The sequence below is a fragment of the Myzus persicae genome, unplaced genomic scaffold (assembly GCF_001856785.1).
Source record: "Myzus persicae strain clone G006 unplaced genomic scaffold, MPER_G0061.0, whole genome shotgun sequence".
Lineage (NCBI taxonomy): Eukaryota > Metazoa > Arthropoda > Insecta > Hemiptera > Aphididae > Myzus > Myzus persicae.
The window spans coordinates 1-70,568 of NW_019104062.1; the positions used below are offsets into that span (position 1 = coordinate 1).

Here is a 70,568-nt window from a genome sequence, read left to right on the forward strand (position 1 = left end):
ATATTCATATAAGTAGTTATATATCTATGAACATATACGTTTCGAGGTCACGCGCAATAGATGCGTCGTAGGCCTCCTACAGCATATAGTGTTTCTACTGTATATTTAGAACTACTGGAGGGATTTACTGGAATGATTATTTATAATATGTAAAACATAGTCACAGCTCGCTACAATATATTGGTTAAATAAATTCATACAAATCCGAGCCCCAGCAAAAGGAATCGTTCGTTGCTTACTCCCTATAAGTGACGTATAATATAATTGATAAATACAAAATATTATTCATCGGTATTGAGATATATTCATACTGCAATTAGCGTACATATTATGCACGTTTATAAGCGGACGATTTGATGGTCAGCTAAAAATTGTCGTTTAAACCAACATAATATGCGCTGGGAAACCTCTTACTCCTTGTCCATGGTCGAATGCCAAACAGTCAACTGGGAACATATTTTTTTTGTCTTCTACACTATACAATTAGCCTTGTTCCCGCGGTATTATTAAGCCTGCGTAGCTCATCGACCGACATCCGTACATCTATAATAAGCTAATATTATAATAATTAATGGGTCTGCGTTTGGGCGATAACCCACCTGAGCGGCATGGCAGCCGGTATTACATCAGCTGATAATTTCACTTGATTTATTGCGCGCGTTTGACTCTCGGGTACCGCCCGACTTTCAATTCGGAAAAACAGTACCACCGAGGGAACGGCTGTCGGCTGGTATATTACCGACGTATATCTTCAGCGGCCCAGTGTCGGTCCGACTTCAGTGTAGTGACGACTGCGGCGGCGGCGACTCGAATCCGACCGACTCGAATTCGGCCTACCCGCACGGCGTACCCACACTACCGAACAGCCGTCGAGTGTCTTACGCCCTGTGCACACCTGTAACCCGCCGGGAACGGGCGACGATGATGACGACGGCGAGCGCGGCCGCGGTCGCCGAAATGATCGAGGCCGGAGCTTTCGGACCGGACTGCCGGTTCGTGTCGTTCGCGCTGGACGGCCAGCACGCCGAACGCGATCAGTTCGCGTCGTCCGTACTGTACGGGACGGTTACTGTCGCAGATCGCGACTGCCATCGCCAAAGCCGTAGACTCGTGTTCAAGTTCAAACACCCGTTGCCAGAGATGCGGGCCTTCGTCAAGAACGACGAGCAGTTCCACAACGAAATACTGTTCTACGAACGGATCGCACCGTCGCTGTTGGCCTGTCGCTCGCAGGGGGACGGAGACGATCCCGCGACGCCATCGCTCTGTCGTTACTTCTACGGGCGCAACGACTGCGCTGACCTGGCCACACGGGACATGGTCGTCTTGGAAAACGAATCAGTTCGCGGATACCGGTCGGCGATAACTGAACATCGGTTGTGTTTGGACTTCGACCACCTCTCCGTGGCACTCAGAGCTCTAGCAAAGTGAGTGGGACGTATTCGCGTGTCGTATTCGGGTTGTGGTATTTAACGGATCGCAGACATTATTTTCTCGAATAGTTTCTGGGAGGTTTATTTTGATATTTAAGCCTTTATTTAGACCGAGAGTTATTGAGCAAAAATAATTTTGGGGTGCCAAATATAACCTGACACATGGCAGTGGCTTTTTGCATAATTCTGCATCTCTATAAATAAAATATTCAGCTACGTTCAAAATATCAAAATGAAAGTATAGATTTTCATTGACCTAAGCTAATAATAGAAATATTTTATTTTGAAAATTTTGATGTTTTATTCTGTGAGAAGAAAAAAACATTAAAATATGTCAATAAAATATATTGTGTTATGATAATAATTGTGTAAATGTCCTGTAAACTATAAAAATTCGTAAAGATGTGTCACTGCGATGTCAAATATATCGATAACAACAGTGTCCATATTTGTGTTGTGGTAACAGGTATCACAGTTTGTCGTACAGAGCCAAGCACGTGGACCGAGTCAAGTTCATGGATTTGGTGGCCAAGCTGAAGGACACGCAGTGGAACGACGATGGCCAGTGGCTTGCAATAGGCGCAAGACTGGAGGGTCTGTTCTCCTCGGCTCTGGACAAGTTAACGTCACGTAACGGTGGTAAAGACGACCAGCGTGCTGACTGGTTCCGGACGGAACTGTTGGCCGATACGTGTAACACACTGAAACGTGTGATGGAACCTGCCGAACCGCTGTCCGTCCTGTGCCACGGCGACTTCAACCGGAACAACCTGCTGTTCCGGTACGACGACGGCGGCCGGCCGGTGGACGCGCTGGCGTACGACATGGCCACGGTCCGGTACGGGTCGCCGGCGCTCGACTTGTCCTTCTTCCTGTACATGAACACAGATCGCCAGACCCGGGACGATCACTGGGACGCGCTGCTGGACGCGTACTGCGAAACCCTGGCCACCGCCGCCGGCGACGTCCCGGTGCCCGATCGTGGCCGGCTGGACGACGAAATGCGCGAGCGCGCGTTCTACGGGTTGGCGCACGGGTCGTTCTTCTTGAGGATCATGTTGGAGGAACAGAAACCGGTCGATCCAATGGAGTTCATCGGAAAGACTGACGATGAGGTGCTCGAGGTTTTGTTGTCATTTGGCGGGGATCGGGCCACCGAATGGGTGGCCGACATCGTCCAACACTATTTGGACACGGCGCGTGCCGAAACATGATCGCGTATTACTCACGCGCATGCGTGGATAAAGTTAATCGTATTCTTTTCAATTATTTTTTTTCAGTCTTAACGTGCTTTACGTCCTTGTATTTTAACTAACTATATTATGACATTTCTCGGATAAAAGGAATCGCAACTGGACGCAACACTTGTAATAAACTGTGTGGCTTTCATTATAATACTAAAAGAAAAGAGTATTTTGTTTTTATTTTATACGGTATATTTCGTTGTACTTTTACTTGCATGTGAAAATCGCACTCGAGTGGTACAAATAGTATAATTGTATAACGCGATATGACTATCGTATTTTTAATCACTCATATACTAGACATCGAGGGCGACTGTTTCAATTGAAACGGTTCACATGCAATTCTGTAATACATAATTATTAAAGTATATAGTTTTTTTTTTTTATCATTGCCTACTAGCGTAAGAAAAATATTGAAATCGCTTTAATTTTGATTAAATTTATTTTTGAAATTTTAACTCACCGTCAGTGGCTTTATATCTTAAAATTATAAAGTCCATTATATTAAATTTGAAAAAAAATGATTTATGACGTAGTAATCAGTTGAAAATAGTAATCACTTAGCTAGTACCTATAAATAGTATAAGTAATTTATAAAATATAAATTATAAATTAAATAATTCGTACATCGTTTCTGAGCGGTGTTTGGCTTATCTTAGGTATTTATACCTACAGTTATGTATTTAATTTTATAATTCCCCCCTCCCTCTTACATCGGTCTGCGATTGCCCCGCGTTCTCGAGCGCATGTGTCGTTCTTATCGCGTATCACATTAATCTCACACCTGTCGTGTTTTGCGTACTTAGTTTATACTTGATATTGACTTGTCCTATCAATTATTTTATTATTTATGGAACTTAATACAACAATTTTGAGCTTTTTGACTAGGAAAAAAATCATCCCTTAGGCGGTATATCGATACAAACAAAATACAAATTGAGATTGAATTATTTTAAGGGATTATGCAAAAGGTTATGACAGGTGCACATACACAAAATATACGATAAAAAAATAATAAAAAACACACAACATTATATTGTTGACCCGATACCCACATGGTTCTGTCTAAAAAATAATTATAATAATTTTATTTAGCTAGGTACCTACCTATTTATTTATTCAAACTTTTATAGTTTTATGAATATGCATTATATTGTATCCAATAATGAATGCTTGCAATTCAAATATTTAATTCATATTATACATTAGTTTTTTTATATGAACTCATCACAGCTTATCCCATTGCGTCCATACGTACACAGGAAGAATCATACTGCGTTATCGATTTGCTGTTGCTGTTACCAATATAAAAATGATATAACACTTTATTTTTTAACAGCACAATATCTTCGTTGCTGTGGTTACAAAATATATAATAGATAGTTATAGTAATATCAACTTAGGTAAGTGTAATATAGGGGAAAGTATACGTATCAATGTACTTGGGGATTAAACACAGTCTAGAAACGACTGTTCATAATACAATAATTCTGGAAACGTATTAAATGTCCAGCTTCAGCTTCTAAGTGTTGTTATTGATGTTACTATTTTCATTTTTATGACTAGATTGTAAGTCAGTATGCACATTTTTAAATGAGTATTATTAATTTTTATCTTAGAACTAAAAAGCGTAACACACAAAAAAAAAATGATTTTGAGCGTAGATGGGATAAAATCTGTAACTCAATATATATTTTTAAATTTATTTGAATAATTATCAGTAGTTTATTTTTCTATTCATTATACGGTATAACTGTATAAGTTGAACCAATTTTGGCCCAAAGTATCACTTATAATATTAGACAATAATACTGCTAGTCCCATCTCCTGTATTAACATTTGTAAAAAAAAAACTAACTTAAATATTAGAAATTGACAATAGTCCTTAAATATCATAACAATTAGTTGAAATATTTTTTTAAATGTCATTGTGTATGAAAAAAAAATGTCTTATAAAAAATCTAATGTCCATTTAATAGACATAATAATAATAATAATAATAATAATAATATTTTTCTAAAATAATTTATTAATCAGGTATATTGAAATATTTTTGAGAACGCTTCTGGGCCCCGTATGTAACTCATCGCGTGTTCTTTGGATGTGTCGAGAATTGTATTATTGTCAGTTTTGTTTATTTAACTCGATAAGACCGTATAAATAACGAAAGGTATCAGACTGATAACGTAAAACATAAAACCTAATTAGTGCATATGATTTATGAGTGGAGGCAAAGAGATAGTATATTTTATTGCACTATTAAACAAATGGAAATAATTAGTAATCAATCGCACCGCACTTGAAAAGACGTGTAATACTGTGAAAGAGTGTACCTACCTACCAACAATTAAAAGTTATGGAATTATTTATTAAAACAGAAATAAAGGCCATCGTGGCCGAAGGTGCGTTCGGTAAAAATTGTAACTTAGTGTCGTTCAACGAGTATAATGATATTATTGAAAAAAAAGAATGGAAATACAAAGCAATATTTGGAGACATTGTCACATCAGACGATATACGTTACTCCGTTTTGATCAAGTTAAAAAATCGCGATCAAACAATACGCGAATCTAGTGAATGCGATACACTATTCCAAAACGAATTAAACTTCTATGAAAAGATCATGCCATTTTTATTAGAGTGTCGTGGGCCGTTGGTAAATAATGGCAATGCTCTATCCTTACCACGGTTTTTTTATGGTCGTAACAACGGCGGCGAATTAGCGGAAAAGGATTTACTTATTTTCGAAAATGTCAATACCTTATGCTACCATTTTACTGAAGATCAAATATTCCTGGACAACGATCATTTAATCATTGCACTTCAGGCTATTGCAAAGTGAGTTGATTTTTGATTTTAGACAAATATAAATAAAATAAATTGGATTACGTATGCATTTTTTAGTTTTAAATATGATAGAAATTACAAAAAAAAAATATGCATTTTTTATAAGTACATAATGATGTATAAATTGAAAAACGACTATACGCGCTCTCTGTCATAGTTTTAAATAATAAGCTCGTGCTATCTACTAAGCTGGGTCCACCTAGAACTCTTTTGATTTTATTTACAACGAATCGTGTATGCGATGTCGACACGTCACTAATACTTAAGGTAAAATAAATGATAAAACTGAAAGAGCATTACACAATACCTACTTATAACAAAAATAAAAAGCTCAGCGTGACTCTGTCACACGGATATCTAATCATAAATAAATATCAATAGAAAGCTACGACGAACGTAAAAATATACTTCCGTTTCGACGTACTTAATACGCTCGTCAGGTCTCTAGCCTTAATTGAAAAGTTTTTAATAGAATATCCACACAACTGCACCCACCAAAGGTGCATTGCCCATACAATAACCGAGCCTGGGCAAGTTAACGATAATTTTTAACTGGGTTAAGTTAAGGCGGTAGAAAACATTTAAAACAAGTTTAAAGTTAATAGTTATTCTAATTTTTTTTCAAACTCAGTTAAGTTAAAAGTCATATGAAAACGTATAGTTAACTTATTAACTTAAGTTAAGTTAAGTTATTAATTTATTTATTGTTAATATACAAGTAGCTATAGTTATATGGTTTAAAATGATAAAAAGTAAATGTTTATGAAGCTCACATAAGATGCACATAGGATCATCGATAATAATTTTATTATATTTATTATTTAATTTTTTATAAATTGACGAAATTGGATTTGATTAAAAGTAACTAGTTATTTATTAAATTTCTATCAATAAAAACTAGTTGAGTTAAGAATTAAGTTAATGAAAATTAACTTATAAAAATAAAACTCATAAAAAGTTATGTCTTGACTAACTTAAACTTTTTAACTCGTTTATGCCCAGGCTTGACAATAACCCAATTATAATATTTTAGGTACTTCTAAAACACGTGGATTCATGATTCATAGCTTTGTCGTCCGCCGTGTCGTGCGCCTGTTGTCGTATTCTGATTGGCCGACTTAATCGCCCGTAACCATGAACTACCGCGGTAAATTCTCAGAGTTGTGTCACATCAACTTTTGGTCACGACCGTGAACTGGAAAATAATTAACTAACCCAAACCTAAGATAAACCTTTTCACAACGCCCCCCCCCCCCCCCCGTAAGACGGATAACAACGTTTCGAGTTAAGACAGTTCTGTGTAACCTGTATAATATCTCGTGTAATATTTTAGTCTCCCCGCAACGGAAACTCGCGGGTAATTTGGTACCAATAAGCGATTCCGTTATAGGGAGGTCTTACACTGACGTGTGTTCAGTTCAGCGGCCACGACACGACAGACGACGTATCTGGCGAATGCTCGAACGTTTTTTAAGTCCAAGTTTTTGTGTGTGCCCGCAGGTTTCACGGGCTGTCGTACATAGCCAAACACAAAAACCCCAGCAGGTTCCAGGACATGATCGCCGACATCCATGACCTGCAGTTCGACGGGAACGGCCACTGGACGGCCCAGAACGACATGCTGAAGAGGATGGGCAAACGCGGTGTCGACCGGCTGTTGGAGCGCGACGGGGGACGGTACCGCGACCACGAGCAGTTGCGCCGCTTGAACAGGCTGTTCGACGACGCCACCGGCACGCTGCGGCGGGCCATGCGCAGGCGCGAACCGCTGTCCGTCGTGTGCCACGGACAGTACGGCCGCGGCAGCGTCATGTTCCAGTACGACGACTGCGGGCGCCCGTCCGACGCGCTCATCATGGACTTCTTCGAAACGCGTTACGGGTCGCCCGCGCTGGACCTGTCCATGTTCCTGTTCACGACCACCACGCAAAAGGTGCGCGAGACGCACTGGGACGACCTGCTGAACGCGTACTGCGCCGCGCTAACCGCCGCCGTCCCGCCCGGCGTCCGGTTCCCGAACCGCGCCGAACTGGACTCCGAGATGGCCACGTCCGCCATCGTCGGGTTCGTGGAAGCGTCGTTCATTTTGCCGTACAAGTTGCGGGACAACAGCGACCCGCTGTTGGACGCAGTGGCCACCAGTGACGACCCGGTTGACTATTTCCTGGCGTTGGGCGGTGACGAGTGCACCAACATATTGGCCGACCTTGTACAGCACATGGTCGACATGGCATATACGCAGCCTTCTGATGCACTCTGGCAATAGTATTTAAGTGGCCTTGTAATGCACTCTGGCAATAGTATTTAAGTAAAAGTGTTCAAATAACTTTAAGTTCTCAAGACAGCGGTTCTCAACCTTGAGCGCGACACTAACATTTTTAATCGAACTTTTAGCGAACCCCAAGCCCCCCCCCCTCGCCCTTAAAAAACACAATTGCAAACAAAACTTTCATTTCTTTACAGGAAATCGGTAAATATATACGTATTTATCTGTGCTCAAATACGTGAACAAAAAAAATGTATACTTACATTCGCAACTAACCAAAACTCCGATGAGGACGCATCGAGACTCGTGGTTATTTATAAGACTAATTTAAAATTATTTTCTTCCTCAATCATTTTACTATCAGACTGTTTCAAGAATTAAAAAAAAAAAAAAAAAAAAAAAAATGGTATAATATAATTTATGTGTAAGTAGCGCTTTTGAGACTCACCTTAAATACCTCTACGACCCTAACGTGGTCGCCAACCAAGGTTGGACACTGCTCGATTAAAATGTAAATACTCTAAACACTTCTGAAGAAAGTGCCTACACATTTCTCACGAATTATCAATCTGTATGTAAAACAAAACACCTAATGATTTCCCATGTTTTTCTTATTTTGTAGAAGTAGATACCTATTTACTATGTATCTTAACCCGATATCAGATGACAAAATAAAGATAAAATATAGAAATGTGTTTGAAAAAAATTAATGATTCTAAGTGACATAAATACAAATTGAAACAATAAATTATTGTCATATTGTAAAAGTGATATATATATATAATAATATACAATACATATATATATATATATATATAATAAATCATATTGTATAATTTTATAAATTCTTTAAAAGCTACTAGAATATAATATGCTAGAATTATAATGTAATTTATTTTGATCAATATATAAGAGAATAAAAAAAAACACAATAAACTTTAATATTATTGATGATAACAATGTATATTTTGTACATAAACTACTCAATGGTTAAATTGGTTCTCCTGAGTCCTGATATTATATTTCTATACATCCTATCGCTAATCCAGTAAAAACATCGATTAAAAGTAATTCCCGTGGCACTAATTATAGATACGCACCCCATCAAGATCGACCGTTTCGAGTTATAAAAAATATGCCGTATGCTAATACATTTTTATATTTTTATCATATTTTATTAATTTTATGTATTTATTTTATTCTTACTTTGTACATTTATTCTAAAGTCGCAAATGTACCTACCTACTATATTTGTATATGTCTTCATTCAATAATACTGTACTTTGTGCTCTTGTGTCATTGAAATTGAACAAATAAATAACTTATATTATACGTATGCAGATTGACATGCCAATAAATAATATGTGAAGTGATCAGTGCTTTTAAAGGTGGGATTTGAGATAATATGTGTGATTGTTTATGAAGTTATTATTCAAGTATAAATTGTACGAACTAATTAGTACTCAATTAAACGACATAAAAATAAGACGTATTTCATATTGCGACCGACGATATTATTATACGTTATGGATCACTTCATCGAAGAAGAATTAAAAATGATTGTCAGCGAAGGTGCTTTCGGAAAAAACTGTAGCTTAGTGTCTTTCAAATTATATAATAGTATGACTGGCATAGACGAATGGTGGTACAGAAGAATATTTTGTTACATTATAACTTCGGATGGATCACACTATAACATAATGATCAAGCTAAAGATTCAAGATTTAGCATTGCGTAATTATATTGCAAGTGACCTTTTATTTAAAAATGAATTAATTTTTTACGAAAAAATTGCACCGTTCCTATTAGAGTGCCGCGGACCAACAGTTAATGATGCACCTGCCCTATTTCTACCAAATTTTTTTTATGGTCGTAACAAATGCAGTGAATTAATAGAAAATGATTTAATTGTTATCGAAAATGTTAATGCTTTAGGATATTGTTTGAGTAATGAGAAAGTGTTCTTGGACTACGAACATTTGACAGTTGCACTCCAGACAATAGCAAAGTAAGTTTAAGATTAATCTTTTATTATTCAGCTGGTAAAGTTCGTATTTATCAATTTAACATAGTTCAGTACATTGTATTATAATTTAAATTGATCGTTTCCAACATTGTTATAGAATTTGATTTCTTTTTGCAATAAGGTTTCATGGACTGTCGTATACTGCCAAACACGTCAAAGATCTGAGCGCAATTCACGAAATCGTAGAAAACGTTCACAAAGTACAGATCGAATCTAACGATCAATGGATGGCTCAAAGCGAGTTTATTAAAAAGTGCGGAAAACGAGGGTTAGGCCGGCTGTTAGAACGGGACGCGGACAAGTACAGAGACCACGTGCACATTCGTCTCATGAACGAGCTCTTAGGCGACGCAGACAAAACCTTCATACAGACATTGGAAGCTCGGGAACCACTGTCCGTCGTGTGCCAGGGCGATTACCTCAGGTACACGTTGTTGTTCCTGTACGACGAGCACGGACACCCATCCGACGCGACGTCCGTGGACTTTGGTACGGTTCACTATGGGTCACCGGCACTGGACCTGTCGTCGTTCCTGTACATGTCCACCACGCAGCAGATGCGCGAGGCGCACTGGGACGACTTGCTGGACGCCTACTGCGCCGCGCTGGCCAACGCCGTCCAGCCCGGCGTCCGCGTCCCGGATCGAGCCGAAATCGATGCCGAGATGGCCGCGACTGCCGTCAACGGATTCGCCAAAGCGTCGTTTACCCTGCCTTTCATGTTGCACGACAGGAGTGATTCGTTGGATTCGTTGGCGACGAGTGACGACCCGGCGGACTACTTTCTGGCGTTGGGTGGCGACGTGGCGACAGAATGCCTGGCTGACATGGTTCAGCATTTCGTTGACATGGGCTACCCGGACGTGAGACGTGACCTAGTGCACTCAAATCCGGTTGAGAATCCCAACTCGTTGCACTGTCAGAGCTCTAAGGAGTTAAGCTAACTGAATTGAATTTGTACTTATGTTTTTGGAAATACATTCCATCCGATATTATACTCTATTTTTTGTTGTTGATGATCTGAGTGGAGCCATAAATGTATCTTTTTTACAACGATGTGTGTGTCTATAAAGAAAGGTGTACATGATAAGTGGGCGAAATAATGTTTTTTTTTTTTTGCAATAATGAAGGTGGTTTCTGATAACGAATTTGATCCTGTTGGTGATTTTGTGAGGTCATTATTACTCATATACATATTCCCAGTGCTTTTCAAAAGCGTCGTTCAAACTTTTTTGAAAAATGTGTAAAATGTTAAATTTTTATAATTGAGGACTTACAATTTTAACCAAGGTTTCTTATAAGTAGTTTATATTGCAACCAAAACATCTTAAAACTACATAAACACAGTCTTAATAGATATTTTAAGTTTAAATCTGGTAAAAATTAGATTTTGAAAGACAATTACGATTTTGTTTGTAATATTTTAGTTGTAATTCACTAATATTATTACATAAAAAATGTTGAGTTAATTTTTGTTTATCTTTGTTGTTAATTAATTAATTAACTTTAGTTATGAGTTTGAAAATACCATTTTGATCAAATTTTCTACCAGGAATAACAATAAGTGAACGAGTTATTTTTTTCGGCTCAAAAACGTCATGGACTACAATATAGTAGTCTCAAAAAAAAAAAAAAAAAACAAAAATCATAGAAATTTAATATCGACTACTAAACAAACTCAATTTACATATAAAATCACTACTTTTAAAAATTGAAAATTGAAAACCAGTTTTTAATGAAATGGATTTAAGTTTTTTTTCTGTAACTGTGGATACATTTTTTGCTGAGCCAATAAATGAAAACATTTGGTACTAGCAACAATGTACTTCATAAGTTGATAATTTATCAATTGAGCAATAATACATAATCACAATATTTTTTATATGAGTTTAAATTTACAGCCAGTTGTCCACCTTTTTTTTATACCTTCTTACTTATTGGTAAATATTTGGTTCTCAAAATGAAAGACCTAAAATGTTTAAATCTAACTGACATAAAATATATCATTTAAGACATATTGTCACGAATACAAATTAGTTAAAAGCTATAAAAGTTTAATATACACATGCACTTTACTTTGCTTGCTCATCAATTCATATAAGTGTATTGTATATACTTTGTGAACACAAAAAAATAGACACAATAGACTATAATATTATTGATTAATTCTTATATACTACAGACTATTAAAACGTTGTAAAGTATGCAAGTTGATAAGCGCTATTAGAGGCGGGGCTTCGAGATAATATTTATGATTTGTTGTGAAATTATTATTCGATTGTAAATTGTACGCAATTATTAGTTCTAAATTAAATAACATACAAATAAGACGCATGCTATATGGCAACCAACCATATTATTATTATGAGTTATGGAACGTTTTGTTGAACAAGAATTAAAGGAAATTGTTGATGGAGGTGCATTCGGGAAGAATTGTCACTTAGTGTCTTGCAAATTATACAATTGTATGAATGATGAGAATCAATGGTGGTACCAACGAATATTTTGTAACATTATAGTTTCAGATGGATCACATTATAACGTAATGATCAAGTTAAAAATTCTAAGTTTGGAACTTCGTTATTGTTTTGGCTGTGACATTTTGTTTAATAATGAACTAATCTTTTACGAAAATATAATGCCGTTTCTATTAAAGTGCCGGGGACCGACAGTTAATGATGCACATGCACTATTTTTACCTCGTTTTTTTTACGGTAGTAATAAATGTAGTGAATTAATGGCAAATGATGTAATTGTTATTGAAAACGTTAGTACATTAGGATATTGTTTCAGTAATGCAAGAGTGTTTTTGGACTACGAACATTTAACAATCGCACTTCAGACATTAGCAAAGTAAGCGTATACCTACCTGAAATACATATTTTTTAACGATTTAATTTTTCCGAGTTCGTGTTCAAATTTGATTGTTCTTCACGTTCAGGTTTCACGGACTGTCGTATACTGCCAAGCACAAAGATCCGGGCAGAATTAACGATTTTTTAAAAAATGTTCACAGCATACACTTGGATGGCAACGGGCATTGGATGTCTCAGCATGATATCTTCAAGAAGTGCGGAAAACGAGGAGTGGACCGACTGTTGGAACGGGACGGGGACAAGTACAGGGACCACGCACGCATACGCCGCTTGAACGAGTTGTTGGACGACCCGGACAAAACCCTAATGCAGACATTGCATGCTCGAGAACCGCTGTCCGTCATATGCCACGGCGACTACCATCGCAATACTTTGTTGTTCCAGTACGACGACCACGGACGTCCGTTCGACGCGATCGCCATAGACTTTTCTACGATCCACTACGGGTCACCCGCCTTGGACCTGTCGTCGTTCCTATACATATCCACCACTCAGCGGATGCGCGAGTTGCACTGGGACGACTTGCTGGACATCTATTGTGGCGCGCTGGCCAAGTCCGTCCTGCCTGGAGTCCTTGTGCCCAGTCGAGCCGAAATCGATGCCGAAGTGGCCGAGATCGCCATAAACGCGTTCGCAAAAGCGTCGTTTTACCTGCCGTTCATGTTATGTGACACCGGAAGCAATTCACTGGATACGTTGGCGACGAGTGACGACCCGGTTGACTACTTTCTGGCGTTGGGCGGTGACATGGCGACCGAGTGCATAGCTGACATGGTTCAGCATTTTGTTTCCATGGGCTATACAGATGTGAGCCGTGGCGACCGCTCAAATCCTGTTAAGAATGCCTACTCGACGCCCTGTAAGAGCAGCACTACTCTAATTTGAGAGTATTAAAACATTCTATTTTTATTAAAAATATATTCCATTTATGATATGTATTACTGTATTTGTTGTTGGTTTGATTAATTTTATCCCAGTTTCTGATGTGTTATTGTTAAAGACTTCACGTGTTTTATATTTGAAATTAATATTTTATTATTTTTCCAGAAACTATTTTTTTATTTATTTTTTATTCATAGATATAAGATAAAGAGTAAATTTTTATGATATCCTATGTCAGAGATGGTGAACCTATGACACGCGTGTCACTCTGTGACAAGCGCACACTATTTTAGTGACACAGACGAATGTGTAAAAGTTTGATAATATTAAAGTTTAAAAAAAAAAAAATTGAAGGTTTATCGAACTATAGTTGACACTCAGGGAGAACAAAGTCCAACCAAAATTTTTATTTGACACAGTGGTACAAAAAGGTTCACCATCCCTGTCCTATGCTCTAATATTGTCATTATAAATATTTAGCTTTATTATTATTATTATTATGTTATTATTAAATCAATCTAATCGTGCCAATAGATGTTTGATAGTTAAAATAATTTAATCTAATGCCAGCTTTTTTTCACGTTAAGCACTAGACGCATCGCGGAGTTAACCAACTACAAAATATGTTTCTTAAAATTGTATTTAGGAGTTATCTTTAACTTACAAATATAAGACAACATACCTACTTACCCAAGTCTATTTGTAATGTGCTATACATAACTTCGTGCATTTTTCATAATCCCTTGAGTTATGATATCTTTTATTAATAATGGCACGATCGCAAAACTATTAACAAAAATCTTTATTTTTTCTTTGTATAATAATAATAATAATAATTCTTTATTTAAAAAAAATAAATTTAACAATACAAATTAAAAATTAATTAATTCGTAGGTCGTAGGAAGGTACTAGGTAGATATCTTCGAAACAATAATCAACACACTTCAATAAAGAATAAAAAAAAAAATTAATTTTATAATTTCAAATATAATAATAAACAATTATAATTAATTAATTAAATGTAATTAAAAATATTATTATAAATTGAACGGAATACAATTTCCTTACTCCCGTATCTATGTGGTCTGATACCACTCGCATCACAATAAGGATATTATAAAGAGTCGTTGAACACAAACAATTTGCAAAGCCGACGCCAGGGTATTATTTTTGTTGACTTATATTATTATACTGATAACCATGCTAATACAAATAGAAGTCGATAAGTGGTTTTCAAGCTTGAGTTTCAAGGTACTTGTGCTGAATTTTTAAGTTGTAAATTGAATTCAAACTATACCAAGTAGTATTCAAATGCATAACATATGAATAAGACGTATTATATTGCAACAGACCATTATATTAGGTAGTTATGGATTTTATGATTGAAAAAGAATTAAAAGAAATTGTTGGTAAAGGTGCGTTCGGGAAAGATTGTAACTTAGTGTCGTTCAAATTACATGATTATATGATTGGAGAGGAAGAATGGAGCTACCGACGAATATTTTGTGATGTTACAACATCGGATGGATCACATCATAATATAATGATCAAATTGAAACTTAAAGAATATGAGTTGCGTAAATGTTTTGAATCTGACTTAATTTTCCACAATGAATTAATTTTGTATGAAAAGATCATACCGTTCCTATTTGAATGCCGCGGACCAACAGTTAATGATGACAATGTCTTTTTTGTACCACGTTATTTTTATGGTCGCAATAATTGTAGTGAACTTATGCCAAATGATTTGATTGTTATCGAAAATGTTTGTATTTTAGGATATTATTTGAGTAATGAGATAGTGTTCTTGGACAACGATCATGTAACAGTCGCACTTCGGACAATAGCAAAGTGAGTTTACTTGAAACATTTTTAATGTCTTATTATTTAGTTCACTTTAGCACAGTTTTCTAGATTGAACTTTTGAAAAATATTGTCACATATAAAATATTACTATTATTGACATTATTACTGCAATAATATTAGTAGAAAATACAGGTATAAATATTTTGGTATCTGTAATATTTTTTATCGACAACTATAATATATTTGTAACTTATATTAATAAATCCTTTGAAAATGTAGTCGGAAAATTTGATTTAATTTCACTTTCAGGTCACATGGACTGTCGTATACTGCCAAACACAAAGAGCCCGGAAAATTCCATGATATCATGGCCGGTATAAAAAACACATTGTTCGCCGGCAACGGGCATTGGATGGCGCAGAACGGTTTGTTGAAGAAGTGCGGTCGACGAGGGGTGGAACGGCTGTTGGAACGGAACGGGAACCGGTACCGGGACCACCCGCACTTACGCCTCCTGAACGAGCTGTTCGACGACGCAGAGAACACGCTAATACAGACGATGGCAGCTCGGGAACCGCTGTCCGTCATATGCCACTGCGACTACCACCGCGACACTTTGATGTTCCAGTACGACGAGTGCGGACGTCCGTTTGATGCGCTGACCATAGACTTTTTTATGCTGCATTACGGGTCACCTGCGTTGGACCTGTCGTCGTTTTTGTACATGTCCACCACGCAGCGGATGCGGGAGACGCACTGGCACGATTTCATGGACACCTACTGCGCCACACTGGCCGCGTCCGTCCCGCCCGGCGTCCACGTCCCCGGTCGCGCCGAAATCGACGCCGAGATGGCCGCGACCGCCATCTACGGGTTGGCCAGAGCGTCGTTTTGCCTGCCATTCATGTTGCGCGTCAGGAGTGATGAACTGGATTCGTTGGCGATGAGCGATGATCCGGTGGACTACTTTCTGGCGTTGGGCGGCGACCTGGCAACCGAATGCTTAGCCGACATTGTGCAGCACTTAGTCGACATGGGTTACACCAATGTCCAATCGAATTAACCCGATAAAACTGATAATATAGCTTGTCTACTTAGGTAGTTGAGTATGTTTGTGAGTCTTGTTCCTTGTGTTTTAAAATTGTATTTTTCGTTGGTCCATGTTGATATTGGATCAAACGTAGGTGATGTATTTATTTGCGTTGTTATTTGACGGTTCATGAACTCAATTTATCAGGTAACCGAGAAGATTTACTATTTCCCTAATCGATATTAGTAATGTAAAAAACCTTTCATTTGTCGTCTCGATAAGAAAAAATGCTTTTAAATTTATTTATCAAAAACATTTTGGCTTATAAATTATCACACACTACCTATATTATACAATGACACCCATAATAGCAATGAACTACCTATCCAATGTAACACATGAATTACTATCTTCCTATTAAAAACCTACCTATTTTATCGGTTTTAATATTCATAATATTATTATCACCACTCACCTGGATCAACAAGTATCCAAGATTGTATTAAATTTAGATATTGTGATATAGTCAGCAACATAAATAAACCTGGCGTTTATTTGATGGTTCTCAGTATTCAACATTTAAATATACATAATTATATGGGCCGAATCCAGTTTTACTTATTATAACATTAAACTCTTTGAAATACAAGGTCACAGATGCACTTTAATCACCAGATGTATTTTAGAATTTGGCATGAGCCAATTAAAGCCTTATTAAAAAAAAAAATCAAACTCTATCATTTTGAATCATTTTTTTAGATAACTACACATCGTTGGCCACAATCACATTTCCAAACGCAATACCATCTGCAATGTGAAAAGTATCCGTAGTCTAGATAGGGATATTATAATGTAAAATAATAAAATAATGTTTCATGTATAGCGATACTACATATATTCTAAAAATGTGTCTCAAAAATCTTTTTTCTCACCATTATACAATACACTTTACTTAATTCTCCAGTCCTTCTATTTATACCAAAACGTGTTAAAAAAGAAACAGTAAACAATTGTATAGTCTTATAATTATAATAACTTTTTACAAACCCTATGAGGTACATTTCAAAACCAACCAGAATATAATTATAAACACAAATAAGCCGGATTGATGTACAATTACGTAATACGATATTAGTTAAGAATAATAATTATCATATTTTATTAGAATTTGGTTTTGGTACCAGGTATAAAAATATAATTGGTTTCTAATACTTGCATATGCATTGTTTGTTCTTCGTTTTGTCGATGTATTTGTAAGTAACAATCAAAATAATGTGTTAAAATGTATGATATCAGTCCATCAGAACAAAAATAACAAAGCTACAACTTTTTGTAGACGTCATAGTTAAATAATAATAAAACCTAGTCATTTTTAAAAAATTAAATTTTTTAAGTTTTATATACAGCGTGATCACGATTTAAGATAACACTAAGTGTTTCGGTCGGATGAGCTTGTATTGAAGTTAATTTTGGGGAGGACCTCGGAGGTACTCAAATAAATATTTTGTGAAATTTTCAAATTTTTAACGCTAACGTTGCGTGCATGCGCAGTACACAATTTTTATTTTTGAATGGTAATACTTATTTTGAGCACATGATTTGGATTGGCTGAATTTGTTCAAATCAATTTGACTCATAACAGTATAATACTTAGATCTAAGTTAAAAATTGAATGAGTGACAGCCATTAATCAATTTTGAAAGAAAAATGTTTAATTTACCTGTATAATTTATTAATTCTAGGTTAGTGTATGTAATTTTATTTTTTTTCATTAAATGTTATTTCTATGCAAAAACCTTCACTCCCTATAAGACAAATATTATGTTTTAAAATGTGTATAGTTAATTTCCCGACCACAAATCAAATAATAAATAAAAATGTTAAATATTTAAATACTAGGTATGTTTGTGTTAATTGCACTGCGTTAATAGAAATAATAGCAATATTTAGTACTACTACTTCTACTGTTAATAATAATAATAATAATAATCATATAAAATATAATAATTCTAAAATGCAATGAAAAAAAATAAAATTACATACATGAATCTAAAATTAAAAAATTAAACTTTTTTTTTCAAGATTGAATAATGGCTGTCATTATCATTCAATTTTGAACTTAGAGCCAAGTATTATGAGTGAAATCGACTTGAATAAATTTGGTCAATCCAAATCATGTGCTAAAATAGGTGTTATCATTAAAAAAAATACATTTTGTACCTGAGCCATAAGTTTTAATAATTTGAAAATTTCACAAAATATTTATTTCAGTACCTCCTAGGTTATCCCTAACATTAACTTCAATACAGGTTCATCTGACCAAAATATTTAGCGTTACATTAAATAGTGATCATACTGTATATATATGGTGAAAACCTACGCTACTAAATGTAACTTCCAATTCTCAAATTAATAACCAGCAATTTTGTATTAATTGATTTTATACAAATATTATGTACTGTATAATGATAAGTTAGGCCCTAAGGATTTCCTGTCATTCTTCGTGTACCTGTTGTACCTTCGAAGATGACTGTGATGAGTTGCTGGAACTGAACTGGTCGTAGAGTCCGGTGACTCCAAGGTGTCAGGCTGCGGTCAGCTGGACGTCGTCGTAATTAGCAAAACATAAAGACCCCAACCACTTACAAAGAATTGTCATTTACGTATAAGACTGTGTTCGATACGAATGAATAGTGGAATATTCAAGAAAAGAGGTGATCAGGAAATCTGGTAAACTAGGAGCTCATCCTCGATCGGCTGCATGTTCACTTCGGTGATCTTTGTCGGGACAATGAGCTCTTGCAACGGTTTAACGTACTCATCTGTGACGGACACAATTCTTTGACACTCGCGGATCCCCACGAATCACTAGGTATCGTATGCCAATCGTGTGCCACGGTGTACCTGTTGATCTGATTCTGTTTGATTTCGAGACCCTTCATTGCAGGTGCCCAGCGTCAGACCAGTCGATTTTCGTGGATGTAATAACAAGTGTACCACAAACGAAAGTTCAAATCAACGTATACGATTTAACACTGAATTGGTCGATTACATATTTATGATCGATACCGACATCTTATTAACAATCTGTTTGCGTTAAACTGTCAAAAGTTTCTGATATGACTTTGGTCATGGTAGAATGGATTCTCAAGTTAACATTATCAATTCGTTACTGCAATGTACGTATTGCAGGTACTGTCATTCCAATGGCGAAGCTCCTAACCTTGTACTTAATAATAGTGTAATATAATGTAACGATATGGGCGGGCGATAATGACTTATAAGATAATTATATTTTAAGAGCCAATTGAATCACATTTATTAATGTATGGTAAACAATGAGATATAATCTATAGAGGTTTTTTTTAAAAATTATGCTATGTAAACCTACTGAGTAAGTATTATTTACATTGTAACGTAATAGTGTACGAATAGATTTTATATTTTATTAATCACAATTGATCATACATTCATGCAGAATGAAATAATACATTAATTTAGTATTGATGAATATCGGTTGAATCAGGTTAAATTAAAAACGTTATAATTATCACACTTAGAAACTAATAGAACTAATCGCTATTTAGATAATAACATCTGGAGTTTTAAGTCATATCAATCTCCGTGTGTAGACAAATTGGAAGTGGAAAGATAATAGTATAGGAAGTATATTATATTGTGTGCTTTACTAAATCGAATTAGTAAAGACTATACGGTACAAGAACAAGACAATTTAAGGTATTGTGATAAAATCAATAATTTCAACAATGGACTCCTTATTGCGAGAAGAACTGCCAGAAATTGTGAGTAATGGTGCGTTCGGAAAAAATCTCAAATATGTCTCATTTGATTTGGACAAGGATAGCGTCGCACAGGATCAGTACATGTCCACAGTAATATTTGGTACAGTCACAACATCTGACGAATCACGACATCGTGTTGTAATAAAGTTAAAACTTCGAGATGAGACCGTAAGAGCTAAGTTTAAAATCGACTTTCAATTTCACAACGAAATTACTATGTATGAAAGAGTTATACCATTCATATTTGAATGCCATCGCTCTTTGTCAGGTGTCGAAGATTGGCCTACATTGGCTCGATTTTTTTACGGTCGTAATAAATGTGGAGAATTTGCTGAAAAAGATTTAATAGTATTGGAGAACGTTGCTCCTTTGGGATTCAAATTGAGCGAAGCACGTCCGTTCCTTGACTATAATCACCTTGCAGCCGCGTTCCGAGCAATAGCCAAGTGAGTAAACATATTAATAATTAAAAAAAAAACAAATTCAATTGTATGAAAAAATACTGAAGTCTGAAATAATCACTATATTCACGAAATATGTGACAGTTTGTTTATTTTTTGATTATGCTTAAATGCTCAATATACAAAATAACTCAGTAGTAAAAATACAATAGTTTATACATTTTTCAAAGTTTTTTCTTTGATTAAGCAACTTTATTATGAAGATTTGTGAATTTTTAGTTACACTCAAATATTTAATACCAATACAAATTAACTTTTTATTTATTATTTTAGTTTATTTTTAAGTCTGAGTACAAATAACATTTTGAAACAGTATTCTTAAAATAATTTGATCCAACGCCACGTCAAATAAAATATGACCAATTTGTTTTACTTTTAGGTTTCATGGGTTGTCATACACAGCAAAACACAAAAACCCCGAACGTTTTCAAAAAATCGTCAAGGATTTCCGAGATACACAGTTTGACGCCAACGGGCAGTGGACATTTAAGGACAACGCGGTGAGTCGATTTGGTAAACGAGGACTCGACCGACTGATTGAACGTAGCGGTGACCTTTACCGGGACAACGAGCACGTGCGACGATTTGATTTGCTTATCAACGACGGAGCGAACTCATTAAAACGTGTGCGTACTCCCCGAGAACCGTTTTCCGTCGTGTGCCACGGGGACTTCAACCGGAACAATGTGCTGTTCCGGTACGACGAGGCGGGACTTCCGGTCGACGTGTTGCTGTTTGATTTCGGGACGCCTCGTTACGGGTCGCCGGTGTTCGATTTATCGTTTTTCTTGTACATGAACTCGACGCAAAGTTTGCGTGAAAGTCGGTTGGACGATTTACTAAACGTGTACTGCTCGACGTTAGCCGAAACTGTACCGTCCGGCGTCCGGGTGCCAAACAGGGCCGAACTGGATTCCGAAATGGCCAAGTGTGCTTATTATGGCTTTCTACATGCGTCATATTTCTTACCCCATGAGGTGGCAACTAAAGTCGTTCATAAAGAGAATATGGACGATGAAGAAATTATACAGTGGTTATTAGAGGTGGGTGGGGAAAATGGAACGGATAAAGTAGCTGACTTAGTCCAACACATCGTTGATATGGGATACACGAACGTGTTACCTAATTAACTGTTTTTGACAATTGTTTGTTACTAATCACAATAATGTAATTTTATGTTGGTTCGGTGTTCATTCAAAGATTTTTTTTTTTATAACTAATAATGTATTTCTATTCTTAATGTTTGTGTTAACGTAGGTGTTTGTATCAATATCATTGTATTTTACTTTTACATACATCCTTGTTTAAACTACTGCCGTTAATATTTAATTCTTCAATTTATGTTATTTTTTTGATAAATGATTATTACTAATGGTCATTATTGTTACACTACACCGAACAAACAATTTTGAGAGCAGCATTATATTTTATCATAATTGTTCACATTATATTTGTTTATTGAGGAATTACATCTTTTATTATTGCTTTTATTACTTTATAATTGTAACTAATTGTTATGTTGCCTTGATGCTCAGTTAATGCTAATTATAAGTACCTATTTTGATTATTTACATTGTCCTTATTCATACTATTAATCGTTATGTTAACGAAAGTATAGGTAGGTACAAAGTATAAATATCTATACCATTGAGTTATTAATGTAGTCAATGCCAATGAAATTATAATGTGCTGCAAATACAGAGCTGAGTCTAAAATATCATTAGGGCTACATGGTCATATTGTTTAAATGTAAAAATGAAATCGCACCTCATTTTATTGTTGAGTACCGATGAGTTGTGAGATCATCATTAAATGTAGTGGAAAAAAAATGACTTAAAACAATAAAAGCATGGAAAAAAAGTCAATGCAGTTGGCTCTATTTAATTCTACTATGAGAATATTTATAAATATCTTTTATTTACACTATATGATGTATTAAAACATGAAGAGACACTGTATACAAATCATTATTGATATTATACAGAGAAATGGTGTCCCACTAGTTTTGTGATATTATCCTCATGAACTTAAAAATTATAAAATTCAATGTTTCCCCGGCAATTCGACAATTTTTTTTTATCCTTAACAGATATAATTTAATATTGAAAAATACAGCCTAAAATTGATTAAAACAATAGCAATTAATATCACACTTAGTAAATATTAAATCGCTATTTCAAATTGAAATTTGGTGATTACGATAACATTAATCACGGCTTTACTTGAATTACAAATGAAGTGTTAGATAATAATATAGTTAACAGCGTGATATCATAACGAAAATTAATTAGTACTCAACTGGATGAGAACTAAGAAAGTTGGGCACACGTGAAAAAATCAATCATTATAATAATGGAGTCTTTATTGCAAGAAGAACTGCCGGAAATTGTAAGCAATGGTGCGTTCGGTAAAAATATCAAATATGTTTCATTCGAATTAAACAAAAATCAAGTTGGGCAGGATCAATACATGTCCACAGTATTATTTGGTTCAGTCACCACTTCTGACGGATCACAGTATAGTGTTGTGATCAAGTTAAAACTTCGTGATGAGATAATGCGAGTAACTCGTAAAATCGACCTTCAATTCCACAACGAAATTACTATGTATGAAACAATTATACCATTTCTATTTGACTGCCATCGTTCTATAGCAGCAGGTGTCGGGGACTGTCCTACATTAGCTCGATTTTTCTACGGACGTAATGAATGTGGTGAGTTTGTTGAAAAAGATTTAATAATATTGGAGAACGTTGCTCCTTTGGGATTCAAATTGAGCGAAGAGCGTCTGTTTATCGACTACGATCACTTCGTAATTGCGTTACAAGCATTGGCCAGGTGAGTTGACATAAAAATACTTTAAAACAAATGGATATTCAATTAGAGTACTTAAAAATTACCCTAAATTTACCTTTACGTTTTTATTATTTGACGTGAATGACGTCTGACTATTTTCAAACGTAAGAACTTCAATAAAGATTTAAGAATATAATTTTGAAATAGTTTAAAAAATAATACCATTTAATGTCTATTCATTAGAATATAATCATTTAATTTATTTTCAGGTTCCATGGGTTGTCATATATAGCTAAAACCAAAGACTCCGATCACTTACGAACAATTGTCAAGGACATTCACGACACTCAGTTTGACGTAGACGGACAGTGGAAATTTAAAAACAATGCATTATGTAGATTCGGCAAGCGAGGAGTCGATCAACTGCTTGAACGTAGTGGTGATATTTATCGAGACAACGAGCACTTGCGACGATTTAACGAGCTCATCGGCGATGGAGACAACTCACTGCGACGTGCACTCGTTCCCCGAGAACCATTTTCCGTCGTGTGCCATGGATTCGCACATGCATCATTTTTCTTACCTCATCAGTTAGAATCTGATGACATTCTTAATAATGGAAGGAACGACGAAGAAATAATGGAGTGGATTTTACAGATGGGTGGCAATATTGGGTCGGATCTCGTGGCTGACCTAGTCCAACACATCGTCGACATGAAATTCACGAATTTGTAACGTGGATTTTAGTTTGTTCATTATTGTTTGGTGCTGATCGCTATAACTTAATTTCATGTTTTCTTCATGTTTAGTTAAAGCTGTTAATAAGTACCTACTATGACAATTTACGTAGTGGTTATTATTTTAATTAATAGATAACGTAAGTATATAGCTCTGAAATATAAATACATCACATACGACCTCAAGATATGAATATAGTCTAGACTCTAGGATTATGAAATTATCTCGCAGAAGGTCGTTACCACAGAGCATAATATTTTGCCATTGTAATAAAACGTCTACGAGTATGGTGATGTATCTACCTCTTACGCCAAGTGTCAGTAAGAGTGTGTGTGAGACCATATCCGTTGGTTAGCGACGATTGGTATATAGACAAACAGTGTATTTTTGATTTTGCGTCATTTGGTTTATTTTAATAAAAGGTTTCCACTTATATTTACTGTATCTTGCCATTTGTTCTCATATGATCTGCAGTAAACAATTAACTATTGGTCGCGTTGAGGATCAAAGGCATGTTTATAGATAGAATATTGTGTACTCTTAGGAATCTTACTTAAACCAGTTACTTTTGATTTTTTTGCGAGAGCTGTAAAAATTGTTGTGTAAGCATACTTTAGTCTTTAAAATTATAATGCAAACGTTTTAATGGACTCTTAAATTATTCAATTTCAGATTTATAAACGATATTGACATACTTGAGATATTCTATTCTAATCTGGCATCGGAAGTGGTAGAACGGAGTTTATTTTTCGCAATTATATATACGTCATAACTAACTATTACTGCCTTTGTGACTGGAGTACCTCCTTGTTCTGTTATTTCAAAGTCAGTTTTATGGTAGAGTACCGAATAGTTATGAGATTATAATTTAATATAGTGGATTAATCACATGTAATTATAAATCTATGATAGATAATGACATTCAGTTGGTTTTCCTTAAATTCTAATATTCTTGAATAAGTATTATTTATAGTCTTGTGTACTAAAACATGAATAGACACAGGGAGTTGTTGATGAACATACTACACATAAATATTCATAAAGATTTATGGTTTTATCCTAATTGAATTTGGGAAATCAGTGACCACCCACTCGACCACTCAGGGGTACATGGATAGGTTAGGTTAGGTGTATGGATGTATTACGTAAACAGTTCGACATAAAATTATTAATTAAAATATATAATTGTATCAAAAGATTAAATAATCATTTTTTTAAATATTTTTAATATGTATAGGTACATATTACTTAATACAATGTATGCTTTTTAAAATTAGAATTGTCTACATTTATAACATATAACATTTCACCCTTTTACTATAATCTCGATGCTATAATTAGTGGCATTAAAATTTAAGACGTAAGAAAACAAATTTTGTAACTTTTGACAACTGATTACCAAAAAAAAAAAAATTGAAATAGGAAAAGGTATACAAGCTGACCCCGCGTCGTGTACTTTGCCCGCATGACAGTAAACGTTTTTTGAATACTGGTGAACAAAGATCTAACATCATGTGTTAAACGCTCGTTTCCTAGGTTCAGACAAGACCTTGCTTCAGATCATAGGTATATTGATATCTGTGTTCCACGATGTAGAGAAGATGAGGTTTTACTTAATTTTCAATTATCATTAATATCGGTGGGTGTTTTCCATCCCCAGCAACGCCTCTCCACTAAATTCGCCCCTGAACCCAATTATATTCAAAGATCAATCTACGATGGAATTACTGAATTAAGCATTGCTGAATATTGTTCAAAATATGCTAGAATTAATAAATTCAAACTTAACACACGTCACACTAAATAATAAAACAGTATTTTGAATTACACGAAAGTGTTATGTAAAATGTAAATGTTAGTTTATTACAAGAGCAGCAACTGTTATATTATGTAATCATTAGATACAATACTGCAGTTTATTGAAAATATTAACCTTTCTCAATATTTAACTTGATATGTAACTAGACAGTCAGTTGATAATAACTTTGAAGGTTAAAATTAAAGTTAATTTTGTAACAAATTATATAAAAGCTTTTATACTTAATAATAGGGAAAATAAAAAAATATAATTTCTAAAATAATAATAGACAATTGGAAATTAATGAAGTGTTGTTAGAAATATTAAATTATTTTGAACAGAATAAATGTACTTTAAAGAGTCGTTGAATATAAACAATTTGTAAAAATTGACATAAATATGTTATTTTTGTTGATTTTAACTAAACTGATAAGTGGTAATCATATTAATACAAATATTTATCGATGAGTGCTTTTTGAGACGGAGTTTCAAGATAATTATAATGAATTGTTAAGTTATTAGTTAATTAAAATTGAACCAAGTTATTAGTATTCAAAAACATAGTATACGAATAAGACGTATTTTATTGCAACATAAAATTATATTAGTTATGGAGTTTATCGTTGAAAAAGAACTGAAGGAAATCGTCGACGAAGGTGCGTTTGGGAAAAATTGTAACTTAGTGTCATTCAAATTACATAATTTTAATTATATGGTAAGAGACAAGGAATGGTGCTACCAACAAATATATTGTGGTGTTACTATATCAGACGGATCACACCATAATATAATGATCAAGTTAAAAAATCAAGACTTCGGAGTTCGTGAATGTTTTGATATAGACATACTTTTCCATAACGAATCAACTTTTTACGAAAAGATCTTACCGTTCTTATTAGAGTGCCGTGGACCAACAGTTAATGATGAAAATGCCCTTTTTGTACCTCGTTATTTTTATGGTCGTCATAATTGTAGTGAACTTATGCCAAATGATTTGATTGTTATAGAAAATGTTAGTATATTAGGATATTATTTATGTAACGAGAAAGTGTTCTTGGACTACGACCATTTAACAATCGCACTTCAAATAATAGCAAAGTAAGTTTATCTGAATTATTTATAACATTTATTATTCCCTTCATAAAATCCTTTTTTCGGGGGGGATTGAAGTATAAATTTTAAAACATAAAACAAAAACAAACTTAGAAATATGTACTAAATAATAATAACTGTAATAGCATAATCGTCAACAGTATAATATACACAACCACTATCTCAATAATAATAAAATAAGTTTCCGTTTTTATTTTTTTATTTTTTTTTATAGCTTATTGCATTTAAATCAACTGAATTTACATTGTTTCCATGTTCTTAAATAATCGAATCAAACAAGTTTTTTTTTATGTTTGAACCCGAAACAAAATTTCTAAATTTTAGTTTCTAACATATAGGCAATGTTGGGCAAGTTACTCAATTTATCTTAACTGGTTACTCGAACACTGTGTAACTAGTTACAAGGTACTAGATACTTAGATTTCATGTAACTGGATAAGGTAACAATCAAGTAACTAAGTCACGTTGATAAAAAAAAATAATTTTTGAATTTATTCATTTATTATAATTAACATATTTTTATAACAATACTGTAATAGTTAATTACTAATATTAACTTGTGTAAAATATTCTTTCCAAATTACAATAATTCTATTAAGACAATTTAATATATTAAGCATAAAGTGTAATTATAAAATAAATGATACCCCAACCTGTCCATGGTATTTATATATTATGTTAATAGAATTTAAAAAGATAAAATTAACTAATATTAAATATAATAGTTAATACTAATGTATAGTATGTACAGTGTAACATTTAACTGTAGATTGTAACATTCATATAATATTACAGGAAAATGTGTGACTAGTTACAAGTCACAAGTTAAAAGTTAAAAAAGTAACCGAGTTACATAACTTAGTTAGGTACCTTTTATTATGATACGACCCAACCCTGCGTATATGTATTGAATATTGATAGAATATATTATACCCAGTAATTATTTTCCTGTTTACTTAATACAACAACCACTGCAATATTACACAATGAGTTAATTATTTTCATTTAGTCACATATTAGATTGAATTTATTTTATAGTTTTGTCACATATAGATGTTTGTATATATATATATTATATTTATAATAATTTTAACATTTGATTATTTATTATTGTTATTAACATATTAGTTAATACCATCGTAAGTGTTCTTTGTAAAATCACTTAAATAAGTGTATATATTTTCAATAGTTTTCATCGATTTTAAAAAGTAAAAATTGAAGTAGGTAATAGTGAAATGTGTGACGTTCATGTAGTCAGTATTTTTCGAATTTTAACAAAATTAGCGTAATCGTATAAATAAAAGGTTACCATGTAATAACTAATTGTATTTAATTTAACGTTAGGTATCACGGACTGTCGTATACTGCCAAACACAAAGACCTTGGTAGATTCCGGGACATCATCGGTTGTATCAAAGAAGTTCAGTTCAACGGGCAATTGATGTCGCAGAATAACCTGTTAAAATCTTTCGGCCAACGAGGGATGAAACTACTGTTGGAAAGGGACGGAGACAGGTACCGAGACCACGTGCACATGCGCCGCTTGAACGAGTTGTTCGATGATGCAAAGAACACAATGATGCAGACATTGAAAGTTCGCGAACCATTTTCGGTCATATGCCACTTGGATTACCACCGCGACACCCTGATGTTCCAGTACGACGAGTGCGGACGTCCGTTTGACGCGCTGACCATAGACTTTACAATGCCACATTACGGGTCACCCGCCTTGGACCTGTCGTCGTTCCTGTACACGTCCACAGCGCAGCAGATGCGGGAATCGCACTGGGACGACTTGCTGGACATCTACTGCTCCACGCTGGCCAAGTGCGTCCCGCCGGGTGTCCGTGTCCCCAATCGAGCCGAAATCGATGCCGAGATGGCCGCGACCGCCATCAACGGATTGGCCAAAGCGTTTACTGGCGTACCGTATTTTTTACGCTCCAGAACCGATGAACTGGACATGTTGATGACGAGCGACGATCCGATGGACTACTTTCTGGCGTTGGGCGGTGACGTGGCAACCGAATGTTTAGCCGACACTGTGCAGCATTTGGTCGACATGGGCTACACGGATGTGTGACGTGACTTAAACTCTGATCCAGTTTAGAATTTAAATTTAAATTAATACAGTCAGCCCACATTGGTAGTAAAACAGATTTGAGTGTTTTGTGCCTTATTTTGTCGCATACACTTTTAGATCATTTACATGTACGTATTAACTGTAAATGAGTGGACTAATTTATTCCCATCTCATCGCTTGAAGTGTTGTGATAATCGAATGCAATTGTATACGAATTGTAAACCTTCTTTATTTTTCATTATGCTTTATGAGTGTAAGATAAAACTAGGTATACTGCCACTGTAATGTAACAATCGTATATTTAAACATCTTACTATAAGGTATTTGTATTATATTGTATTAGGTACATATCAAATTATTTTAAAGCTGTTTAAATTAGTTACCTATATTAAGTATTTTTTACAGCTCTTTTTTTACAAAAAATTATAAAATAATAGTAAAAAAAACATTCTGCTTACAATCTATAAAAATATACAAACATGTTAACCTAATTTGTGGTAAAGCTATTCTTAGCTTAGGATTTCTGAAGAGAAATTTCTCTGAACTTAACAATACTAATTGTCTTATAATTTATCTCTTGTTAGACCTATTCTTGAGTTTGGCTAGATTGTTTGGAACCCAGCTCAAGTTGGTTATACAAAACCCACTTGAGAAAATTCAAAGACAATTTCTTCGTATGCTCATAAAATCGGTTTGGATGGTAAACCAGTAAGTGATGTCGCCATAAGATGCCAAATACATTCTTCAGAACATAGACAGCTTAATTTATACGTATCATAAATCTATAAACTTTTAAATAATAAAATCGATTGTCCTGATCTAGTGGAACAAATTTTTATCAGGCGCCAGATTATTATACGCGTCGATCTCACTTATTTTTTTACCAATCTAGTTAAGAATAATTTCTGTAAATACAGTCCACTTAACCGTATGCTGAGCTCTTGTAACGACATCTCAAATTCGGTTTTTCTTTCTTTGGTAATGTTAACAAACCTAAGCTCTTTACATAGTAACCGCTAATTTAAATTTTTTTAGTATATTTTATTATTTTATTTAATCTATTACTAAACCATTATAATAATTGCATCTTTATCATATTGTAAATGAATATCATCATGTGTCATTATTTTATATTGTTAAACTTAATTGTAAGCACTCCGTAATTTGTATTATTGTAGGCTTATGTATTTCTGTAACTCAACACCCTTCAAGGGTACCACTTACTAAATAAATAAATAAAATACAAGTATAAGCATTGCCTTTTCTTGAGATCTTTCTTCTTGTGGTTTTGCATTTTCGAAGCTCATGATGACTTAAACAAATAAGAAATCGGTCCTGGGCTTACTTTTGTAAATATTTTTTTATATGTTTTTATATGGTATAGTGATATATATAAATTAAATTCTGAAATCTATGTATTTAACCTATATATTTTCAAAATTTAAAGAACTTAATGAATATTTAAAAGCAATACAAGTTACTGACATAGTCATTAATAAACAACTGCTATTGTTCAGTTTTATTTTTTGTTAAATCATTGTAAGTGACTTATAACTAGCTTATAGCTAGTCTTATGACTAGTTAAAAAAGTTCCCAGAAACAACTATTTTTAAAACAAAAAATCTCAGACAAAAATAAATATTCAACCTAAATAATACAAATATAGATAGATACAAACCACCAGTACCAAGTAGAAGAGGTTTTAAAAAATATCAAACCAGTTACCAACAAAATAAATAGAAGTATAAAATCTATACGTGTCATTCAAATATGTAAAAATGCTTTTGACACATTTATAGATTCTGAAAGGAGTGATATATATATTAACAATATTATCTTTATATATTATTAAAACGTGAGGCGATTTCTTGTGACAGTTATATCTGAAATTCTACCGGGCCGATTTTCACAATTTTTTTTTAAACGAAAGTACTCGGTGTGTAGATTTAATTATTTTAATAGTAATTAGAAGTATAAAGTTTGTCGTATTATATATACCTATATATATATAGGCGGACCCTAGGGTTTCCATAACTACCTGTAACCTGGCAACATATATGGTGACATATATGTATTATTATACATGTATACACATGATTTGAGTTATAATTTACTTAGTTGAAAAAATATAGGAAAACAAAATTTAACAAATGGGTATACCTGATCATCAAATAACTGAGCATCTGAAATACTGACTACTTCTTTTACGTTTTGACAGTTCAACCTTAAATTATTGTTAGGTTTTCCCCATTATTAACATAATCTTCTTTGGCATCATTAAACAGTTCTAATTTTTGTTGACAAGTGTTTCCGCTGCCTTTTTCTAATGAGTCAATACACTTGGACAAATTATCAAACAAATTGTGTAAATCTGTTTCAATATTTTCATATACTAATAATAAATGTTGATCAGATTGTTTTTTCAGAAGTATTTCATTTATCTATAATTAATAGAAAACAATTATTATTTAATTCATAATATCCATTAAATTTTAAAAAAAAAATGTGTGTGGTTTGACATAAAATAAATGTTTTTGGGCTAAATACAAAATATGTTTTTCTGACTATTACAATTGTCACGGGAACCAAACAAAACCATGATTTAAATTATATGTATCGATAAATGGAATAATTAATCAATTATAAACTAATAACAATTTTTTTCTTAACGATTTCGTGTAGCTTATTATATGTTGCTACTTACTTACGGTTGCGATGGCAACCAAACATTAACAGATAAATGAATACCTTGTGCTTTATTGACCGACTTTGGGTTACCAAATAAACCATATGCATGGAAAAACATTGAATAATAACAAATAGCCACAATTATTGAAATACCAGCGACCGCCAAAAACATGCAGGTACTTTTTTTGCTCGTTTATCAATAAATATACGCATAAACTGTGAAAACCAAACCAGAAAAGATATAATAAGCACATTGTATATTGATAACTTCTGTTTTGCTGCAGATTAAAGTATTAACTATTGAGTGAGGCGATAAGTAATTTTAGAGGTGGAGTTTCAAGATACAAAATTATAATTAAATTGTAAATTGTCCAAATGATTAGTATTCAATTTATTAACATATAAATTAGACGTAGAATATTGCAACCTGCCGATTATAAATTATGGAAGGTTTCCTTGAAGAAGAATTAATTAATTTAATTGTCAGCGAAGGAGCGTTTGGGAAAAATTGTAATTTAATATCATTCAAATTATATAATTGTATGACTGGTATGAAAGAATGGTGGTACCGAAGAATATTTTGTAACATTATAACTTCCGATGGATTACACTATAGCATAATGATCAAGTTAAAAATTCAAGATTTGGTACTGCGTGAATGTTTTGGATGTGATTTTATGTTTGATAATGAATTAATTTTTTACGAAAAGATCGTACCGTTCCTATTGGAGTGTCGGGGACCAACAGTTAATGATGCGCATGCACTATTTTTACCACGTTTTTTTTATGGTCGTAATAAATGTAGTAAATTGATGTCAAATGATTTAATTGTTATTGAAAACGTTATTACATTAGGATTTTGTTTGAGTAATGACAAAGTGTTCTTGGACTACGAACATCTGACAATCGCACTCCAGACAATTGCAAAGTAAGTTTGTACGTAATACTAAATTCAATATTTTTTTTTGAGATTTAAGTAATAATTAGAAAATAATAATAATAATAATAACGAGATGAGTAATTGTCAACAAATCTACATCTACACCTATAGTCAAAAGTCAACCACTTTTATAATAATAAATCATTTCCGTGGCTTATGTAAATATAGATTACTAGTCCTAAACTGGCTCTTGGCACAACAAATTCATTGAAACTATTGTTTCCAAGATCTAAATCAAATTTGATTTTTGTTTCCACGTTCAGGTTTCATGGACTTTCGTATACCGCCAAACACAAAGATCCTGGTAGAATGTATGATGTCGTAAAAAACCTGCACAACGTGCAGATCGACGAAAACGGCCACTGGATGTCTCAGCACGACGTCTTTAAAAAGTGCGGCAAACGAGGAGTGGACCGGCTGTTGGAACGGGACGGAGACAGGTACCGAGACCGAGTGCACGTGCGCCGCTTGAACAAGCTGTTAGACGACTCCGAGAACACGTTAATGCGGACCTTAAGTGGCCGAGAACCGCTGTCCGTCATATGTCACGGCGATTTGCATCGCGAAACGTTGATGTTCCAGTACGACGAGCACGGACGTCCGTTCGACGCACTGCCCGTAGACTTTTTTACGCTGCATTACGGGTCACCTGCGTTGGACGTGGCGTCGTTCCTGTACATGTCCACCACGCAGCAGATGCGCCTAGTGCACTGGGACGACTTGATGGACACTTACTGTGCCGCACTGTCCGCTTCCGTCCCGCCCGGCGTTCGCGTCCCCGGTCGCGCCGAAATGGACGCCGAGATGGCCGCGACCGCCGTCAACGCGTTCGCCAAAGCGATGGTTGGCCTGCCGTTTTTGTTGCGTACCAGAAGCGATGAACTGGACTCGTTGGTGACGAGTGACGATCCGGTGGACTACTTTCTCGCGTTGGGCGGCGACAAGGCGACCGAATGCTTAGCCGACATTGTGCAGCATTTAGTCGACATGGGCTACACGGACGTTGGCCGTGACTCGCACTCTGATCCAGTTAAGAATTTGATTTCATAACACAGTTCGTCCACACAGGTATAGCTGATGATCTAATTCGAGAGTTACACAATTATTAGACAATAAACATGTGAATATATGTTGTTGATTTGACTATTTTATGCTCATTTTAAACGATGTGTTATCAAGACTATTAACCTGCAAAATTACCTGCGTAATGATCGAATCCAATATTTTATACATTTTAAAAGCTACTCCGCATCTTAAAATATATTTAATGTACTACTTATACAATTAATTTTAAGCATGATCAGTTGCTTGTATTACGTTATAATTAATTTAATTAAATAATTTTTTTTTTTCAAAGTGAATTTAAATAAACATAAAAAAAGAGGGTAAGTGGACGTCGCTCTGCTGTACAGTAGGTTACAAGTGGGTCACTGTAATGGATGGTGTTAAATTTGAATTGAATGATATAAAACCATTAAATATTCTGAGCGAAAACGGTCCGTCAGTCTATAATACTACTTAGTAATTTAGTATGTTTGATGATATTATTGTGATTAAAGAAATTTATTTTACTACAAAGCATTAGTACTTCTGTAGATTAAAATCATTTTTTCCAAAAAAAGTCAATGTGTGTTCAAAACATGATAATGTTCTCTTAAAGTTTCAAGTACTCACGAATAATATTTTTAAATTATAACGAAATAACTTAAATCATTATTCTTGGTTATTTAGTAAGTAATTTCGTTCACATTTGAACATGATACAACTATAAAAGAAAAATGTGCATAAATGTTTTCAGATTTTTTGGTTTCAAAATACCATACTTAAATGAAACCGTGCTGTAAATGATCAACCTTTAGCTATAAAGGTTGAAAATTTAAAAACATTTTGGCCATTAAATTATTCGTAAATGTTGAATGATATACATTTTGTCAAAATTTGAACATTAATTCCTTATAAAATATCTTGCCTATGTATTCTAATATTTTTCAACTGATTTTTAAACAATATATCATAAGCCCTGCATTAAATTTTCATGCTTTTCAACTCAATAAAAAATTTTTATTGACATTTATAAAAAAAAAAAACTAAAAAAATGTAAATTGATAATATGCGTCTAAATGAGTCAGAATATTTTGAAAATTGTATGGTGTATAGAAAATGAGGATGTAAATACTCAGTGAAAACTTAAAGTATATACAATATTTTTTTTTTAAAGTTACATCAAAAACCGAAATTGATGATGTCGAAAATCAGATTTCCGTAAGAATTCTAGTTTTTCTGCATTTTTCGGTTTTTTTCCTGCTGCTTTTGAAAACTATTGGGAATTGTAAATTTGACCTCCCGAATGCACCAGCTATCAGAAAAAAAATGCAGCTGAAGAAAATTGAAGCACTTTTACTGCCTCAAAAGTTGATGAAAAACAAAAAACAAAAAAACATACATCACAGTAAAATCGATACATTCATTGCTCCGCTCAGAATCTAAAATGTATTATTGATTTATTCTAATCACTAATAATATTGGTTAGAGAGCTCAGCACTTTACTTTCCTAAATATTATTTTTATTTATAATGTTTCGTGGGATATCTGAAAATTACATTTTTCCAAATCGAAATATTTATAATATGAATAGGTACGATGAAATTAATTTTTTTCTGAGTTATTTAAAAATGAAAAATATTGAAATAGGCAACCGGTACAATCTAGAAAATTACCTTACTAAGACTGAGATTGCATTCAAGTTATACAAATTATTAACACTTGAATTAGTAAGTTTTTCATTAGTTATAACTTGCAACCTGAATATTATTCAACAACTTATTTAATGCTATTTAAATATTATCTAAATGTTTCAAAAGTATTAGTAAGTACTAGTTATGTGTGATAACATTTCGGAGATAAACGTTTAATGTAAAGGTATGGGTACTCAGTTGTTTTGATAGTTAAAATGTAGATATATAGGTACTTCTATATACTTACGTGAAGTAGGTACACAAATAAAAATGTTTATCAACGAATTTTTTTTCTCCCTATCTAGCTAAAATATGGATATTATAATTTAGGTTATAAAATTAAAAATCAAATAATAAGGTGCGAATAGTATTTAAATATAAAATGTAATAATCTTTTGATTTTGTGTTATAATTGACGCCGAGACTACGTTTGGATGAACATTTCAATAAAACCGATACCGTAATGGATCAGTTTCGGGACTTTGCACCAGAAACTGATAATGTCCATAAGTTAAAATATGAGGCGTTAACACGAATGCAAATATTATTATAAATAATTTTTTATAATGTAGTAATTATATTGTACAGTATATATTTTATCATCCAAGTAATACGTCGAGTATATATTATATACTATGAGATGTGAACAATAGTTTAATTTTCATCGATTTAAAAGCATACGTATAATGTAATGTGGTCAAATGGTTGACAAAGACGACTAACCTAAAAATTATACAGTAAACAAAATTTGACGCGTAAATTTAAATATATAATTTTTTAATATATTTAATGGCACAATAACATTTATTAAATAGTTAAATACACACATACATAGGTACAGTACGCCCGATGACTAATATATACATATATAATGTATTATTCATTTATACAATGATAATACAATTGAAATCATTTTGATGTGATTACACTTATTAATTTTCGTACCATGGTCACCAATACCCGCTATTAAACAAAGTTCAAGTCCAAGGTATCGTAATTAATTATTCACTGTTCATTACTATATTTTATAGTAATCATTATTGTGTAAGCATTGTAAAATATAAATAATAACATTGTTATGTATATCAAAATAAACTAAGAAAATATTTTATAAACATTTATGAAATTGTTGATGATATCGATATTTTGAAAATCTCTCAATATAAATTAAATAGAAATATCATAAAGTTGTGACAGCTTACTTTATTACTCGTGTATTATTTTTATATAAGAGTTTAGGTCTACAGTTGTGTTTAATAATTTAGTGTGTAGTGAAGATGTGTGTGGTCGCAAGTTGTTCAACAAAGTTTGATACGTTTTAATTACAATTGTTTGCATATTCGTATATCTACATAATATACTATATTACAGCCATTATAGATAACAATGCTGCATATATTTCATTAGATAAAATATTTAATCACACTTCATTGATTATAATATCATATTTATTGTTTATCAATACCAATATTTGTCTAATAGTCTTTTCTAAACTTTTTGAACACACTGTATAATTTTGTCAGATCTAGCACGATCGGTGGCCATGAAAGCCTGTGACTTCCCAGTGACATGGGCCGTGATCAGTTGAACTCCGAAATCCGTGAACACGAGTTCTACGATCTAGCACACGAGCCGTAGGTACTTCGCTCACGCAATGTTGGATTAAAACTACAGGTGGACACCAGCGGGCCATGAGTTTTTTGATGCCGATGCCTTTCACGTGTTGTCCTAGTTGCTCTCCTACATCGATAACCCGAATTAATTTTTTGCGCTGCCCAACACTTTATCCACAGCTGGTATCGTCTGTGGTACTAAATTTAAGTTATACATTTCAAATATGGAATTGTAGTTAAAAATGAACGTATTATCAAACATCAAGAAAATAACATTATTCGTGACTCAATAGGTTATATTGAAAGTTTTAATTTCAAAATGTATTAAGTATCAGATTTTTTAGATTTTACTTACCTACTTATAACAGGCAGGGCAAGCTGGGCAAGCAGGGACAACAAATGGGTATGTATCGTCCTCTGAGAACTGATCAAAATTAATTTTCGATAAAAAATACCTCTTTTGACTATCCAAATTATACTGCGTCATATAATCATATTTGAATTTTGTTAGTACATTTTGATATACAGTGCTGTTTATCTACTAGATATTTTTTCATTTTCCTTTGAAAACTTATATATGTTACGGGCAATGTGGAATACCGATCAATGTGTACAATGCCCGGTCAATGTGGTTCTGCCCTGCAATGTAAACCACACATTATTTTTAACTAGGTAACTAATATTATTTTTTATTATTATTACCTATTTATAGTATTCATTTTTGTTTTTAAACAATCATTATTAATTTTATTCATGTATCATAATACAATGAACTATACATTTTTTGAAACACTGTGTATAAATTTATTTTTGTTCCTTATCGTACTGCCTATTTAAAATCAAGTGTAGAAAAGCAGTCAGAGGTCAGACTACATAATTCCAAGTGTCATGCTTCTAAATCTTGTTCAAATAAATAGGTAATAATAAAATTATAATTTATTATAAAAATAAAATGATGATACTTGTTGATTTTTTTTTGTTGTTCCATCAAAATATTTGTAATATTATGGTACATGAATAAAATTAATTATGACTGTTTAAAAAAAAAAATCAATAATGATTATAAGTAATGATTATAATTTATAATAATAATAAAAAATTATATTAGTTGGTTAAAAAAAAATTTGTGGTTTACATTGTTCGGTATTCCACATTGCCTATAACATATACATGCCTTATACTTTGATCTGGGTGTAACAAATTATCTTTGCCATTTTTGTCACTTGGCTGTTTTTATTCTTGTCATATTATTATTGTATCATTACCACCAATCCGTGATCATTATGGTTAGAATTCATAAGCAATAAAAACAATAAAATATTTTTTAAATTGTATTGAATAATAAATTATTTTATGATAATAATTGATTAATATGCAATCAATTAACTAATTTATAGACGTAACAATTGTAAGACATATTATTAACTCAAAATGTTTAAACTTTTTAAAATTATTATAATATTTCATAAAATCTAAATAATATGTATGATATATATTATAAATAGGTGCTAGTATCTTCACTAACAATTGATAAGTAATAAAATCTAAGAACATGCAAAATAAACGATTGCGTTAGACAGTTAAACAAAAAGCATATTATACTGGTAAACGTCTTAATACCCATAATAGTTCAGTATTTGTTGTTATCTACATTCATTTTAAGTATGAGTTCATAGATAATTATGAAGATGATTTTTTCATAACTTAATATATATGTATTAGATAATATTTATTCAAAATTTAAAATAAAAATAAGTAAAAAAGATAATATAGATAAACGAAATTAATGTCAAGGACAAACGATGAGCGGTTAGGTATTAAACACAGATTCCAAATTTCCAACTACATGACTAGATACTTTTCGTAATGTAGGAGGATCTCCAACTAGAACTTATTCAAATATCCATTTTAGTGTTCCCTATAACCTTTATTAATATAATTTTGTTTTTGTCTATGTCGCGTTCACTTTTTGTCGTTGTTAATTTAATTAATAGAACTATTATAAGCATCAAAACATGTAAAAAATATTCATTTTGAAGTAAGTATAGGTAACCATAATAATATAATATAATGTCCTTGACTATAATCTGTAGTACAGTGTTGTGCAAGGAACCTGTAAGCTGTCTACTGTATCCGAACTTTATACGAGAACAGTTTACAAAAAAATATTTCAGTGGAGTGTTTAAGAATAGTTATATGATATGTATAGAATAAGAATCTTGTGCATGAGATTAATTTATGGCCACGGGAGTACTTAGTATGATCAATTATCATGCAATCTGATGAATCGTATTAAAATATTTTGTTCAAGATTAAACCTCAAGACTAGACGATGTGAGAGTTTCCATAGCATTATATAACATTTTATGAAATTATTATGGATTGAAAAATTACACTATTTATATTGAAATAGGCGGCCACTGTTAAATAGTAGGAGTCAGTGATAAGTAATCATTAGTTATATATTTTAACAAAAAACTTTTATTTTATGAAATGTTACCCTTATCATTTTTTTAGAAATCTTTATTGTTGAGCAATCTTGGTCATACATTGATACATTTAAGATCTTACTGACATCCTAAGGTAAATTTCTAAGGAATGTTAGATGGATTAAATACAATGACAATATAATTCCGTCAATATAACTAATGTATACGTATAAATTAAATAAAGTTAAATAATTATGTGTACTAAATCATCCTATATGCAACAATTTGTTTGGTTTGAAGCAATTCTCCATGTTTCCCTTTTGTAAATTAATTAATTTAAATAGTAATATTTATCCATGTCAATCATGATTTATTCTATATTGTTCATACTTGATCTCCTTTTTCAAAAAAGTCTTTCATGTCATCATCAAAGGCATTTAAGGTCAGTAAATGTAATAAATGTAATTTTTTTCTAGAATCTAAATTGATCTTTACTCAAAATTTCTGCTATCAGGTTTTCACGCGTTCAAAATTCTATGCAACATTTTTAAATTTCGTTCAATGCATAAGATACATTTTTCTTATCATTCCACGTGAACAAGATCTGATTACAAATAACCTTACAGAAAAACACGACGGAAAGATAAAAATAATACCAATTGAAACAGTTATTAAGATAATAAGAAATTATGTTTTGTCAACTTTAATATTATAACGTCATTTGTACACTTTCGAATATTTATACTCTAACGGCTTACAAAAAAATGTCATAGGTTTCTGTAACTATGTTTTGATACGGATTGATGGTGGAATATCATTATATATTAAGATAAATTCGATAAACTTGGAAGTGATAGGCTGCTTAGTCGCTGCGTGGTATTTACAACGACAACGAGCACTTTGGTCGATATATTGTACTCTTCTCGTTTAGGCTTGGAATAATTTCATATGAAATACAAGCCATCGCATGCCAATAACGTGTTGTTCCGGTACGACAAGTGAGACTTTCGGTGAATGTGTTGATGTTTGATTTCGGGACTCATCATTGAAAGTCACATGCAGGGTTACATCTGTCAATTTTAGTGAAACATGAGAAGTAATAAGTGTAAAACACGCACTACAACAATACAATTAAGTTGTGTTTTACTATTATTTAAATTTAATTTACAATCTGTAACAATAGGGCACAACAACGTGATACTAGAATAAAATATGTACAGATTATTTAAACATATGGTTAAATAGTTTACAAACAATTAAACACAATACCACAATACCTATACTTTCATGAAATAATTTGAGGAATTCTGAGACCCATTAGTGAAACTTTCATTTCAATATTAATTAAAAAAAGTTTTTATCAACGAATACGATTTAATAATAAATTTATATTGAAGTATTAATGGTCAATACCTTGGCATCTTATTCAAAAGCTGATTGTAAGGACTCTAATTTGAAATTTGTCACGAAATAATAGAATCTAATTATTAGTTTTAAATGCCAATTAATAACTACAGATAATGTATTTTAAAGGTGTAACTCCTACACAAAGAGAATATAGTCGTATTTCGATGACTTATGGAATTATACTTAAACTTATTATTTTAATGATTCAGTTAAATCCAGTTTAATCACAAATGTATATCGTAAGCAATACAATGTAATGGAATTTTAAATAATACTCTACTTACGGTTAGTAGTCTAAATGTTATTTAAATTGTGCGGTAAAAAAACATGTCTAGATTCTAAATTACTTACATCATGTTCGACATACAAAGTGGGCACTGGAAAATCATATTTTTGAGTGCAAAATACTAATAGGGATGAAACGAAATGAATCTTCTAGCAAGTATTAGGTATTTAGATCAGTGGACGAAAAAATACAACATTGATTCAATACTGATGAATATTGAATAAACTGTCTATAATGAATACATTATAATTATCAGTAAATAGTAAAACATACAATTTCGGGTTTATCGATAACAACATTTTATCTGAGTTATATAAATTGCAGTGTATATAAAAATTGGAAGTGAAGTGCAAAGATAATAATGTTGCTTATTACATTTTGTTATTAGTTAAATCGAATTAGTACTGAATAAGACATAGGACAATAATTAACTAATTATGATCAAATCAATAATTTTAGCAATGGACTCTTTATTGCGAGAAGAGCTGCCAAAAATTGTGAGCATTGGTGCGTTCGGGAAAAATATTAAATATGTCTCATTTGATTTGGACAAAGATCACGTAGGACAAGATCACTACATGTCCACAGTATTATTTGGTACCTTGACCACATCTGACGAATCAAAATATCATGTTGTGATCAAGCTAAAACTTCGCGATGAGAAATTGAGAGTTCAGTTCAAAATCGACATTCAATTCCAAAACGAAATTACTATGTATGACAGAGTTATACCATTCTTATTTGAATGCCATCGCTCTATGGAAGCTGAAGTTGGAGACTGTCCTACATTAGCTCGATTTTTCTTCGGTCGTAATAAATGCGGCGAATTTGCTGAAAAAGATTTAATAGTATTGGAGAACGTCACTCCTTCGGGGTTTCGATTGAGCGATGCACGACCATTTCTGGACTTTAATCACATCGTAATTGCTTTTCAAGCAGTAGCCAAGTAAGTTAACATATTAAAAATTTGAAATAAAAACTAATACAATATTGTAGGTAGGTATGTAAAAATATTGATATCTGACATGATCATTCTATATATTTTATATTTAAATATTATATTCGTTCATTATTTGACGTTTAAATGCATTGAGGTCTGCCTATAAATATTCATAGTTACCTACTTTAATCAAAGACGAGAGAATACAATTTTAAAATAGATTTAAAAAAATACGATTTAAAGCCGTGACAAAAATAGAGAATATGAATATAAATATTTGACTTACTTTTAGGTTTCATGGGTTGTCATACACTGCGAAATACAAAGACCCTGACCGCTTACAAGAATTTGTTAAGGATCTCCATGACATACAGTTTGACGAGGAAGGGAAGTGGATAATGAATAATAACGCATTAAGCAGATTCGGTAAGCGAGGAATCGACCAACTGCTTGAACGTAGCGGTGATCTTTATCGAGACAACGAGCAATTGCGAAAATTTAACGTGATCATCGGCGACGGAAACAAGTGGCTGAGACACGCACGGGTTCCCCGAGAACCGTTTTCCGTCGTGTGCCATGGCGACTTCAACCGGAACAATATGCTGTTCCGGTACGACGGGGAGGGACTTCCGGTCGATGTGTTGCTGTTTGATTTCGGGACTCCTCGTTATGGTTCGCCGGCGTTAGATCTGTCGTTTTTCTTGTACATGAACACGACGCAAAGTTTGCGTGAAAGTCGGTGGGACGACTTACTGAACGTGTACTGTTTGGCGTTAGCTGACGCTGTACCGCCCGGTGTCCGCGTGCCAAACAGGGCTGAACTGGACTTTGAAATGGCCAAATGTGCTTATTATGGATTTGCACACGCATCTTTTTTCTTAAACCATCAGTTAGAAAGGAATTTCATCGATAATGTGGATATGGACGATGAAGAAACTTTGGAGTGGTTTTTACAGCTGGGCGGCGGCAAAGGGTCGGATATAGTTGCCGACATGGTACAACACATCGTCGACATGGAATACATGAACCTGTGATTTCCGTTTGTTTTATTGTTTGGTAAAGATATAACTTTGATCAGATATTGTGTTAATATATATTTTTATTATATGTTTGCATTATTATATTGAGTTAAAGGTATTATATAACTAACAATAAATAATACATCATACATCATTTATCTTGTTTTGCAAAGTGAATTAAAATAAATTAACATAAATTTTACTGTAAATGTATTATTATATTAAAGAACACGATAAAATAGATTATAATTATTAGTTTCGACTGCCAAGAAATTACTGCAGATAATGTTATTTTAAAGGTGTATTCCAATTGGCAATTACTATGAGTATGTATATTGAACAGTGAGTAAATATTATTTACATCATAACGAAATAAAACATGAGTAGATTCTATATGAGGTACAAGCACGATTGATACACATATAATGGGCTATCAAATTTTTATGTTTTGTGGTAATATCCTTACATGAAACGAAAAACTAGATGTTTCTATCACTTATTATTCAAATCACTGGAAAAATAAAAAAACATTAATTCAATACTGATGAAGTGATGAATATCGGTTAAACCACCTATAATAATTACATAATAATTATCACACTAAATAAATAGTAAAACAGAACATTATTTTGACCATGAAATTTGAACTGAATTTAAAAATTGCAGTGCATATACAAAGCACAAAATATAAAACAACCAGTTTTGAATTGAAAATCAAAGACACTTTATTGGTTTCAAACACTGCTTGTATAGATGGTAAAACAAAAGAGTTAATAAATTATGCTCAAGGCTGAGACGGCTGAGAGGAAGAGATCGGGTCGGCCACGATTTACGTATTGGTGCGACGGTGCAGAAAATAGAGGGCTATTGGCGACCGGTGCACATCCCGAGGAGTGATCGGGCATGGTGGGGGAGTCTAGCGTATCGTGTTGTCGGTATCTCATATTGGCGGTTGGTAAATAAATGTGTAAACTGGTCGCTATCGTGATTGTGAATGTATACTAGTTATCGAAACGTCCCGCGGAAAAGTGAAGTACAAAGGTAATAATATTATAGTTCATCATATTTTGTTATTATAGCTAAAACGAATTACTACTCAACTAGAAATACAAAAATTACGTAGGCATTGTGATAAAATCAATTATTTTAAAAATGATCTCCTTATTGAGAGAAGAACTGCCAGAAATTGTGAGCATTGGTGCGTTCGGGAAAAATATCAAATATGTCTCATTCGATTTAGACAATGACCACGTCGGACTGCAGGATCAGTATATGTCCACAGTATTATTTGGTACAGTCACCACATCCGAAGAATCAAAATATCGTGTTGTGATCAAGTTAAAACTTCGAGACGAGAAAATGAGAGAAGTTCTTAAAATCGACTTTCAGTTCAAGAACGAAATTACTATGTATGAAACAATTATACCATTCCTATTTGAATGTCATCGCTCAATGGAAGCTGATATCGGGAACTGTCCTTCAGTTCCTCAATTTTTCTACGGTCGTAATAAATGCGGTGAGTTTGTTGAAAAAGATTTAATAATATTGGAAAACGTCAATCCTTTGGGGTTCCGATTGAGCGAAGAACGTCTGTTCATCGACTATGATCACCTCGTAATTGCGTTACAAGCATTGGCCAAGTGAGTAAACATAATAATATTTCGAAATAAAAGTATATTCAATGGTGTATAAAAACATTTAAGTCTGAAATGTTCAACTTACACACGAAATACGCGACAGTTTGTATTTTTTTGATTGCGCTCAAATGTACAAAATAACTTTCCGTTTACCATTTGACGTCGACGAGATTGAGGTCTGAATGTAAACAGTCCTAGTTACTTTTATTAAAAACGGAAGAGTACAATTTAAAAAAAAAACAATTTAAAGCCATGACAAATGTAATAAATTAATATAAATATTTGATTTACTTCTAGGTTTCATGGGTTGTCATACACTGCAAAATACAAAGACCCCGACCGCTTACACAAAATTGTTATGGACCTCCATGACACACAGTTTGACGAGGAAGGGCAGTGGATATTCAAGAACAACGCATTAAGTAGATTTGGTAAGCGAGGTGTTGACCGGCTGCTTGATCGTAGAGGTGACCTTTACCGCAACAACAAGCACTTTCGACGATTTAACGAGCTAATCGGCGATGGAGACAACTCGCTGCGATGTACACTCGTTCCCCGAGAACCGTTTTCCGTCGTGTGCCATGGGGACTTCAACCGCAACAATTTGTTGTTCCGGTACGACGGGGAGGGACTTCCGGTCGATGTGTTGCTCTTTGATTTCGGGACGCCTCGTTACGGTTCACCAGCGTTAGATCTGTCGTTTTTCTTGTACATGAACACGACGCAAAGTTTGCGTGAAAGTCGGTGGGACGACTTACTGAACGTGTACTGTTTGGCGTTAGCTGATGCTGTACCGCCCGGCATCCGCGTGCCAAACAGGGCCGCACTGGAAATTGAAATGACCAAGTGCGCTTATTATGGCTTTGCTCACGCATCATTTTTTTTACCCCATCAGTTGGATTTGAATATCAATGATAGAGGGGAAATGGATGATGAAGAAACTTTGGAGTGGTTCTTACAGCTGGGTGGAGATATTGGTTCAGATGTAGTGGCTGATATGATACAACACATCGTTGACATGGAATACACGAACATGTGATATGGATTTCGGTTTGTGTAATAGTTCGGTAATGATCACCGTATTCATAATTGCATGTATCTAGCTTTAGCTCGTTTTGGTTTTCATATAAACTATTCACTGTATTATACGTTTTCATTATAACAAGCCAATTTTTCTTAATTGAAATATTGAGTTATAGGTGTTATAGCATATTATCTTCCTATAAATAATAATGAATTGAATTAACATTTTTTAACAAAGTTTGAATAAAATGAAATATAAAATATATAAAATAAAATAATTGTTGTGAACAAAAATTTGTCAATTTGAATAAACCTGCTAACTATGTATTATACATTCATGTTCAAAATCCGGTTACATGTATTTCAACAAAGAATTATTTTTAACACATGTGACTGCTCGAACATATTTATCATGTTCTCGAGAGTCATGTGGCCGTCTCGAACATTTCACGGTCACCAACCACGGACCTAGACCTGAAAGCCGGAGGGCCCTGGATTTTTTTAATAACTATAATTATAAGAACTGGGATACATTTGAACCAGTAATAGGAAAGGTTACCGACTGTGAAATAATAAACATCAATTTGAGGGAGAATATATATATATATGTTTATTTAAACAAGTTTAACTTTAAGTTGGTGCCGAGAAAGCCGTAGGCATAAAACTCGGTCAAAATAAATGGTAATAATATTAATAATGCATTTTAATAATTGTAATGCCTTTTACCAATAAAATATAAACAATACTCATCACACGGTTCCGACGGAGCGGTTTACCGGCGGGAGAATAACAATAATGTACCATAATGATGAGCATAATAAGAATAATAATAAAATAGTATACCTAATAATAAGGCCCTAAAAGTACCGGCCCCGGTGAGAATAATAATAATATACAAAAAACGTTACCAACTAAATAATGTGAGTCCTGTGCCGCCCTTCGGTGCACCAGCAAAACGGCTTGCTATTCGCTCACGGTACCGGTAGCTGAGACGGGCAAAAAAGTAGTGCTGGCTTTTGCTGGTGTCGGCCAGTACTTTGCGATCTTTTGTGGCACAGAAACAGGCGAAAGGTGAGGGGGTCACACACGTGCAGATAACATGAGTGGCCGATACTCTAAGCCAAGGGTACTAGGAGGGGAGCGTGTGTCGTACGGTGGTGCAGTATTGGATCGGCGGGGACTGAGGCACGCGGGATAGTATGCCTCATCCATCTCGTCGCATGTCGCGCTCATTCTGTACCTGCTAGTGCAATATTATAATAATATTGGTTTGTGTGGGACGTCACACACAAATAATAAAAATAGATTGACCAGATAAAATATGACACGAGAACGCAGTCACCAGCTATCGTATTTTGGAGTAGCAATGTAGGTCATTTCGGTTCCAGTAAAAAATTTAAATATTGAAATCTTGAATCTCTCTCGGATAACTTCATGCCGTTAGTCGTAATCAGATTTACAATCGCAATGTTATCGAAAAAGCAAAACGTAGTGGTGTTGTTATCGCCGTTATCGCGTGCCAACAGAAACTACTATGCGCGTGTACTTAGATAGTTGGATGATAACCTTGGGTCACCGTTACAAATACATGGTCAATGTCTAAAATAATAATAACAGGTACCTACACTAAAAATACATCGAATTAGTTATCATTAATCACTGTGATTAAACCGAAACCGTTGAGGGCGGCAATGCCCAATAATTACGATTCGCCAGTCCAAACCTTGGCGATACGCACTTCAGTGCACAGTTCCGGCAGTGTCACTCCGACCACACAAACGCAAACACGACGACCACATCACTACTGTTCGTGTGACCGCGGCCCAACGCGATGACGGCGAAGGTGGACGGAACGATAGCGGATATGACCGCGGCCGGAGCGTTCGGGCCGGACAGCCGGCTCGTCTCGTTCGAACTGGAGGGGCTGCACACCGAACTGGATCAGTTCGCGTCGTTAGTGCTGTACGGCACGGCCACGGTCGACGACCGCGACGGTCGACGCCACAGCCGTCGGCTCGTGTTCAAGTTCAAGCACCTGGAGCCCGAGGTGCGGGCCTTCATCAGGAGCGACAATCAGTTCCACAACGAAATACTGTTCTACGAACGGATAGCTCCGTTCCTGTTGGCCAAAGGCTCCAAGAGGAACGGTGGCGGGACCGCGGGACCGACGCTCTGCCGTTACTTTTACGGGCGCAACAATTGCGACGAAGATGCGCACTTGGACGTGATCGTATTGGAAAACGAGACCGTTCGCGGATACCGGACGGCGGTGACCGGCCACCGGTTGTCTTTAGATTTTGACCATCTGATCGTAGCGCTCCGAACTCTGGCAAAGTGAGTGACCAAAAATATCATTTTTAAAGGTGTATACAACTAGAGTTGAACTCATTAGGTTTCGGTGGTGTACAACCATGTTTTTGGTCATAGATAAATATTTTGTTCTTAATTTTGACCACATTATTATTATACTGTCAGTACCAATGGTGTGGATCCAAATTTAACTGTACAATGTACATTGATCAAATATATCAGGGGTGGCCAACTTTGATAGACCTGCGATCGACCTCCGAGTTTTTCTAGGTGGTCGCGATCGACCAAAAAAAAAAAAAAAAGGTTGTCAATAAACAAAAAATATATTATATGTACAGGCGTGTTACACTTATTTTATTACTTTTTATTTACAATATAAATTCGCAGTTTAACACTATAACACTGCACGTATTTTAATATATTTGATTACAAATTATCAGTTTATACGAACGCGATAAAGGCCATTAATAGGAAGTAATGCGGGCTATCCATCCTATTTAATAATATGATAGTTAATAGATATCAGTGTATAATCTTGTTTTTCATAGTTATTTATTGTCTTTTTCTAAATCTAATTTTTATATTCGTGGGATATACAAAGATACACAAATTTTTCAAAAATTTAAGAAAATGCGAAAGGGTGTCGCGATCGACTTGAATTCATATCACGATCGACCGGTTGGCCACCCCTGAAATATATGGTATCTAAAATCCTGGTTCTTAGTATTTGGTACGGGGTAGAGCGGAGGTACAGCGTATGAAACTATAAAATATTCTGAATATACGTGAATACTTGCTGTTTCTTCGACCTTTTGATTCATCAGCAATTACAAACAGCCATGTAAAATGGGTATATTAAAACATCACTAGGTACACTTTTTAGTCTTAAAAATGTGACCATTTTTTAATTTATACTAACAGTATGATATTATCGAAACCCATACCACAATGATGCAACTATTTGAGTCGTATTAATAAAAATGAAAAAAATATGTCTGATATTTTATATGATGTAATAATTCGATAACAATTATGGCTACGTACTACCTACGTATTAATGATGGGGCCTAATCTATTGATGTAGTGATTAATATTCATGTTTGTTACGTAGAAATTACAGTTTTAATTACATCACGAATCAACGAATAGATATTTTCACACACATTTAATAGTTTTTAATCATTTTTGTTTTTTGTTATAATAAGACTCTATATCAACATATAGATTGTGTTGTAAATACATGCTTATAAATAAAGTGTTTAATATACTCAATGTGAGACTCCTGTAATATAATTTGTATTATCGTTACGTGACTTGTACAAACCTATAATGATTCTATGATTGTATACTATATACTAATATACTTATTAATTAGTTCCCTATAATAATCCTTTGTAATCTTTTAAAATAAACTTACATTAAAAAAACAATTATATTTATTTTATTATAATTCAGAATACTTACATAATCTTAATATATAAAATAATAACTATTATTTACTTTCTACGGCATGACTTATCAAACTACTATAACAATATTTTTTAATCAATTATTTCAGACGACTAACCATTAACCTAACCCATGAAGGCATGCGTACTTAAATATTTAAATATTTAAAACGTAGGGTGATATTTTACTATATTTTATGATGTACTATTTTTAAGATTGTTATGGAGATCAAATTAATAAATCATAAATACATGCTTAAAATTTGTTTCAATAAATATGTGTTTTTGGGCTGGGATTTTACATTGTTTTTTTCTGCCGGTTACAGTTGCCATGCAAATTGGTAATTAAACAATAACTACGATTATATCGATTCACCGATATTAGGTTTTATCGAGCAATCGTCATTCAAATATATCGATTATTTTCTTAACTAGGTATTCTGTACTTCTCATTTCAAATTATGCAACTGCAACTAAACATTAACATAATATAAATAATTAGTATTTTGCTATCAGATTTTGCGTAACAGCAGGCTGTAGATATAAACCGTATTCTTATTATAACAAGATCTTTTTTCCTCAATAATTGCGACATAAGTGATCAACAAAAACATACCTGCATAATTGTATAAGTCAATGGTTTGGCACATGTGCAGCGGAGAAAATATTATTAAGATTTTGTTTTAATTTAAACATAACATAATACGTAGATATCGTGATATGTGCGGTTTTTTTTCAATAAAATCAGATAACCATATATTATATACAAATTATTTAAAAATAAATTATTTTCCAACTTTAATTTTTGGGTGGTTTTCATTTTCAAATATTTTCACCATGAACTTATTAGATCTCTGTATACTTTTTGAAGATGACGATAATGTAATTTTCGTATGTGAAAAATTATATACTTAGATCTTATACTAGTTTTACTGTAGGATGTAAGATGTAGGATAGATTTATAATTTATATCTAGTTAAAGATATGACATATAAATCATCAAATTTTAAATTAAAAAAATTAGTTTAGCTGGAAAAAAATGTTCATTAATTGTTCGTATAATTGTATATGTGTAAAATACATTAAATTATCGTTTTTCACTATTTTTATATCTGCATACCACATACACAGTTAGAACATTTTCATGTATCACTTGACCAAATAACTGTTTTTATATTATACTTATCAAATATGTATTTGATATTTTACAAGTGTGGAATTTTATTTTATTAGAAACTATAAATTCCACTTTTCCATTTTTTTTATAAATCGAGCTTTTCTTGGCTTACCATTTATGAGCTTTCGGGTATCATTAGAAAGTAATGGTACACGTACCACAGGTTTGGAAACACTAATCTAAGTAATACGACAAGTTTATTTTTACTATCCATATACCTAAATCTATACAATGTTCACCGATTTACAATAAATAAAATATATTTTCAAGTGGTTGATAAAATACGACTATCCTGTATGATTAAAATTAAAACTTTTAGCGTAAGTCTGATTCTCCTTAAAATGTAATTTAAACTCTTAAATATTTTATCTGAAGTATAATATTGTGATAAAGGCAATATATTATATTTTCGTGTAATTGTTTTTGCTCTGATCAGAGTAAATGGAGTTTATAAGTTCATACCACATTATAGCTTCAATAAATTATATCGAACAATTCACCAATATAGTATACAATTATAACTTAATAATAATTGTAATGTAGCAATAAATAAAAAATGGACTAAATATTAGTTTTTACATTTGTATTTTCAAAGAGCATTCAATTCTATAATGTATACCTACACGTACCCGTCGCTACTATTTTGGATGGATTAATAATGTGTTAGTCAAATATCAAACACCAAATTACGAGAATACATGAGAACTTTAGTCGTATACTCCCCGACAGATTATATAATGAGTTCTTTGTACCAGATTCCTGCCTACCCATTCTAACCTGTCTCTCAAAAAAATCTTCACTGATCTGTGACTACACTGAAACGGTCGATATTTTATGTGCCTGCTTACAGATTTCACGGGCTTTCCTACAGGGCAAAACACGAGGACTTGGCGAAGTTCAAAGAGGTGATTGCCGATGTGAAAGATACGCAATGGACCGAAAGCGGTGAGTGGACATTCCAGCCAAGCATACTCCAGGGACTGTTTTCGGTGGCCATAGACAGACTTAAAGAACGTCACGTCGAGCGCGGCGGCTGCCGGGACGACGAAGTCGAGTGGATTAGCAGGTTCCGGTCGGATCTGTTGGCCGACGCGATGCAATCGTTGAGGCGCGTGACCACGGCCGTCGAACCGACGGCCGTTCTGTGCCACGGCGACTTCAACCGGAACAACCTGCTGTTCCGGTACGACGACGGTGGCCGGCCGGTGGACGCGCTGGCGTACGACATGGCCACCGCGCGGTACGGGTCACCGGCCCTGGACCTGTCGTTCTTCCTGTACATGAACACGGACCAACGGATCCGGGACGATCACTGGGACGCGTTGCTGGACGAGTACTGCGCCACGTTGGCCGCGGAAGCCGGTGCAGACGTTCCTGTGCCGCACCGCGATCAGCTGGACTCCGAAATACGCGAATACGGGTTCTACGGTCTGGTGCACGTGTCGTACTTCGCACGTGTAATGTTGGAGGAAACCGTACAGGTGGATTCCGAAGAGTACTATGGAGCCGATGAATTCAAATTGTTGAGCTTGTTTCTCTCGAGCGGTGGAGACCGGGCCACCGATTGGGTCGCCGACGTCCTTCAACATTTCATCCGCTGCAAGTACGCCGGGACATCCGCCGCCAACAAAAAAGGCATATGTCGGTCGAAATAAAATTATTAGGATCAATATTGTGATAACCGTACTATTGCGAATCGACGTCCCGAAAAACTTGTTTGCTTTTTTTATTTTTACTATTGGTTTGTCGAGAAAAATCCTCAAAATATTGCACCCACAGGTTGTTAAACCGAATTATATTCGACTGTAAATTCAACTTTTTGATCTGGTCACAAACGATTCCGGAAAGCTCGTCGTCGTCATGAAAGTTTAACGACATTAAAGGATTCCGCTTTTCGTTTTGTGCGTGTTCACTTGTATGTACACTCAGTGTTCACGGTTAGAAGAGTACCTACGCTACTCACGCAATCGTTTCCTTTGTTTTCCACACGCATATTATACGAAATTTAAATTCCACAATTTCAGTAAGGCATTGGCGATTAAAAAATGTACCTTAATCATAAAATATTAAGACGTTAACATTAGCCTTGTTCTATCATCGGTTTTAATCGATGCTTGTTCCGAATTTTTAATTTTTCGATTGGCCTGGCTACGTATGTAAAGCAGGGACAATAAATGTATAGAAGGCACTTATTATTCGATCAAAAATACCTTCCCCGATTATCTCCATTATATTTTATAGGCTCTTTTATATTTTAATTATATTTGTAAATTTCCAATTTGCAAGATAATTTTTTGTTATAAACCTGAGTAGGTACTGAATCTAATTAATTTTTTAATATTTAAATCAAAAAAATGTTTTGTTATTTAATAGTGTAAGTTTAACGAGACATTTTTGTTAAAAATATGTTAAAATGTAATAATAGTCAGTAATTTTATATATGCCTTAGTGTAGATAATATAAGTCTATTTTCTAAACACAAATAAACTCGTATCATGGTTGATGGCGTGACAAAAGCAAACCAGGATTACGCAATATCTAAATTATCGTTTACAATATTCACACCATACACTTAAATATGTATAAAATATTTAAGCTGTGGATATTTTCTTTAAAAACATCAAGAAACAGTCTCCGCAACTTTTAGATTTTAAGGAACTTTCTATAGGCAACTATTTCGGCCTCAATCGAGTCGTTTTAATTAAGAGGGCGCCACACCCGCATGCGTTGTCTCCGTCTTACAAACGAGTAACATACCAAATTTACGCTCAGCAGTTCAAGTTATATGCCGTTAGCATAAAAATTAGAGTGAATTAACCTATTATGAAACTTGATGGTGAGAACTTTATCTGTGTTTTGTTGGAAGTTTTTTTACAATAATTCAGTTTTTAAGTGAGTTATGAGCATTTTTAATTTACATTTATTATACAAGCATACCTCGCTTAAAAACTGAAGTATCGTAAAAAAAGCTTCCAACAAAACACGGATAAAGTTCTTACCATCAAGTTTCATAATAGGTTAATTCACTCTAATTTATAAGCTAACGGCATAAAACTTGAACTGCTGAGCGTAAATTTGGTATGTTACTCGTTTGTAAGACGGAGACAACGCATGCGGGTGTGGCGCCCTCTTAACGCCTAACTAAGAAAAAGATAACAGTCCATAATAATATGAATAACAAAATGTGGTTAGCTAAGATTTAACAAAATAATTCATTTCATATTTAATTATAAATTATAATAATTATTTTTATTTATTAGGTATATCTAGTTAATTTTATTTCTTAAAGTTTGTTTACAACATTAGAATAATAATAAATTGTGATTTTGTATATGTCACATTCACTTGATAAAATCGTGTATATTACAATGAATTATACATAGATTACCTAGCTAATTCCATAGTGCTCCTCGTCCTAATTGTTAGGATTCATTCCAATAATATACTTTGAAATATGTGTGTTTCATCTAATATAGTAATAATATACTGTTGATTATAACTGTTGAGTGGATATTAGGTAATTAACAAATTTGTATACGTCATTGTTGTAACATATTATTGATTATTAAAATATCTATGATTTATAACATTTTAAATTATAATATAGTATACCAAAAAATTTGAATAATGTTTTGGTATAATATAATAGTATATACTATATATTATAGTTTATAACTACTGGAAACAAATATATATTATAATATAATTATAATAAGGTTTATTAAAATAAAAGATAATTGATGCACATTTTATGTTATATGAATAACACTAAAGTACAAAGTAAGTAAACAAGTATAAGTACCACAAATCATGTGGTAAATACATAATAGATTAGTATTACTATATTAGGAATGTATTAAATGTTAAACGTGCAAGAAATAAAAGGATTTGCAAAAAAATGTTATATAGTGGTAGTAATTCGATAATAATTTATTTAATTCAGTTCTATAATAGTCGTTATTTAGTGCAAATGCGATTTGTAGACGCAGAGTTAGCGCAGAGCTCATAATGTGAATTACTAACAAACTTGATAAAATGTTGTTATGTTAATAGATTAACCTAAATTACTAAAAATGTAATATTAATAAAAATCAAAATGAATAAGAAATAGTCTTTATTAAATAAAAAGTCGAATTTAATAAAAACATTTAATAAAAATTCTCAATTAATAAAAAAATATAATACTTATAAGTAGCGCAAATTAATAATACATCTAAAATTAACAAAGAATATTCTTAATCAAACAAAAAGCCTAAAATATTAAAAAATATAATACTAATAACAGGAGCTGCACCTCATTTTATAAATGACTAACGATGTGTTATGAGATCATCATCATTAAATATAGCGGAAAATATTTAGTTACAATAATAAAATCATAGAAAACAATTAAATGTAGTTGATACTCTTTAATTTTGCTATGAGCATAATATCTATTATTTACACTGTGATGTATTAGGTAAAACTTGAACAGACACTGTATAAAAATCATCATTAATATTGTACAGAGTGGGACACCATATTTTATAGTTTTGTGGTGTTATCCTAATGCACATAAAAATTATAAAATCCAATGTCTCCCCGATAATTTACTATTCAGAATTGTTTTGTAATTAATAGAATATCATTATTTCATACTAAAAAATACAGTTTAAAATTGATAAAATTAAAATATTTTAATATCACATTTAGTAAATATCAAATCATTTTTTCAAAACTGAAATCTGGTGATTACGGTAACATCAATTACGGTGTATACACTATACTTGAATTGCAAATGAAGTGTTAGATAATAACATGTATTAGATAATATCTAATTGCAGGATACTATAGCTAAAATTAATTAGTATCTACTCAACTGCAAGAGAACTAAGGAAGTTGAGCACACGTGAAAAAATCAATCGTGATAACAATGGAGTCATTATTGCAAGAAGAACTGCCAGAAATTGTGAGCAACGGTGCGTTCGGAAAAAATCTCAAATATGTTTCATTCGAATTAAACAAAAATCAAGTCGGGCAAGATCAATACATGTCAACGGTATTATTTGGTACAGTGACCACATCTGATGAATCAAAATATCATGTTGTGATCAAGTTAAAACTTCGTGATGAGAAAATGAGAGTTCACTTTAAAATCGACATTCAATTTCAAAACGAAATTGCTATGTATGACAGAGTTATACCATTCTTATTTGAATGCCATCGCTCTATAAAAGGTGAAGTCTCGGACTGTCCCATATTACCTCGATTTTTCTTCGGTCGTAATAAATGCGGCGAATTTGCTGAAAAAGATTTAATAATATTGGAGAACGTTGCTCCTTTGGGATTCAAATTGAGCAAAGAGCGTCTGTTTATAGACTACGATCACTTCGTAATTGCGTTACAAGCATTGGCCAGGTAAGTTAACATAAAAATACTTTGAAATAAAAACAAATTAAATGCGGTAGGTATCTATGTAAGAATGTTAACTTCATTTACGAAATATGAGACAGTTATTTTTACATTTTTTAAATTAAAATCAATTTATAATATAACTTTTCGTTTATTATGTAACATGCATGAGTCTGACTATTATCAAGTTAAGGCACGTCAATAAAGAACGGAAGAATTCGATTTTGAAATAACTCGAAAATCAATACGATTTAATTCCATGGCAAATATAGTATAATAATAATAATTTGATTTACATTTAGGTTTCATGGGTTGTCATACATAGCGAAACACAAAGACCCCGACCACTTACGAAAAATTGTCATGGAGATTCGTGACACACAATTTGACAAGGATGGACAGTGGATATTAAAAGACAACTTGTTGAGTAAATTTGGTAAGAGAGGTGCCGACCGCCTGCTTGATCGTAGCGGTGACCTTTACCGGGAAAACGAACATTTTCGACGGTTTAACGAGCTCACCGAAGACTCGAATAACTCGATTAGACGTGCACTGGTTCCCCGAGAACCGTTTTCCGTCGTGTGCCACGGGGACTTCAACCGGAATAATGTGTTGTTCCGTTACGAGGAGGAACTTCCGGTCGATGTGTTGCTGTTTGATTTCGGGACGCCTCGTTACGGTTCGCCAGCGTTAGATCTGTCGTTTTTCTTGTACATGAACACGACTCAAAGTTTGCGTGAAAGTCGGTGGGACGACTTACTGAACGTGTACTGCTCGACGTTGGCAGAATTCGTACCGTCCGGTATCCGCGTGCCAAACAGGGATGAACTGGACTCCGAAATGGCCACCTGTGCCTTATTTGGACTCTCGCATGCGTTGTTTTTCTTACCCCATCAGTTAGATGCTGATAGCACCTTAAACTCAGAAATTGATGAAGATGAACAAATACGGATCTTATTGAATAAGGGCGGTGACGCTGGAACAGATCTCGTGGCTGACCTAGTCCAACACATTGTCGACATGAAATTCACGAACGTGTGACTTGGATTTTTGGTTGCTCATTATTATTCGGTGAATTTTATGTTTCCGCGATGTTCAGTTAAAGCATTTAATAAGTATAATATTTCTATGATTATTTATGTTGTATTTAATATTTTAATTAAGGCCATTAATCTTCGTGTTGACGTAAGTAAATAGATATAAAATATAAATACATGGCATACGACTTTGAGTTATTAATATAATCTGGGATAATCGAATAATTGTCGGAGACCACAGAACAGCTATAATTTTACCATTGTAATAAAACGGTGTCGACTCTAGCGAAGTACCTCTTATCTCGGGGTCTTAGTAGGAGTACGTATGTAAATAATACAGTTTTGTGATTGTTTTATTTAAAATAAAATGTTATTTCCGCCTATATTAATCGTGAACCGATTGATTTTTTGTAGTTACAATACCTTGCTTCATGTTCACATAGGATCTGAAAACGATTAACTTACTATTGGTCGTGTTGAGGATCAAAGACAAATTTAGTGAGGAAATATTATCTCTTAAAAATGTATGTATTAAAAATACTTTAACCTATAGTATTATAAAACAAACGTTTTAAGCAACGCCTTAATTAGTTTATTATATATTCATAATCGATTTTGACATATTTGCGATATTCTATTCTAATCTGACATCGAACGTGGTAGAACGGAGTCTATTTTTTGATATTGTATATTATACGTAATACCTATATAATATTATACTGCCTAGTGACTGGATTACCTCCTCGTTTTGTTATTTCAAAGTTAGTTTTATGGTAGGGTACCGATTAGTTATGACTCATAACTTATGAGATAATAATTTAATATAGTGGATTAAATCTCATAGAATTATAAACCTATGATAGATAATGACACGCAGTTGGTTTATTTAAATTCGAATATACCCGAATGAGTATTATTTACACTATTTTGTACTAAAACATGAATAGAGACAGTATACAGGGGGTTGTCGATGACCGATTACACATCCATCCTTTATAGATTTATAGTTTTATCCCTATTGATTTTGAGAAATGAGTGACCACCCTATGATATTCAAAAATAACTGAATATAACATTACTGAATATCGATTACAATCGGTTAGAGTTAATAAATGTATGCTTATCACACTTCTTACTGAAAAATAAAACAGTATTTTGCCACTGATCTCTGGTTATTTAAGTAATGTCGATTAAAGAGTTGAAATGTATACACTATACATACATTTCAAATGAAGTGTTAAAATAATAGATAGTTAAATCAACGTGTGATGTATAAACATACTATTATTGACTGAAATTTATTGTCTATTAATTAACTGTATGTGAACTAACAAAGTTGAACTTATGTAAACAAATCAATATCATTGTATCAATGAAGATTTTGTATTAGGAAAACATTCAATATTATGAGCAGTTGAACATTCTAGAATAACCTAAAATATGTCACATTTCAATTGAACAAAGATCGCATTGGACAGGATCAATTAAGATCAAAATGGTGTTATTTTGTACCACGATAACCTACAACAACAAAAACTAATCGGAATATCATGTTGTAACCAAGTTTAAACTCCAAGGTAAGAAGCTGAGAGTTACGTTTGAAATCGACCTTTATTTCCACCACGATGTAACTATTTAAATATCTATAGAAATAACCAACGGCATGTCCCACCAGTTCCCTTTTTGTCAATATCTAGATCGGCATTTACATGAATTATGAAGAATAGTTCGACTCTTTGCAAGATACTCCTTCATGTTTAACATATTTAATATTAATGTTACATTAAAGGCTCTTGAAATACAACTTTCTATTTATTTAATAGTTTAAACTAACATTTTAGAATTTTTTTTTTTTGCAAAAATGTAACTAACCACTGCCTCGTATGGCTTACTTTTGAAGAAATTCTCTTAGAAACCCCTTTGCTGGAAAACTCAAAAACATTTAAAGTATTTACTACCGTTATAAAGGTGTTAAAATACGGTATTTTTTTTTTTTAAACCTGTTTCACCATGGCGTACGTGTTATACTACACAGATATAGAAGTTATATTTCAAACACTTTATAGAATTAATAATAAATAATACAGCAACAATCAAAAAACGTATATGATACACATTTTTCTAGATATTATTTAACGCGTAATCAAGAACCCATTATAGTACTATTATTAGATACATATGTTTTTGGTGCTGTGAATCCACAAAATTTGATTAAGAGTAATTTTTAAACATTTTACTCGTACAATTTAATATATTTTATACGATTATTTAGACTCGTTATTTATAGGACATTCCGTTATTTGGTGACAGTGGAACAGAACACGTACTCACTTCTTGTCTTAGCATTCCGCCAACATGTGATATGCGAATGTTGAGCGTATCTGATCAAAACGTTAAACGATACAATAAAATCACATTATAGTTTGATGTTCACACTTACATGTCATTTTAGTTTATTCATATATTATGTACCCTACTTCAAATGATTTTTAAAAGTTTTTTTAATAATAATAATAATAATAATAATAAAATACGTAATATCCATTGTTTGGGATATCCATATGAATAATATATTATACGCATCTGATTTGTACAATACTGAACAAATATGAATATTTATTCTATTTCATTGAACACTGGTGATTGATGAAGTAGCTTATTAGTAGCATTTCTTTAATACATTTTACTATTTATTTTTATAACTACACATGTATAATACTACAACTAAGTGAGTTATATCTTATCTTTAAGTACTTGTTTAGTTATAATAGATATGTATTCAATCATTTAACTAAAATAATAAAATACTTTAATAAAATAAAATAAAAATAAATTTGGTTTCCATGATATTTTAAAATAAAGTATGAACTTTTATTATTTTATGTCAGTCACCTTCCATATTGTACCTACATAGAATATTGTTTTATTACATTTTGGTAACATCATAAATAGGTATTTTATCAGTGATAAATTTGTCTTAAGAACATTTCAGCCTATAGTTGTTAGAGGCTATTATAAAAAAATGCATAGTGGCCATAAATTGTATACAATATAAGTAAATATGTAGATAATTATGTTATGTTCTATAACAAGTTTAAAATATACAATTCACGTACAAAAGTTAAGTTAAACCGTTGGTTTTTTTTAACAAAAAACCTATGTTTAATTTAGGTACTCAAATAACAATAGTTTATTCATCATTTAACAAGTTAATGGTTTCATCATTTATCAAAAACTTGAGAATATGGAAGACCTTGGACAATGAACAATAACATATAGATCATTAAAATATAATTTTTGTATTATCTGTTATTGACTTATTGTATTTTTCACGATAAAGTAAAATGTAAATACATAAGAATAAATTATTTTCAACTTAAATAAATTATGTATTATTTAAAAATAGCATTAATTTTTCTCAGTTTCAGCAATTATTATTATAATTTAACTTTTTTTCTTTCATTATTCAGTACATAATTGTTTGTAATAACAACATAACATATTAAAACGTGCAAGTACGATTAAAAAATTGAAACGTTTAAATTGTATAACATTGGATGTATAATGAATTTTAATTTTTAAACTAATTTTCACGTCATATAAAATACCTGAGTCTTACAGTGTTTTATATAGTAGAATTATATTTAATTTAATAAAACACAAATGTTTTATTATAAAGGAAAAGTACATAGCTTTTTAGTAATAAATATTGTACTATTATAGTATATGTACCTAAACCTATGACATATGAATAGTGATGTCAAACTATGTGTATTATTGTATAAATTAAAATACCACCAATTATAAAATTAATAGCTTTCAGTCGACAGTTGAACAAAATAATAATAATAATAATAATAATATTCTTATCGTATCATTAATATTTCACGCAGGTACTTGACAACTGATATACGTTCTAATTTAAAAGTAATCGACTAAAAGTGGTAATAAAAAAAAAAAAACAAAACAAAACAAAAATGTTCGTTACATATATTTTTTTAATGATTCGAACTATTCGACGAAAAATTCAGATTTGACCCATTGTGTCCCATTCCCCGTCGCTATGTGAGAGATGGTTTCATAACTAAACGATTCATCTGGAATACTGGGCCATTCATTATAACATTTTTTGGAGTAGCTTTTTAGGCACGAACCAGAAGTGACAGATCATAATCCCAGGTGAAACTGGCGCTTGATCTAAGGTTGTTATTTCCAAATAAAAAAAACCGCATTAACGAAGCCTTTGCATTACGGTTATTTTCTGCAGAGCACTCGAACATGGTTAGAGGTTAAACTAATCTGGCACGCTAAACACACGGCCAACAGCACATTTTTTATGGCCCTTGGATAGCAAATATTATTGAACAATTAATTGAAAAAAAAATCAATAAAAACAATTATAGTTATAATTTGTTTTTCGTGTTACAATTATGTTAGCGAGTGGTATACCACGTCATTACGTTACTTGTTTGTCTTATCTTCTGATAAACTGTAATTGAATAAGTGGGTATTGTATAGTATTGTCAGTAGAATGACTAAAATCAAAAACGTGTGGAAAATGTTCTGTGGTCGATAAATGTTCGTGTGCAGCCCGCAAAATAATAACTATTTTTAATGTTTGACCCAGTTATAATATACTTTGATTTCATATATGCTTGGGCTAGACATTGTGTACAACACGTCAAAGTCGTCACCTCAGTCTCAGCCAGACCGTATCAATACAGCGGAATTATCGAGTACGGTGCACTGCCGGAGCAGCACCGAGTGGTGTGGACAGTCGTAGGAGACAAATTAACGCGATCGGGCGACGGCGGCGTTGTTATCACGAGTGGTAAACATTCGACGCTATCTGTGCTGCCAGGACGAATGAGCGGCGAGGAAATAATAATAATAATAATAATAATAATAATAATAATAAAAGATAATGAATTAAATGCGCCGACACTTCGCTCGTTATCGCGGTCGAGTGGCGGTGTCGCGCAATCGACGGACATCGCTCGACGACGCAGGACGAACGCGCGACACATTCACGCGGATCTCAGTGCGGAGGATCTTACGCGATGAACACGAGTCGGGAATCGCTCAAGCAGTGGCTGTCGGACGTGCTGACGGCCGACGGCGTGTACGGCGCCACCGCCGACCGACCCGCCTCGTTCGACCCGGACAGGGATCCACGGCACGCGTCCAGGCCCAAGCAGACGCAGCGGCTGTCGTCAGTGGTGGCGTCCGGGCGGCTGACCGTGCCGGCCAGTGGTTCGCGCGCCGCCACGGACACTCGGCTGACCGTCAAGCTCAAGCCGCCCGTGGAACTGCTGCGTACCGTGCTCAAGTCGGACCGACAGTTCCACAACGAGATGCACGCGTACCAGAACGTGGTGCCGTTCCTGTTAGAACACCTGCCGGACGGGGCCCGCGGGCCCTCGCTGCCCGTGTTCGTGTACGGCCGCAACGAGTGCGGCGCCAGGTGGCCGGAGGACGTCATCGTGCTGGAAGACCCGCGCGGCCACGGCTACGTGCCCGCGCGCAGCCCGGAACACGGCGGCGGCGTCGGCAGCGCGCACATGGACTACGGCCACCTGGTCGTGGCCATCGCCGCGCTCGGCCGGTTCCACGGCATGTCGTTCACCGCCAAGCAGAAGAACCCCGTTGCGTTCCGCAAGCTGGTGGGCAACCTGCGCGAGATCCAGTGGGACGAGGACGGCTGGCTGGTCAAGGGCAACGGGCTCAAGTCGATGAGCATGCGCGGCGCCCGGCCACTGATGGATCAGGACAAGTACCGGGACGGCAAGCTCAAAGGGTTCCTGACCATGATCCGGGAGGCCGACCGCAACCTCAAGCTGGCGATGACGCCCAAGGAACCGTTCGCGGTCATATGCCACGGCGACTACTGCAAGCCCAACATACTGTTCGAGTACGACGAAGCCGGACAGCCAAGGGACGCCATGATCACCGAGTTCACAGCCGTCAGGTAACCATATTGGTTGTACCCAACTGTTGTTATTCCGCAATATCAATGTCTCCGAAAGTTGAAGCTTTTTGACTTTAGCGGAAGTAACGACTCGCGTGACTCGATCAAAAACACTTGTCGGCTACCCATACCTATGATTACCCCCTCGACCCAGTCACCCCGTCTTCGTATCGTTATTTTAGGGTTAGGGTTGCTTTCGATCGGGATTAACGGATTTCCTACGCAGGTATCCATGTCGAACAGCAAGAATCGTATATGAAATATTTTTATATAATGCTCTGTTATTATTTTCTGTGAGTTTTCTCATGAAACTATTGCGTTTTATTTTGTTTCGTACAGTAAACACACTCAACCAGATATTATTGCCATTATTTTATTTCAATTATTATGCGATAGCGGATTAATAATCGCAGGTCGTTGTGACAGAAAATTGTGTTTTCATCGCGGTCGACGAAATAATAAATTATTCGTTGTAATAATCTCAAAAATCTTAATTGAAATTCTCTACAAATATGTATCCACATCAGTCAATGCCCACTAGAATGTACGCTGAATGTAATAATATTTTAAGTATAAAGTTTTTTTTTTTTTATTAATAGTACAGTGCCGACCGATAGCGCGTCTTAAGTCGAATGACTTCAAGCTTGATTACTCTCGAGCGTGTAATATACAACTGCCAGTATAATCAATTTGGTTTAAATTTTTTTTATAGTATTACCGAAACTTATTTATATGGTAATACAATATTGTGCATATAGACACAAAACACTGGAGGGGGGAAGGAGTAGCGATAGAAATAGAGAATTTTTCCAACGGATAAGCCTGCACAGATTTACATATAGGCATATCAAAAAGAAAAAGGATAAAAAAAACGTTTTAAGCCCGATGCAAATCGTATTTCATATAACTTAATCAACCCGGTTATTTTGTTTCGTCACACAATGGCACAACTAAAAAAGCTTATTAAATTCAAATACAACAGAGGCCGATTTTTCTCTCTCTGAAATTAGACGGGGTTTCACTCTCTTTTTTTTTTTTTTTTTAATTACATGTTTTTAACAAAACATTGAACTTAATGTTAAAACAATTATACTCGTACACACGTCAATCATGTTTTATAAACGAGTTATGCTGTTCATTTACATAATACTAATACCACACGCACAATAATAAAATAACCATCAACTAATTATAATACGATTCGGTATACTGATATTTGAAATTACACTATTCACGATAAAATTTAATTGTTACGATTAACTAATAAAATGTTGCCTTTATATATTATGTTTAAATATTATTGATTATTGCAGCTGGTTAATAATAATACGTTTAATGGACGATGATGAGAAATTAATTTAGTATAGACGTATAGTAAATATATTACTGGACATTTTACATGCATCGTGTAATCGTGTGTGGTAATAATTGAATTTTTGTGCAGCTATTTAAATTTAATTTACATATTGTATTACATTGATAATAGTGTTGTGGTATTATCAAATCGGTCATTTGAAACTTTTGTAATAACATTTTTAGGAATGCGTAACGTAATGTCAAAGTAAATAATTCAGATAGTTTTATCATAACAACTGAATTTTTGAACTTGAATTAAGATAAATATTATGTTATGTAGTAGAAATAAGTCCACATCTAACAAACCGTTTCATTACGCATCAACTCTACACTGATTTTATGAACAAAGATTAAAAAATATCTACGACATTTTTGGTCGCAAGAAGTATGTCTAACCACGTATTTTGCATTTACCGACGAAAACGCCATTATTTATCTAAAACGATGAATCATTTGTTTGTATAAATATTTTTTTGTTATTAACAACAATATTGTTTGCCCAAACAAATTCACAATAATAACAAATACGAATAAAAAACACACGCCCTTACGTATTCCATACGGTCTAATAATTCCCAAGATCATCGGTTCACCTTCACACAATCGATAAATCGAGTTCGCCTTTGTACGAAGAAAAAAAAAAAAAAAAACGTAGGCATAAACGTTAGCGACAGAACATTAATCAGCTCCGCCCTTGAATTTGTCCACCGTTCCCCGAATATTTTTGATGGACTATTATACTGTAATAATATGTACCTATATAAAAAAACATATGTTACGGATGTAACCCGAAACACCCTCCGAATGTGAAGAAAAGATAAGACGTCCGAGGCGTTAAATCGTGTACAACGTTTATTCAATAAATCAATTTTCACAGTGCGAATTGGCGCGGGACTGTGCCAAAAAACATACAAGAACATAATAACAATAATAATATATCGTACAAAGATATTCACACCCCGGGCTTACAGTTTGATTTTTTATTGTACTATGTTGTGAGTTATAGTCTTTGAGCTCCGTGGGGGTTAGAGATATTGTTATAATAATATCCCTTTTTACTGATAAAAGAAACGCAGCTCCCTTCTCCGTAGACACGGTGACATTTCTTCAGATATAATTTTGTATATTAAGGATATTTGAATTTATTTAAATATTAAAAATTACTACCTACCTACTATATAATATGTGTTTTTTTTTAATTTAAATGTCAGAAACAGCAACTACTTGCATTCATATAACTATAACTGCATCTAGGTACGGACTTAAGTAAATAGAATAAGTACATCAATAAATAATATTATATGTATGCCATTCAGAGCACCGCCGACGATTGACTTCGCTCCCAAGTAATTTATATAACTTAAAGTTGACATTAATCTCATCACATATTATGCTTATTGTACATATTTTGTTCTATTTGTGAACAATTTCCATTTCTTTATTGTGTATAGGTACCTGTATTTTGAACAATAACATAATGAACAAAACATTTCTCGAAGTTCTTCAATTGGTTGTAAAACTTTAAATACGATGACACAAATAAGTAATAAAACATATTGCGGATGTTTTTTGTTACAATGTAAATTTAATTTCAGTTAGTTATATTATTATTATCTATGCTGTAGTTAAAAATAGTAATAAATATGTGTTAACTATTCGAGTATCTATGTAATAACAGCTACATTACGATACAGAAGTCTTCAATCTTGTATAAGTACCTAAACTATTAGTTTCTATAAAATATGATTAACGCAATATTAATTTCATTTGTAAGCATACAGTATTGTAATCGTTAGAAAAAGTCAACTTAATTTAGGATATTTTTAAGTACCATTTACTATAGTATTTTTAAAAGCATAAACTCGAACAATTAAGTACTACAATAATGACCATTATTATGACTTTTTTATTTGATGATGAAAATCATAAAAAGGGTTACTATATTGTTTTTTTATGTGCGTATTATGATAACCATCAATTTATGCTGATGTTTATGACGGTCGGATGGGCACATTAAAAATTACGATTTTGTGGTGAATTTTATTAACGCAAAAATCAAATTACTATTTTATTTGTTTCTAAATGACACATATTAGTATAAAACTATTTATATGATGGTTATATTATAGGTATACTAAAATTAATCGAAATAAAATTGCAAAACAAATTATTCGTTTTTTGTGAAAACGATAAGGTATTACAATAAATTAAAAACCAACACTAATACTAAAGATTAGAGTGAATAGTATTTAGAAATTATTTTAGGTGTTGACACTGAGTAAAGTAAAAAACTAAAGAGTAGGAATAAGTTTTAATTGGTATTGTGTTTTTGTTGAAACAAATAACCGTAGAGAAAATACAAGTTGAATACAAGGTTTCTCATCAATTAGTATCTTATTTAAAAAATCGAAAATACTTAGACACGGTTTTTTTTTTTTAGCAGCATTTGAAGTTCAAATTTTTACAAGATTGAATATTAAACGAAAAATAACATTTTTTCCCCAAATGGTTTTGATTATTTTATTTTAAATTAAAAAAATATTTTTCGTAGACAGTTGAAACTTTTTGCCATTAAGTATATTATTATTTTCTGCACATAAAAAATCATTTCAATCTGCTGAATTAAAAAAATACTAATATTTAGGGCTCTATAGTTATATATCGCACTAAGACATTACAAAATACTCATCATAATAATTCCGATACTTATAGATGCTCTAGTATTATTAAGTGATGCAAAATTGTCTTGTCCCTCCTCGAACGTTCACCATTTCCATTCCTTATCTATTCTCATGCACATTGCCAAAACACAATCCTCTGTATCGGAAAATAGTTGACCAACATTTCTCATTAATTGATATATTATCATTTATTAATGTTACTTTTATAAGTGTTATTATATTATAAATATTATCATAGCATTTCAATACCCTTTTCTCACCTTTTTTTTATTGTTATTTTTACAAATAATTCAATTTGCTGAATCTTAGTTAGTCTATTTAGTTTTAAAATATTTTGAATAGGGTTTTAACTGTATACAATATAAATAGGTACATAATATTATTTATACGCTGAAAACATGCTCTAAAAAATTCTAATATAAAAATGAAACCTGCACTTCGGTTAGGTTACATCTGAGTGCCACTTCTATTTGTACAATTTTAAATGGACAGTACATATATTTATTCCGATTAAAGAACTAAATAATAATATGTCTTCTTTGTATATAATTACTTCATGCAGAAGAACCATTGGATATTTCTCCCGGCTTAAGATTTCCAGCCGACTATACCTACCATTAATTTGTTTTAATAGAAATGTAAAGAGATTAAGATACTTGATTATATTTTATTCTATTAGAAACGTTATTTGTGTAGAACATTTTTTGACTCGATCCGTATGCATTATATATCGTACCTTTTTGCGTGGCTTATATTATGAAGAGCACGGCTTCTCGAAAGTAGTCGGTAAGTCAGGGTGGCTGAAGAGCGGCAAGGAGGCATTAAAATCTTAAGTCCGGCGTTGATGACGCTACATGACTTACGAACAGAGCTAATGCGTTTTATAATGGAAAACCGTAATTTTTTCCTCTAAAACCGGGAGCAAGGCTTTGGCGGAATTATAGAGGGGAGACAAAACAAAACCAAACCAAACATGAACTATATTGTATCTTGACATTTTTATAATAAGCGTACCGCCTTAACGGGGGTTATAATTTCGCAGTGTAATACTCTAGTAAATAATTATTACGATGGATATATTTTTAATTCGGTTTTTAAAAATTCAACAGGTACGGTTCGCCCGGGCTAGACTTGTCCTACTTCCTGTACAAGAACGCGGACAAAGACGTGCAGGACAACCGGTGGGAAGACCTGTTGGCCGTGTACTTGGAATCGGTGGCGGCCGTGCTGCCGGCAGACGTCAAGGCGCCCACCGTGGAGCAGCTGCACCACGAGCTCAGGTTCCACGCGCTATATGGCTACGCGCACCTGTTGTTCGCCGTGCCGAACATGATCAACGACAACCCACGTGGGCTGTTGGAAATCGACAACGACGACGACAAGACGACCGTCGAAGACCTGCTGGTCGCCCGGATCGACGCGGCCGACGAGAAGATCACCGAAATCCTTTCCGGAACCGTCCGGCACATCATCGACCACGGTTACGCGGAGCAATACGAGTTCTCCAGCAATTCCCGTCTGTAGGACGAAATTCCCAGCCGAGCGTGGAGTTTCGTCACTCAGCCTATCCGAGTCTGTTTCGACGTTATGTATATTATTTTGTTGTTATTATTAAGGCTATGCATTTTTAGCGACGTGTATTTTTTTTTTTTTGTCAACCAAAACGTAACTTTCTCGACCGAAAGTTCGAGTAATATAACGACGAATTCAATTTTGAAAGATTCATTTTGATTCATTTGATTTTTAGGTCATTGTTTTCTTTTGTTCATTGCATCATTTCATGATGATATTTTGCATACATTTCTGTCAATTAACTTGTTTTATGCTCACATATTATAAATTATTTTATAATTTACGTGGGCCCCACTTATATTAATTATATATATGGCTGAATAATGATTATCTATAAAAATTAATTTGTTTTTAGTTTTTGGCGAAACAAAGCTTTCTTAACACAAACTTTGAAACGATGAATTTAATTTTTTAACCTTAATCTCTATTTTTTGTTTCTATTTATAGTATTATATAATAAGTCATTTTCTTTCTTTTTTATTGCACTCCAATATGCAGTTTTAGAGATTTTAATTGTATTTAATAAATATTTATAATGCATTCACAGCCCTAATTGTTATTGTTTTATCAGTTCGGTGCAATATTTTCTTGGCACGAAATCGTTTTCTTTTGTTTTCGTTACATTTAATCCACAAAATACGTTTCGCCTCCGTCTACATAATATTATCACCTTCTCAGACCGTTCGATGTAAACTTACCGATGCGTTAATTATTCAGCTTTAGCCGGAGCTTTCACAAAATTATCGTCACGTCCCAGTCGGTCGGTACCTACGTATTAGACGATGGCAACGGAGTAGTTTCTTCTAGACCGTAAAGTTCACATCTATAAATTGTCCCTCGTCTCATCCCCCGGTCAGATATCATATTATACCTACTACGATTGTTTTTTGTCCAGTGGCGTACATATAATTCAATATTATCATATTATTATAATGTTTGACAGAGATAGAAAAGAATAATAATAATAATAATAAACCAAAAAAAAAAACTTTCCCAATTCAATTAACCTGTAAATTATAATACAACAATATTCGTATTGTTATTGTTTATTCGGTGTCGGACGGGGAAAAAAAATACAAACACAAAACAATTTTTCTTCCCGAGCCCGTCCACCCGCACTGCATTATTGCACACCGTTCGATATCGCGGAAAAACCGTGCTTCCCCTGCCTGCCACCCCTCTGCCATTCACGAACATGGTGGTCCCGATACCATTTGCCCGAATGGATTTCCAACCATATCCGATTTTAACTGCGCCCTGGCGGCCAATAAATCTGAATTTAACCGTAGTCCGCGCGCATAAAACATTTGTCGTTGCCGCCGGCTAAACGCGCATTAACAACCCTTCACCTCCGCCACCGAGGCCGTAAGTAAATTGTATACCGCGGTAGCCGCCACCACCACCACCACCACCACCCCCCGACGGCGCCACCACCACCGTCGTCCTATATCGCCGATCCACGTCCCGCAGCAGGTCCTTTCCTATATTATATTATTATATACACGTGTCCTTTTACCTCCGCGGTGGAGAGAAAGGATGACGGTGGCACTAGGACATGAGGTGTCGACCCGTTGGGTATAAAATAATATAACCCGATATGGTTAAGGGTTAACAGATGTCGATCGCTGTGCTCCGCGTGAGTGTGTGTGTGTGTGTGCGTGTGCGTGTCTTATCGATAACCCGGCAGGAGACTAACAACATTATACTATT

The 70,568-nt window shown here is 33.7% G+C and overlaps 13 protein-coding genes and 1 pseudogene across 20 annotated transcripts in view; all 14 read left to right on the plus strand.

Moving 5' to 3' along the window:
- The first annotated feature begins 83 nt into the window (after nucleotides 1-83).
- LOC111038241 lies at nucleotides 84-3,073 on the plus strand. Its single transcript, XM_022321265.1, has 2 exons — nucleotides 84-1,427; nucleotides 1,900-3,073. Exons 1-2 carry the CDS (start codon nucleotides 922-924, stop codon nucleotides 2,645-2,647), a joined length of 1,254 nt encoding a protein of 417 aa, XP_022176957.1. The 5' UTR covers nucleotides 84-921; the 3' UTR covers nucleotides 2,648-3,073.
- Nucleotides 3,074-4,934: 1,861 nt separating this feature from the next.
- On the plus strand, nucleotides 4,935-8,445 carry LOC111038236. Its single transcript, XM_022321257.1, has 2 exons — nucleotides 4,935-5,515; nucleotides 7,025-8,445. The coding sequence occupies exons 1-2, from the start codon at nucleotides 5,034-5,036 to the stop codon at nucleotides 7,788-7,790; spliced, it is 1,248 nt and encodes a 415-aa protein (XP_022176949.1). The 5' UTR covers nucleotides 4,935-5,033; the 3' UTR covers nucleotides 7,791-8,445.
- Nucleotides 8,446-8,977: 532 nt separating this feature from the next.
- Nucleotides 8,978-10,818, plus strand: LOC111038226. Of its 2 annotated transcripts, XM_022321243.1 has the most exons (3): nucleotides 8,978-9,524; nucleotides 9,600-9,798; nucleotides 9,938-10,818. In XM_022321243.1, exons 1-3 carry the CDS (start codon nucleotides 9,317-9,319, stop codon nucleotides 10,758-10,760), a joined length of 1,230 nt encoding a protein of 409 aa, XP_022176935.1. In that variant the 5' UTR covers nucleotides 8,978-9,316; the 3' UTR covers nucleotides 10,761-10,818. The 2 variants fall into 2 exon arrangements, with proteins under 2 accessions (XP_022176935.1, XP_022176934.1); XM_022321242.1 differs by having other exon boundaries at nucleotides 8,991-9,798.
- Nucleotides 10,819-11,288: 470 nt separating this feature from the next.
- Nucleotides 11,289-14,105, plus strand: LOC111038227. Of its 3 annotated transcripts, XM_022321246.1 has the most exons (3): nucleotides 11,289-12,281; nucleotides 12,342-12,669; nucleotides 12,758-14,105. In XM_022321246.1, the coding sequence occupies exons 1-3, from the start codon at nucleotides 12,188-12,190 to the stop codon at nucleotides 13,575-13,577; spliced, it is 1,242 nt and encodes a 413-aa protein (XP_022176938.1). In that variant the 5' UTR covers nucleotides 11,289-12,187; the 3' UTR covers nucleotides 13,578-14,105. The 3 variants fall into 3 exon arrangements, with proteins under 3 accessions (XP_022176938.1, XP_022176936.1, XP_022176939.1); XM_022321244.1 differs by having other exon boundaries at nucleotides 11,520-12,669; XM_022321247.1 differs by having other exon boundaries at nucleotides 11,539-12,669; nucleotides 12,833-14,105.
- A 252-nt stretch (nucleotides 14,106-14,357) lies between these two features.
- LOC111038229 lies at nucleotides 14,358-17,017 on the plus strand. Of its 2 annotated transcripts, XM_022321250.1 has the most exons (3): nucleotides 14,358-15,286; nucleotides 15,353-15,425; nucleotides 15,690-17,017. In XM_022321250.1, the coding sequence occupies exons 1-3, from the start codon at nucleotides 14,944-14,946 to the stop codon at nucleotides 16,441-16,443; spliced, it is 1,170 nt and encodes a 389-aa protein (XP_022176942.1). In that variant the 5' UTR covers nucleotides 14,358-14,943; the 3' UTR covers nucleotides 16,444-17,017. The 2 variants fall into 2 exon arrangements, with proteins under 2 accessions (XP_022176942.1, XP_022176941.1); XM_022321249.1 differs by having other exon boundaries at nucleotides 14,358-15,425.
- Nucleotides 17,018-18,422: 1,405 nt separating this feature from the next.
- Nucleotides 18,423-22,245, plus strand: LOC111038230. Of its 2 annotated transcripts, XM_022321252.1 has the most exons (3): nucleotides 18,423-19,282; nucleotides 19,358-20,659; nucleotides 21,054-22,245. In XM_022321252.1, exons 2-3 carry the CDS (start codon nucleotides 20,178-20,180, stop codon nucleotides 21,802-21,804), a joined length of 1,233 nt encoding a protein of 410 aa, XP_022176944.1. In that variant the 5' UTR covers nucleotides 18,423-19,282; nucleotides 19,358-20,177; the 3' UTR covers nucleotides 21,805-22,245. The 2 variants fall into 2 exon arrangements, with proteins under 2 accessions (XP_022176944.1, XP_022176943.1); XM_022321251.1 differs by having other exon boundaries at nucleotides 18,423-20,659.
- A 700-nt stretch (nucleotides 22,246-22,945) lies between these two features.
- Nucleotides 22,946-24,190, plus strand: LOC111038233 (annotated as a pseudogene).
- Nucleotides 24,191-26,315: 2,125 nt separating this feature from the next.
- LOC111038231 lies at nucleotides 26,316-30,450 on the plus strand. The gene is made up of 2 exons (XM_022321253.1): nucleotides 26,316-27,103; nucleotides 28,463-30,450. The coding sequence occupies exons 1-2, from the start codon at nucleotides 26,616-26,618 to the stop codon at nucleotides 29,199-29,201; spliced, it is 1,227 nt and encodes a 408-aa protein (XP_022176945.1). The 5' UTR covers nucleotides 26,316-26,615; the 3' UTR covers nucleotides 29,202-30,450.
- Nucleotides 30,451-32,268: 1,818 nt separating this feature from the next.
- On the plus strand, nucleotides 32,269-33,969 carry LOC111038228. The gene is made up of 2 exons (XM_022321248.1): nucleotides 32,269-32,817; nucleotides 33,093-33,969. The coding sequence occupies exons 1-2, from the start codon at nucleotides 32,333-32,335 to the stop codon at nucleotides 33,877-33,879; spliced, it is 1,272 nt and encodes a 423-aa protein (XP_022176940.1). The 5' UTR covers nucleotides 32,269-32,332; the 3' UTR covers nucleotides 33,880-33,969.
- Nucleotides 33,970-37,369: 3,400 nt separating this feature from the next.
- Nucleotides 37,370-43,788, plus strand: LOC111038224. Of its 2 annotated transcripts, XM_022321239.1 has the most exons (3): nucleotides 37,370-37,580; nucleotides 41,759-42,245; nucleotides 42,532-43,788. In XM_022321239.1, the coding sequence occupies exons 1-3, from the start codon at nucleotides 37,577-37,579 to the stop codon at nucleotides 43,271-43,273; spliced, it is 1,233 nt and encodes a 410-aa protein (XP_022176931.1). In that variant the 5' UTR covers nucleotides 37,370-37,576; the 3' UTR covers nucleotides 43,274-43,788. The 2 variants fall into 2 exon arrangements, with proteins under 2 accessions (XP_022176931.1, XP_022176930.1); XM_022321238.1 differs by lacking the exon at nucleotides 37,370-37,580 and having other exon boundaries at nucleotides 41,628-42,245.
- A 412-nt stretch (nucleotides 43,789-44,200) lies between these two features.
- LOC111038225 lies at nucleotides 44,201-47,708 on the plus strand. 2 transcript variants are annotated; one of them, XM_022321241.1, is made up of 3 exons: nucleotides 44,201-44,299; nucleotides 44,499-44,898; nucleotides 45,193-47,708. In XM_022321241.1, the coding sequence occupies exons 2-3, from the start codon at nucleotides 44,531-44,533 to the stop codon at nucleotides 45,932-45,934; spliced, it is 1,110 nt and encodes a 369-aa protein (XP_022176933.1). In that variant the 5' UTR covers nucleotides 44,201-44,299; nucleotides 44,499-44,530; the 3' UTR covers nucleotides 45,935-47,708. The 2 variants fall into 2 exon arrangements, with proteins under 2 accessions (XP_022176933.1, XP_022176932.1); XM_022321240.1 differs by having other exon boundaries at nucleotides 44,242-44,898.
- An 11-nt stretch (nucleotides 47,709-47,719) lies between these two features.
- Nucleotides 47,720-53,552, plus strand: LOC111038223. The gene is made up of 2 exons (XM_022321237.1): nucleotides 47,720-48,252; nucleotides 51,704-53,552. The coding sequence occupies exons 1-2, from the start codon at nucleotides 47,750-47,752 to the stop codon at nucleotides 52,506-52,508; spliced, it is 1,308 nt and encodes a 435-aa protein (XP_022176929.1). The 5' UTR covers nucleotides 47,720-47,749; the 3' UTR covers nucleotides 52,509-53,552.
- Nucleotides 53,553-55,673: 2,121 nt separating this feature from the next.
- On the plus strand, nucleotides 55,674-57,670 carry LOC111038240. The gene is made up of 2 exons (XM_022321264.1): nucleotides 55,674-56,250; nucleotides 56,547-57,670. Exons 1-2 carry the CDS (start codon nucleotides 55,766-55,768, stop codon nucleotides 57,283-57,285), a joined length of 1,224 nt encoding a protein of 407 aa, XP_022176956.1. The 5' UTR covers nucleotides 55,674-55,765; the 3' UTR covers nucleotides 57,286-57,670.
- Nucleotides 57,671-61,247: 3,577 nt separating this feature from the next.
- The window catches only part of LOC111038239, a 9,538-nt gene continuing 217 nt past the window's right edge, over nucleotides 61,248-70,568 (plus strand). Inside the window, exons 1-2 of the mRNA XM_022321262.1 lie at nucleotides 61,248-63,249; nucleotides 68,396-70,568. The exon at nucleotides 68,396-70,568 is cut by the window's right edge and continues 217 nt beyond it. Coding sequence (XP_022176954.1) covers nucleotides 62,342-63,249; nucleotides 68,396-68,810 — 1,323 coding nt within the window. The 5' untranslated portion in view covers nucleotides 61,248-62,341 and the 3' untranslated portion in view covers nucleotides 68,811-70,568. The remainder of the gene's footprint in view (nucleotides 63,250-68,395) is intronic.

Coding starts and splice junctions, on each gene's coding strand:
- LOC111038241 (XM_022321265.1), top strand. CDS start 922: ATGATGACGACGGCGAGCGCGGCCGCGGTCGCCGAAATGATCGAGGCC. Junction 1,428..1,899: donor GCACTCAGAGCTCTAGCAAA/GTGAGTGGGACG, acceptor TTGTGGTAACAG/GTATCACAGTTTGTCGTACA.
- LOC111038236 (XM_022321257.1), top strand. CDS start 5,034: ATGGAATTATTTATTAAAACAGAAATAAAGGCCATCGTGGCCGAAGGT. Junction 5,516..7,024: donor GCACTTCAGGCTATTGCAAA/GTGAGTTGATTT, acceptor GTGTGCCCGCAG/GTTTCACGGGCTGTCGTACA.
- LOC111038226 (XM_022321242.1), top strand. CDS start 9,317: ATGGATCACTTCATCGAAGAAGAATTAAAAATGATTGTCAGCGAAGGT. Junction 9,799..9,937: donor GCACTCCAGACAATAGCAAA/GTAAGTTTAAGA, acceptor TTTTGCAATAAG/GTTTCATGGACTGTCGTATA.
- LOC111038227 (XM_022321244.1), top strand. CDS start 12,188: ATGGAACGTTTTGTTGAACAAGAATTAAAGGAAATTGTTGATGGAGGT. Junction 12,670..12,757: donor GCACTTCAGACATTAGCAAA/GTAAGCGTATAC, acceptor CTTCACGTTCAG/GTTTCACGGACTGTCGTATA.
- LOC111038229 (XM_022321249.1), top strand. CDS start 14,944: ATGGATTTTATGATTGAAAAAGAATTAAAAGAAATTGTTGGTAAAGGT. Junction 15,426..15,689: donor GCACTTCGGACAATAGCAAA/GTGAGTTTACTT, acceptor TTTCACTTTCAG/GTCACATGGACTGTCGTATA.
- LOC111038230 (XM_022321251.1), top strand. CDS start 20,178: ATGGACTCCTTATTGCGAGAAGAACTGCCAGAAATTGTGAGTAATGGT. Junction 20,660..21,053: donor GCGTTCCGAGCAATAGCCAA/GTGAGTAAACAT, acceptor TTTTACTTTTAG/GTTTCATGGGTTGTCATACA.
- LOC111038231 (XM_022321253.1), top strand. CDS start 26,616: ATGGAGTTTATCGTTGAAAAAGAACTGAAGGAAATCGTCGACGAAGGT. Junction 27,104..28,462: donor GCACTTCAAATAATAGCAAA/GTAAGTTTATCT, acceptor ATTTAACGTTAG/GTATCACGGACTGTCGTATA.
- LOC111038228 (XM_022321248.1), top strand. CDS start 32,333: ATGGAAGGTTTCCTTGAAGAAGAATTAATTAATTTAATTGTCAGCGAA. Junction 32,818..33,092: donor GCACTCCAGACAATTGCAAA/GTAAGTTTGTAC, acceptor TTCCACGTTCAG/GTTTCATGGACTTTCGTATA.
- LOC111038224 (XM_022321238.1), top strand. CDS start 41,737: ATGATCAAATCAATAATTTTAGCAATGGACTCTTTATTGCGAGAAGAG. Junction 42,246..42,531: donor GCTTTTCAAGCAGTAGCCAA/GTAAGTTAACAT, acceptor ACTTACTTTTAG/GTTTCATGGGTTGTCATACA.
- LOC111038225 (XM_022321240.1), top strand. CDS start 44,411: ATGATCTCCTTATTGAGAGAAGAACTGCCAGAAATTGTGAGCATTGGT. Junction 44,899..45,192: donor GCGTTACAAGCATTGGCCAA/GTGAGTAAACAT, acceptor ATTTACTTCTAG/GTTTCATGGGTTGTCATACA.
- LOC111038223 (XM_022321237.1), top strand. CDS start 47,750: ATGACGGCGAAGGTGGACGGAACGATAGCGGATATGACCGCGGCCGGA. Junction 48,253..51,703: donor GCGCTCCGAACTCTGGCAAA/GTGAGTGACCAA, acceptor GCCTGCTTACAG/ATTTCACGGGCTTTCCTACA.
- LOC111038240 (XM_022321264.1), top strand. CDS start 55,766: ATGGAGTCATTATTGCAAGAAGAACTGCCAGAAATTGTGAGCAACGGT. Junction 56,251..56,546: donor GCGTTACAAGCATTGGCCAG/GTAAGTTAACAT, acceptor ATTTACATTTAG/GTTTCATGGGTTGTCATACA.